At 36.0% G+C, this 72089-nt stretch overlaps 1 long non-coding RNA gene across 2 annotated transcripts; it reads left to right on the top strand.

The window, feature by feature from the left end:
* The first annotated feature begins 31118 nt into the window (after positions 1-31118).
* Positions 31119-58026, top strand: LOC148132818 (uncharacterized). Of its 2 annotated transcripts, none has more exons than XR_015746922.1 (3): positions 31119-31282; positions 55293-55393; positions 57112-58026. It is a non-coding gene; the product is annotated as an uncharacterized LOC148132818 (long non-coding RNA). The 2 variants fall into 2 exon arrangements; XR_015746921.1 differs by lacking the exon at positions 31119-31282 and adding an exon at positions 31577-31693.
* The last annotated feature ends 14063 nt before the right edge of the window (positions 58027-72089 follow it).

Genomic DNA, 72089 nt, shown 5'->3' with positions numbered 1-72089 from the left:
GACACACCACCTCATAGAAAACTTTCACAAAGAGAAGACTAAGAAAACAGGTATCTAGGACTTCAACAGCTATGCATTTATTTAACCTGGTTGGTAATGAGTATATTTAGAAATCAGAAATATATTATAGATAAGGCTTCAGGTTCTGTATTCAGATAATGATGCAGCAATGTATTTCAGCAAGAGTTTTCTGAACACAAGACAACATGGGCATCCAGAGGGAAATAAAGGAAGAAAATGACAACATACAGAAAAGGTGCAGCATTTCCTGATGAAGCATGTTTTTAGTGGAGATGTAAGTTAGGCAGGATGCAAGATATCAAGCAAGTTCTGAGGAGAAGCAATCATTATTGCCATCTAGCTGCAAAATGTTATCAAATAAAACCACAGCAATAGCATCATAAAATTATGGCACAAGGAACTAACCAGTACATCTCATATCAGTGATGTAATAGCTATAGCACAGCACTTAGAATTATATACCACTTCACAGTACTTTAACAGTTCTCTCTAAGCAGTTGACTGGATCCTCATTTTACCAATCATGTAAGGATGGAAGGCTGAGTCAACCTTGAGCTGGTGAGAATTGAACCGCCAACCTGCTGGTAGATGGCAGGAAGCAGAATTAACCTGCAGTACTGCATTCTAGCCACTGTACCACCACAGCTCTGTAATCTATTGTGTACAGCATATATACAATCTGTAAAGAGTTGCAATTAACCCAGAAGAATTTTTTGTTGAAGATGTTCAAAGCTGTTAAAAAGTAAGTACTAATTGTAACCACAGAAATGATCCAGGATGCATTGTGGCATGCATTGATGAGAAGGAGAAGCTAAAGTATTGGTTGGGCCACACATCCAAATAGACATTCTAGCAGAATAGAACTCATTGGAAGCTTTTAGCCAATCAGTCAATTTGTATGGAAAGGGAAGGAAAACTGAAATTGGGGTGAGGTGCTCCCCAAGGCTGAACAACGTAAGCCCACTCAAAAGATTATCCTACACAAACAATGAGCATGATCTCAGATGTTGAAGGAACACTGATTACTGAAAAGATAATGCAAAGGAAGACATTGAAATCCTATACAAGAACTCTCTTTGCATATTCACAGCATTCACAAAGGAAGCTAAAAGCTGAAAGTGTATCTTTGAAAAACAGGCATGAAGGGGCCATCCAGCATCATGTTTATTCCTTAAAATGATGATGGATATTATATTTGCTCCATAAAGATGTATCTCAGTATCAGAACAACAAGAAGCATGTAGATCACTTAAATGTGAAGCTTCTCCATATGCAGCACATTTAAATGTCAGACTACAAGAAGCAGTTATCGTCACGCTAATGGGATATGTATATATGCAAATTGCACTGAAGAGAGAGCATAGCATTAGTGGCATCTATTCTTCTATTAAGGTGGGAACAATCAGTTGGGCTAGCCAAAATCTGTCAGCTGTTATAATTTTATTCAGAAAGGCAGAGTATGTGTCAATGGTCACATACTAGCAGATTGCTTATCTAATCTAGAAACTGGTGAACCAGTCTGTTCCGTCTGGTCTGTTTCCTTCCTTCTCTCCCTTTTCCTCACCATGAAAACAGAAAGTTCAGATATGTTATATTTTTATCACTGCAGCTAATGTTTGGACATATATAAATATAGGTATTCTTAATGAATTGGTTCTGCTAAATAGAGATTGCAGTGAACCAACTGAATATTTTTGCTCAATGGTACTTCAGGGTTTTAGTTACCATAAAGAATCTCTAGTCCCATGGTTTAGTCTTAAAAAGATTAAACTCCATATTTTATCATGCTATCCCTGACTTATTCGCTTTGTGACAGTCTCAACAGGAAAGATGAAACCTCTAATACTAACAGCATAGAGAATTCTAAGATAAATCCAATAAGTGATACTGTCTTACCAAGCTTTGGCGGTACAATGATGTTAATATTCTTTGTTATTCTTGAATCTTTACTAGTCAGCCAGATTTAAATAGAACGGAGGAAGGTACTCAAGAAGAGATCATGATGACATGTGACAAATTACTCTCACACCTCATATTTTAGCTCAAAAGTAGGGGGAAGGGAAATTCATAATATCAATAACTAGAACTCCATTTTGTTTTTTCCTTTGCAAAATTTACCCAAAGCAAAACAGCTTTAATATCTACCTTTTCTTGTGACCAGGGTTTGAATGTTGGAATGTTGTGTTATGTTTATGGGTATGTTGTATCTTGCAGTTCTTTTGGTCTTTACCAACCTTATATTAGGATACTTCTTTCAGTAGAGATTAGGTTGGTAACAAAAAAATCCTCACATCATGCCAAGTAAAAATGAGTTTAAAATGGTGAAGCATCTATTGCAAATTCCTTTGTCTTCCCAAAGTAACTTTAACAGGATTCTTCACAATATGTTTTGACTTTTTCCAACAATTTGCCATGTTTTGCCTGCCAGGAAGCTTCTTCAGTTTTGGCCAAGATGCTGGAAGACAGATCTCTAAGTGCAAAGAAAGTGACATGTTGAGAGATTAGACTAGAGAGGAATCAATCAATTGGCCTAGCACTTAGATTTCAGAATACATTTAACCCTCCTGGATTTATAACTGCAAAGAAGCTTTTGAATTACACGGAAAAAGCCATCAAATATGCAGCTGGCATTCTGAGCTCAAATGCTCCCAGTTTCAACTTTTACATATTAATTTGTAAGGTAATGTGAGGCAACTTTGGCTGCCATCCCATGGCATAATTCAAGATCTAGTGAAAAGCTTACCATTCATAATTTAGCTGTTTTGGTAGGTAAGGTGAAATATAGAAATGATGGGGGAAATGAAAACCAGGATAGTGACTACTGATAGTCTGTTAATTTTTTGCATGTTTTTTCATGAAATATAGATTTCATTTTTCTTTTATAATTTTTTTCTCTTCCATGTCCTCATTATTGATATCCAATTCTGTCTCCCCTACTAATGAAAACTCAAGACTATCTTTCAGATTTATTACAGAAAACAAATATGCATGCTTGTGCTTCCTTCTGTATATCTTTGTTAAGCACACATTGTTTTAAAATAACTGAATTCAGTGATCAATATTTAGGTTATATTTCTTCTCTATCAAAGAAGGAATATGCATAGCTATGACCATACTCAGGATGCAATGAGAATGAGTGAAATAAGAAGGAAAAAAATCTTTGGAAATAAGTTCCATAATTTAACTTATTGATCTTAACTAATTTTGAGACTCTATTGAGGGCCTCAGCTAACTAATGATTGGTTAAAAGAACACCAGGAGAACTAAGGAGAATAGGCTACAAAGAATGAATGGTTCCTTTGTATTTTGTAAAATAATCCATGAGCATATGGCAAAGTGGTCATCAGAAGTTCAGCTATATTTGAGGGAGTCCAACTTTTCCTTAAACCATAAAAGATATGGAAAGATAACCCATGGCTAATTTATGCCAAAAGATTTAAAGGACAATCACATGGCTTTAAATGAAAATATTCAAGGAGGATTTTTTAAAATGACCAGTTCCAGTAGGTGTGTTAGACACTATGATTTGGACAAGGAATTAATAAAGAATAAACTCAGCAAAGTTGTTGCCCAAGCAAACTGCTTGGGAACTTTCCAACATTTTTTGAAATTCCTGAGATATACCTTTGGAAGCTGGAACAGGGAAATGTAAAAGAGGTTTATAACAATCACCATGTGTTAAAAGGTAATCATCTCCATTCATTGGTTCAATAAATCATATCTATTTACAAAGATACTATCCTTAATAAATACCATTAATAGTTTCTGGGTTAGGGAAAGGCAAAACAAACATTGGACAAAAGCCAGAAATGTCAGATAAGCAAGTCCCTGCCTTCAGCATTCAATACATATAAAGAATGTTCCTCAAAGACTGTAAGAGGCTTCTGGTTCAAAAATACATTAACTGTTTTCTCGTCTTTCTTATAATACCAGCTTCATTCTTTAATGGCCGGGATGGGCTGAATAGCTGAATAGCTGATCAAAGATAATGTAAGCCTTTTGTAAAAGATTCAGAAGATGAAAAACAAGAAGATTAATAAACTGCATAGTCAGCAGCAGGATGTGATGCTCATGATGATTAGAGCAAATTCTAGAAAGATTCATAAACTTGCTAGCAGTAGGAATAATTAACAGTAGTTTGCTGATCAAGAGAGGAGCTGAGTTCCCTTCTCTATAGGCTCAAGGATCATCTATCAGGGACAGTAAAGTGACATTTGCACTGAAGGGACATAGTTAAACGGATCACTCCAATTCTATGAGTAAACTATTTTAAGTGTATATCTAACCAAAATCTGATGGACTTTTGAATCTCAGTTTATGTCGCAAATCTTTTTTTTTTTTTTTTAGCAGATGGGGTGAATGGAAACTCATTAATCCCATTAATCTAATTTGCAATAGAAATAATAAAAACACAATTCTTCTGCTTTTCATATAAACAATTTTGTTTTCTACTGAATCATGTTTCTGTATTTTGGGCATTCTGGACCACATGCCTGGATTTTATCATAACAATGTGTTGGTCAAATATGTTGCCCAAAAAATAGCACTGTGCCACAGTGGAACAATGAACCCAACTACTCTTTAGGTTCTAATAATAAAACCTGAATGGAGACATAAAATAATTTCAATATACCAAATGAATTTCTCGGAATGGATGAAAACAGTTGTATACTTGAAAGTATAATGCTATTCCTCTCCCTTCTGTTCTGCCCCATTTTAGTAGAAGAGTTGAATAACTAGATGCCACATTCAATGTGCAGTACACACTGCCTTTATCTTGACAATGAATATGTTAACCACATAATGCAGGATCATATTTCCAAGATATATGGAGCCTTCTGAAAAGGAATTTTCACATGAATACTCTCCCAAGTAAATCAAACTATTGAATTATTAATACCAAAGCACAGATTTTTTTCTAACTGGGTAGTTGAACCAGACATTCATAATAGAGATATGACCCAGCCCTAGCAGACTTTACTAGCTCAGCATGCAGAGGAGAGCTTGCATGCTAAATATTAAAAAAAAAAACAAAAAAACAAAGAACCAAAACCAAACCACTTCCCATTGTACAATATATTAGGTTGGAAAGAAAACTTGCCATCATGTTTCTATGACATGTAGAAACTTTTAGTGTCATGCAGCCTTCTCTTCTTATGATTCAAGGAGATATGTAACATATGACAAAGGAGACAGAAAATGAATATTATTAAACATATCCTTGAATCATGTACCCTCGTTAGCAGAGATGCAGAAGTGGATTGCCATTGCCTTCTTCCAAGGTGTTTGGAAACTTTGGAACTGCCAAGAGGTTCCCCATCTAAGTGCTACCCAGAGATTTCAGGACTGTTACAGGCCAGCTACTTTCCTTCCATTTTTGCTTGGAGCTGGGATGCTATAAAGGCTCTGGTCCATATAATATCTGACTGATTCCATTAATAGTCCTAGCCATACTCCTTATATTTGCAGATTCAGTGCCCTTATGAAAGATTGATAGAGCTGTTTTGAATCCTAAGTGTAGCATAGTCTGAAGATCTTTGGCAGATTTCATTCTTTATTGATTGTTCTTCTCCTTACCTATGCTATACCTGTGTTCAGGCTGGTTGAACACATCATTCCAAACATTTTCCTACACTTTCCTAATTCCATTTTTATGGTGATACTTGTTTGGAGGAAAAAATAATACAGGAAGAATCAGCCAAACAAGTTCTTAACTTTAAGAAAAGAAAAAAGACAGCAAGAATTGCCAGCCTTGTTTCTGGCTAGACTTATGCACTGGTAATTTAATCCAACCATCTGGCTGTATATTTCTTACTGTTGTGGTGGTAGTGGTGATTTTATTTTCTGCAAGCAGGAACATATCAGGAAAGTCATGAAAGATCAGAAGTCACTTGAACAATAGATTCATAGCTGTTACAACTCAACTCCGTGACTAATTTTTACCATGCTTGTTTTCATCTTTTCAAATGCTGAGGCTGTCAAAAATCAGGATCAGTTAATTTGCAGTAAGTGATCAGCATAAACAGATTCCTGAGGGCCATTTGGAGTTTAGCAATGTTTGGTGTGTAGTGATAACTCTCTGAATAATAACACTTTTTTTCCAGTTATGGGAACATGGAGATTTGTGGTGGCAGAAGGATTTCATGCATGTCTTCAAAATGGCATACATATTTAAATTCAAGATTACTTTAAAGAAAATTAAAAATTCCCAATTCCCTCATTTTCTAATTATTGTAGTCCATTAACCCAACACCTAAGCAATAGCACATTATACAACCTAATCCTAAAGTGTATGTTTTCATATTATCTTTAGAAAGTAAGAAACAGACTTGGAATTAAAGATGACAACATTGAGTGAATTTATGGCTAGCTTTTATTCTCTCCCCCTTTCCTCTCCCACCTCCAAATATGTGTATCCTGTAGTTCATTTTTATTTATTTAATATTATTTATCACATTTATATAGTCACCCATCTCATGCAGTGACTCTCTAATTATAGAGAAATATCAGTTGTGATAAATTGGAATACTTTTAGGGTATTCAACTGCCAAGTGAGTTCAGTCAAATCTCATCTTCACTCTGAATGAGATTTGAAAATGAGTCTGCTGTATTATATCTGCTGTCAAAGCAAAAGATAGAAGCAGCTCCCTCGACAGGGATGGGGAACACTAGAAGGAGTACATTCAATATCTGCCTAGCTACCTAAAGCATTTTTCATTCTGTACTGCAGAGCACATGGAAGGAAGAAGGCTTTAGATGCCAGAGAAACCAGTCTTTTGAGCATTTTAACACAGGGAGAGAAAACTGTTCATAACATTTTTTTAAAAATAACTAATATCTCCCTCCCCCTCAAAGTCCACTCTCTCATACAGTGGTTTTAAATATTTGGAAATGATAGATAGATAGATAGATAGATAGATAGATAGATAGATAGATAGATAGATAGATAGATAGATAGATATAGACAGACAAAAATTAGATAGAAGAGAGAGAGAGAGAGAGAGGGAGAGAGAGAGAACCAGACAAAAAGATGATTAGATAGATAGATAGATAGATAGATAGATAGATAGATGATAGATAGATAGTATAATTAGGTAGGATATACTTTCTCTCATACTGTACATCCAAGTGTGTGTGTGTGTGTGTGTGTGTGTGTGTGTGTGTAAAAATAATTTTTATTTTCTATGAATTTGGGGTGAGCAATTTGTCTGACACACTTTGGAGCTATATTTTTCCAAAAAAATACTTCAGATTATACCCATTTTTTTAAAGATAGCATTTTATATGCATCTTTTATATTGCATGGGAAACTACATCTTAAGCTTAGCTTTGAGTGAATCTGTATTATCTGGTGTGAAGGCTTAGGTATTCCCTCCACTGAACATAAAAAAATATGGTTCAAATCTCACAAAATCCCAGAAAATGTATATGCAATTTCACAATATCTTATATAAAAATTTCAGAATTTCAGCCATGATATCACATAATCTCATTAAAATTACAAAAGATTCTGGCAGAGTCATGAGATAGGGGATTTTTTTGAAAAATACATTTGAAATAGGAAAGTTGTGAGGACAACATATGGTCTATAGATAGATAGATACATGGTAGGTAGGTAGGTAGGTGAGTAGGTAAGTAGGTAGGTAGAAGATAGATAGATAGATAGATAGATAGATAGATAGATAGATAGATAGATAGATATTGTATAATTAGGTAGGATATGATATACCTATACATGGAAATGTAATTTTATTTGATTGATTGCAGGGTTAGGGTTGGGGTGGATAATTCCTCTTTCAACTCATAAAATAGAGGAATATTTTGACTACAAAATTTTATTTGGATTTGGGAAATTAAAAAATCTGGTGATTTTACAGCTGACTGAGGAAGTATTTTTGTCTGAAAGACAACACTAAACTGTAGTTAACTGTGTTTTAATTTAAAGTATATTGCCTTGGGTATTCTTCTAATTAAAAGGCAAAAATAAATTTTAAAAAACTAAAACAGACTAGAAAAGGAAATGTGCACTTCTTATTAGATCTAGAGGCATGGAAAATACAAAATGCATTGGATCATCATCATAAACAATTTACAGTATGCTACCACAGACACTAATTCCGTCGCCCTTCCCATTCCCAGGTTTTGAACTAATAACGAATAAATACATACACACACAACACAACACAATTTTTCAGAGGAGAGTCACTTTTGTGTACTTGAAAGACTTGAAACCAAGCATGTCTGAGTTCTAATTCTGTCTTAGACACAAAAGCATCTGGCTCACTCTCTCAGCTTTGGGAAGCAGGGAATGGCAAACCACTTCTAAAATGTTGCTAAGAAAACTGCAGCAACTCATCCAAGTAGTTGCCAGAAAAAAAGGATTTTTCATAGTAAGAAGAGCTGAGTAAGTCTTCAGTCTTCTCAGGGAGAGAAAAAAAAAATCAAACAAATTGACATGAGTTTTAAATGGGGGGAAATAATTGATTCAAAGACAATATTAGGAACAATTCCTAATTTTAATGTTATAACTATGTCAATATAATTGTCATCTGGGTGATTATAATGGGAGATAACTTGGTTTCCCAATATTGTTTTACTGATTTTTTTCTTTCCTTTTCTATTTTTCCCCTTTCTCGAGTTTTTCCCTTTTACATAATTGCATGCACCTATCTTTCGAACAATGACAAACAGTAATGATATCAATGTTGATATCATATTTGGAGTTTTATGGATATTTCAAATAATTTCTGAAGATAATACATTTAATGAATGAAAATAATGAAACAATGTATTTTTAATTTTTAACTGTAAATTCTTTGTTTATTTACTGTTTTACTTTTTAACCACCAGGCTTCTTCCTGAGTTCTTTCATGTAATTTTAAATGGGAAGGAAGGAAGGAAAGAATCTCTGGATTTGATTTAAATACCTTGAAGTCAACATCTATGTATATTTCTTAGTGAATAAAATGCTCATAAAATAACATTTGAATATGTTATTAAGAAGAGGAAATAAAGAGCATAAAATGGGTAATATATGTATGCCTTGTTCAACATCTGTCTACATGCCTATATGTCATTGAATAACTAATGGGACATAGGTTCTCTGTTTTAGTTACCCCTAAATTTTCACTTACAAAACCTTCTGTCTGTTGCCCTCATGTTTCTTTTCTTGTTGTATACAGAAGGTAAGAGAGGAGGTATAGAGGCCCAAATTTTACTGAATTAAGTATGTTATAAATTCTATAGTCTAAAATCTGTCTGGATTCAGAACAAATGCCTTTAAACTCTGTCAGTATGAACCATATACTCCTCAAAGCAATGAAAGTTATCTGACTTATTGCTCTTGAAAAAGTATGGTTCTGTAATGTTGAGGAATTGAACTGAAACTGAAGAACTCCTGCAGCAGTGAAGTCATACTGCCAACTTTGAAACATGAGCATTAATCCTATAGCTATGCACAATTTAGATTCATGACAGGATTATGAAGGGTTTCTGGATATAGATGTTTACTCAAGTATAATCCTAATATTGCAAGCCTGAACCTTAATCTGAAATCTATACATGATATATAGACACCATCTATTCATACAATTTAACAATTTGTATGTGTTCATATGTAGAAGCAAGCACGATGAACAATAATTCCACTGTGTAGTAGATTATAAAATAATAACAATTACTTCAACAAAAGTAGTTCCTTAACAAGGACCAATAATTAGCTTTTCTATGCTCACATCTTTCACAAGATGTGAAAGTACAACAATACAGAACAGAAAAAAGCTTTTTTGAAAGACAGAGGAGGGCAATCATTTTAATTGGATTTATATATTTACACACACACACACACACACACACACACACACACACACCATACTAGGTAATATAAAAGGTGCTTTTTTCCAAAAGACACCTGTACTTTTTTTCCCTTTGAAGATCTTTTGCTCCTCATCCAAGAAGCTTCTCCAGTTCACAAAGTGAAGAAGCTTCTTAGATGAGAAAATTTTTCAAGAAAAAAACCCAAAAAAGTTCAGTTGCCTTTGGAAAAAAAAAATCACTACCTTTTGCACAGTATACTTTAGATAATCTGTATGGGAGAAAGAGAGTGAAGATGGAAGACATAGCCATGACCTGGATAGCTGAAAATCTCCATAGACAGTGAAGATGGACTTTCCGTAGCAATTCTTGGAGTTTATGTTTAACGATGAAAGTACTCTGCTTTAATTTGGCAAGATTTCTGTTTATAGGTGAACAAAAAAGAAAACTGCTTAGAAGAATATCAACATGTTTTGCTTGGTTTTTGGAACATGACATAACTCCCTACTTCTTCAGATTTTCCTCATCAGGTTCCCCTACCTTCTTCTCTAATCCTCCTCCGGTCTTCTGGCAGCAAATCTATTAATAGACTGAGGCCAAAATGTCTTTCAGTAGAATCAGTAAACAAAACTTTGGTCTCAAATCCAATTTAAGGTTTGAGATGAATAAAGTTCCTTACCAACAGCTAAAAACCAAAGGACATGACAACCAGAACTATTCAGACAAAGAACTGAGAACAAACTCAGCAGATATTATTTAAGAATCTTAGGCAGGATTCTTAGTTCTTAGGCAAGATTTATGGACTGGAGAACCCAGCCTCCACAAAGCTGGTATTGGCATTATACTGTTGCATTGTCAATACATCAAGCAATTTTCAATTCTCACACATCCACCAATTTGTAGTTGATACAATGAGTAAGTTATCTCTTATTTGAAATCAGTACTGTAAATTGAAATTATGGTTGGCCAATATCCAAGGCTCTAAATAACCATTATTTCTTTTTAAATATGTACATGGCCATTTAATAGAAACACCAGAACATCAGAACAATGATGATGATGAATTTTAGTCCTAAAGTAGAGAGTTTATTTGAACTGCCATCTCTTCCTGAAAAAGTGCATATAAAATGTGAGTGTTTGGGCATTTCACTGGATGCAGAAAAAAACCGAAGTGTTGAAATTCAGCATTGGTCTCGCTTGGCTCAATATTTGATTTCTCATCTCTAAATTGGGGGTATTGGTTTTGGAGGCTAACATGTTATACTGGAGAAGCAAAAGCAAAATTGTGTGGCAGGCTGACATCAAAATTTATTTTCATACGGGGGTTTTTAAATCATGTCCTTTCATTTTACAGCCTTGTGCTGAAACTAGAAAAGACACTAAAGAAGTTTGTATAATTAGACTATTTGTTAAAGTTGCAATCTCATAGACACATAACTTGGAATAAATACCACTGAATTCTATTAATGTTATTTCTGAACTGAAAGGTGTAGGACTGGTAACTGATCTTGGGGACAGAACAGTGGGTTTGATTTTAATATTGTAGTCCAGAGATGGGGGAGAGTCCATATTGTATCAAGCTCTACTGAAGCTTGAGGAATTTTTTAAATTAGTAACACCAGGAGGATCTGAGGAATAAATACTTAGCTATTTTCAACTTTCTGGACAATTCAGGCAATTTTTCAACCCTCTTTCATCACTTGTCACATGAAGGGGAAACAATTATGTTAAAGTGATATGTAATGCTTTGTATCCAAAGCATATTATTAATCTTAACACTAGTATTAATCTGGTGACTCATAGTCCCAAAGGTGCTTTTTCAAAAGTTCAGTTCAGTCAGAACTGAAGAAACTTCTTGGATAAGAAGTGAAACATCTTCAAGGGAAAACAAAGTCCAGCTTCCTTTTGAAAAAGCACCTTTGGTACATCCATGACCTGGATGACTGAAAATCTCCAGAGACGCTGGTGACCGATAATAGTGCTGATTGAACAAAAGCAGACAAATTCTTCATATTTCTTCTTCTTTCTTCATTCTTGCAGCTTCATTCCCTGTTATAAGGAACCTGGATAACCCTTTTTCTTTCCCCCCTTTTTTAAATCAGACCCTAAATGGCTTATATAGTGGATACTTACAATCTGGCCTTTATGCCCAGAAAGAAAAGGCCTTTTCTTTCTAAATATAATGAACAGAAACTAAAAAACTTTCTCTTTGTAGGAACACTGTGATGACCCGTAGTCTCTTAAAATAACCCAAAACCCAAAACATATATTAAAGTCCGGTAAGGCCTTCAACTTAACTTCACTGTTTTATTAGGCACAGTTTAAAGTCACAAAAGTAAATAATCAGGCAAAAAGAAAACCAAAACAAACCACATTGACGAGAGTTCCGAAGCAAGCCAAGATAACTAATCATAAACTCCAGGAAAATAACCGAGAAGAATCCATGGGAAGAACGCCAGCAAAGATAAACCTCTTTCAAAGTAAACACTAAATTGACTCCAGCAATTCTGACTGCGCAGTTACAAACTTATATACATAGCTCCCAGCTGCAAGCCACGAGGAGGATCATGATAATCTCCTCTTGAGTAGACCTCGCTTTTCCCTGATCCTCTCCTCCCTGCATGATCTAGGATGGATAGGGGTTGGGCCTGGATCCTCCTCTGACTGCTCAGCTGGCCTCTACCCTTCCCCAGCCTCCTCCACCCCACTCTGGAGCCACACTCCCACTCCCTGTTGGCTGTTCCTCCTCTTCCTCAGAGTCAGTCTCCACCAGGGGAATGACAAACACAGCAGCAAAAATCGAATCTTTGAGCAGTGCCATGAATGGGCCCTATTCAGTAATAAGAACAGTAGAAACCATAATTCCCATGAACCAAACTATCCATCATAGATGATAAATGTTCCATGGCTAAAGGTATGGCAACCTCATAGTGTTGAGAACTGAAGAGAAGAAAGCTGTACCTGCTATTTCTGCTAGCTGTTAGTAAATTGCACCAATTCGAATGGCGATATGGATGTTCCCTTTTTCATTTTCATAGGAACTGAGAACCAGTATTAATCAGGGACAATGATTCAAATCCAACTAAAGCTGGGAAATCACCCTAAGTTTGAACCCTTTATTTTTTTGTAGTCCAACCAAACCACCAATAGCAATAACACTTAGAATTGTATACCACTTCATAGTGTTTTACAGCCCTCTCTAAGCAACTTACAAAGTCCCCCCAAAATCTGAGTCCTCATTTTACTGATCTCAGCCAAATGGAAGACTGAGTCAACCTTGACCTGGTCAGAATCGAACTCCTGGAGTGAACAATGAGTTAACCTGCAGTACTGTACTCTAACCACTGTGCCATCATGGCTCAGCCAAGAGCTGCTGTTGTGAAGATAAAATGAAAGGTGACTCCATGAAATCCCTATGAACAGAAAGTCATAATAGATTACTATAAAAATGAGATAAAAATATGGAAAACTATTGAATTTCTGACATCCCTTTTTTACATATCTGCTAACTTGCAATATTTACCAGCATATATTACCTGGTGTTCTTCAGAAGAAAAGTAGGGTGCAAACAAAATAAATGAACTAATAAATAATCAAGCCCTAGACATCCATGTGGAACTATGACATTGAACAGCTGGGCCAAAGTCTGTTTTCCTTCAAACTGAGCCTGGATCAATGTCAGGAGTGCCCAGAGAAACCATCACGAGTTGCAGGGGAAATGGTGAGAGTGATGGGCCAGCATGCAGCCTGGCCAGAAACTGTGTGGAAGTTGCAAGCCAAGCCTTGGGCCCAGTTGCTTTATGAGAAAAGCTTGTTGACTTGTTCCCAGCTGACAGACAGTGTACTGTACAAACACAGCAAAGTAGAATCCTAATGTAACAATTTGTCACAGCAGGCAAGCCTAAATTATATGAAACTAATGAACTGCAAAGTCTCCCTATTCACTTTAGAACTAAAGCTGTTTGTTGATTGTTAACATTTCAAAACTATGGGTAATGAGCCAACACAAAATTTGTTTTCTGTTCCCCCTCCTTTACTGTCAGAACTATGATACTAATTTAGTTTCCAGGTTTTTAAAAGTAATGTGGTCTTATTTTAGTGAAGATATGCCAGGGTGGTTTCAGATGTTAGCAGTTAGTAACTCTCCTCCCTTTTTACTTGCATGCTTAAACTTCAAAATAAAGCAGCAGACTAGCGATAAGCAGCAGTAGAACCACTAGAGATTTGATACAGCCATGAGTGGCTTGTTTCACACACTGCAGGGAGTGAAGATTTGTTTAATTATGTTCAGTTCAGAAGCCATAGGACTAGGTTATTTCTTTATTTCATTTTTTGTCATGTTCATGCTGATCAACTGAGCAAACAGCAGCACTGGTCCATGTGTGGCACAGTTTCTTTTTTGGGGGCCCTCAGAACCTCCTTGTGAACAAGACTTCTGAAAATCTACAGTATATCACTATTTCCCACCATTCCTCACTAGGAAATAGATGGAAACTGTAGAGTTAGCCCTGTGGTAGGCTCCCACTTAATAGCAACAAAGCAACAATAAAACATCACAAAAGTCCCCTTCCTAATCATATGTGACGTAGTTCCACCTACTTTGGTGCTGTTGTTATTGTTGCATGGTACACATGTGTATAATGTTCCTGTGCACATGTGCACATGTGCATGTGTGTTTTGTATTTGTTAATAAAAGACACAAATGAAGAAATTTTGAAATACTAAAAAAGAAAATGAAAAAGAAGATGAAATGTGGTGTTCTATTTTGCTTGTCCTAAATTACAGAATAAACACCAAGAGTTCAGTATCTCAGCTGATACTCTGAATTTTCATCCTTTTGGTATTTAAAAATGACACACTTAAAATTAAAGCAAATTAAAGAGTTTGGTAACATTAAAGCTCTGGCCGAAGAAAATGAAAAGGCTGAAAGCAAGAAGGTAAATGTAACAAACCAGAATCAGTTCCAGAGATATTTGCAGATAAACAGGCCTCTAAAAGAGTGAATTTCCATAGTAGAGCTTCTTGTGATGATTTTAAGTTTCTTGATAGGTTTATATCAAGATAAGTAGTAAATCATAGAATAGGTAGGCTGTAAAGACTCTTAAAATCAATATCTTGAATTTTGCTCAGAAAACAGCTATAAGCAATGAACATCTTTCCACATTGGTATAATATGATTGTACTCATGTGCCCTATATACAGTAGCATCATGTTGTTCTTATTCCAATGGAAGATTTGGACACTTTTGTGAATATCTCTACATAGCACATATTGCATGATGTACACAAAAGATGGATCACTATTGGCAAATCTGGCAATTGAAGAATAGATGCTGGTAGTGAAGTAGCTGTAGCTTGCTGTCATTTTTCTTGCTTCTCCTGAAGAATCTGGTCTGGGACTTGAGGGTGCCCTGAGACTCATATCTCCTACTAGGTGGAGACTATCACCAGGAGGGTCTTTCCCCAACTTTACCTGAGAGTTCAGTTATAGTTCTAAGTGATCAAGATTTGGCAGCAATAACTTTTCTGGACTACAGTCACAGCACTGCTTCCCAATAGGCTTTTGGGTCCAATATATAGTGCTGGTTATCACCTCTAAAATTGTATGTGGTAGAGGACTTCTGGTTGCAAGGCTTCGGCGGTGGCAGGAATCCGTGCCTCTGCGGGTCCCTGCTGCGCTTGCTGTTGAAGTACTCCCGATCCAATTGGATTTGGGGGTTGTCGCTACCCCGGAGAGTTAGCGGAAGATAGAGGAGACCCGGGCAGGGGTCTGGGGACATCGCAACCCCTTTCCCCAGCCGGCTAGACTCCTTTTTCCTGAGGCAGTGGAGCGGCTGTCAGTAATGGCAGCCACAAAGAGATCTTCAACCGGACAAGATTTGTGCAGGAGGAAGAATTAGAAAGAGAAAGTTTTTTGGCTGAACCGGGACATTAAGATACATTTAAACACCCTGGAAATCTGACTCTTTGATTGATACATTTGTTTCCAAAAGAGGCTATTAAAGCTGCGGAGGAAAGTGCTGAAGGGAAAGTTCACTCCCCTTCCTTACGGAGATAGCAAACGGACATTGAAAAACCTGCTTCTTTACAGAAGGTAAAAATAAGCTCTTTGTTATAAATGGGAAGGGAGAGGACTAAAAAATCTTTAAGAATTTGTTGGAGGAGACGCCTTGAAGATTAACTGTAATAAGGCTTTAAAATATATTTTGGGATTTTGCCCCAGGAGGAGAAAGTGCAAAGAGAAGAAGAGGAAATATTTTGTGTCTGTTTGGATTGCTTGATAACTTTGGAATGCTTGGAAATTACTCTAAGATTAAAAACATTTGGGTTGTTATTTAAAAAAAGAAAAGAAAAAAGAAGAAGAAAAAGTTTTACAATGGCACTATCTGTGGATGAATTAAAAATGGAATATGAAAAATTAAAGGAGGGAGAACAAGAAGGCAAAGATTCTTTGGGAGCTGTCTTCCACTTTTTAGAAATGGCGATTTCTACTTATCAGCAACTACATGGGGAAGAAGGAGGAGAAGAAGAAGAAGAAGAAGAGGAAGAAGCCATCTTTAATGGACAAAAAAGTTCAACTAAGAAAGAAAATAGGAGGAGGGGAAGGAAAATTGAGAATTTAAGATTTAACAAAACAACCAAGAAAGAGAAAAATAAGGTGAAAAAAAGGTACAATGTTAGAAAGCAACAGAGAAGAGAAATACAACAGAGAGGGGAAGTTAAAAAGACGGAGGTTAGGAGGGGGGGGGGGCAAAAAGGCCAGACAGGAGAAGAAAGGGAGGGAAAAAGGGAAAAAAAGTCACAAAGGCTTGAAACAAGATGCTAAAAAGCAGATCTTTTTCAGAGATAAAGGGTAAAGCATAATTAAAGAAAGATTCTGCAAGAGTACATAAGATAGTATTGTAGTATTTGCATTTGAAATAGTGTATTGGAATATTATAAGATTTAATAAAATATTAAAATATTAAAATGTTTAATAATGATAGATCTTAATATTCAATAAAATATTAAAGAGAATGTGTACAATGATTAATGTTTAGTTATAGTTTAATTTGTTATTGTCTTAATGTTATTATAAATTTACTATTTCATTTTCTTATATTAAAATAATGTATTAAGTAGAATTAGAATTAGAATGGAAATTATATATTTAACTATATTATAAATTTATTATTCCTTTATTTTAAAATGCGATGTGTAGAATGTACTAAGCAGAATCAGAATGGAAATTATGTATTATTTTAAGTGTCAATTTAGGGGAAAGATAGAAAGACGTCACACTTTAAAAGTGATTACAGGGGAAATTTTCTGTTAAAGAGAAGAGATAAATAGATAATTGGAAAAGAACGGACAAAAGATACAAGTATAATGATTTTAAAATAAGATGAAATAAACAAAATATAATTAAGAGAGTGAAAAGAAGGGAGAAGTTATATAGAAAATATAGAATGGTAAATAAGATAAGAATGGTATATAAGGTGAGCATGAATTTGATTTAGGTCTGTAAAAAAAGATGTAACCTGGGGCTAAGCCACTTTCCAAAAAGAAGTTTTATGTTTTATGTTTTGTGTTTTGGTTAGCTATGTTTGATTGAGAATTAATAAAACCTTGGAGGAATAGCACTAAAGGGAGAAACAATGAGAAATTTGGAAAAGATATGTACAAATGATAATTAAGGAGGTTTTATGTTTTTATGTCTTGTTTTATGTTTTGTATTTTGTGTGTTTATGTTTGATTGAGAATTAATAAAACCTTGATAGAAAGAAATATAATTGAATAAAAGTGAAGGGAGAAACAATGATAAATTCGGAAAAGATATATATGTGTTTAAATGGAAATGTGATAATTTGGAACTATGCTGTATAAAACAATGTTTTATTTGCTTTGTTAAAATCTATAAGCAGCTTTTAGAAAGGAGGTTTTATGTTTCTATGTCTTATGCTTTGTCTTTCAGAAGTTTTATGTCTTATGTTTTGCATTTTGTGTGTTTATATTTGATTGAGAATTAATAAAACCTTGATAGAAAGAACTATAATTGAATAAAAGTGAAGGGAGAAATAATGAGAAATTTGGAAAAGATATATATGTGCTTAAATGGAAATGTGATAATGTGGAACTATGCTGAAAAAAATAATGTTTTATTTGCCTTGTTAAAACTTATAAGTAATTTTCAGAAAGGAGGTTTTATGTTTTTTATGTCCTATGTTTTGTTTGTCTTTAAAAAATCAATAAAATTTCTTTAAAAAAATAAAAAAATAAAATTGTATGTGGTTCAGTTTTGGATTACATCAGTCTCTGCATTATTTAGCATGATTCTGATCTTTCCTATACAGGCATCAAGGGTGGACCTTCTGATGATCCCATCCAATGAGAAACAAGAAGTATGTGGAAATGAGGCCAGCCTTCCATATGGTGACCCACACCTTTTCCAGAAACCCCAGGAGTGTATCTGGTCCCTATATTTCCACATTCAGACGATGTCAAAAACCAGCATTTAAAACTATTTTTGTGGATATTTTAAAACATCATTAGGAAGAGAAATAGGAGGGTAAGACAAATAATAAAAAAGAGATTTACAAGTATTTTAAAATGGAATACAAATTTCCTTATTAAGCAATACTAGTTTAAATCAGTACTGCTTATTAAGATAACTTGTATCAATCAAGAATGTACACATTATTAAAATCAAATACATATGCAATAATCATTATACAATCAGTATAATGGGAACCATAAGTCAAAGTGAAGAATTAAAAGATTTTTGTCTGATCCAAGAAATCCATCATTATTTAGCAACAGAAAGAAAAGCTTAGACATTGTGTTAAGAGATACCAAAATTTTCGACCTGGTAAAAACCCACAGGAATTCTACATGAAAACTATACTTTTTAAACAGGCATTTATTGCTTAGCAATTCTCTGTGTGTGACCTTTAGCAATATATTTTATGCATCATGGATTTTATGCTGTTTTATGCTGAAAAATTTATGCTTGTATTTATTGTTATATATTGCTTTGTACATTGCCATTTGTTTTGTGTGGGACTGATATTAAAATGACATCAATAATCTAAAAATAATATTTGGAAACATTCAGCTATTTCCTGAAATGTCCAGCTATGCCAGTCAAATGTTTGAAAGGAAGTAAAATCCATATTCTGAATGTGAATTTTTTAATTCTATCTTCAAAGATAGAACTTCAACTTTTCATAAGTTTCATATTTAAAATGTCATTTATAATGATAAATTATTTTATATGAATTAATATTATAAAATGTTTTGTGATGTTAAATATCATTTGATATTTCATATCGTTTGTCCTCAGATGCTATAAAATAATATTGCTATCTATCAAATATAACCTGAGAGCTGAAGATAATAGCCTGAATAAAACTATTTCAAATGAATGAATGAATGTATGTATGAATGAAATCAAATCAGATTACATTCCATACTTTTTTTTCTACTGGTGGAACAATATCTACTAATACAATTGATATTTCTTCCTTCTTCTATCCCATCCACATATTTCCGGTTTGTTCTTAAATATAGGGACTATACAGATTGAATTTATGGATTTCGTAAGTGCAGTGGGGAGAATAAAGTAAAGTTCTATTTATATTGGAATGCATATATGTCCTATTGGATGCATTAAATAGTTTAAATAGATTCAAATAATTAACAATTGGCAGTGATATATATTGATATATTTATAGTGCTGTCTACTCACCGAATTAGATTTGGGAGAAGAGGCATGCTCTGGGTCCTATCTGCATGAAAGTATCAATTGCAACTTTTTGTGCCCTGGGGGCCTGCTCTCTGGAATACTACCCCCCCCATACCTGCTGACCTTTTTCAAGGTACTAAAAACCTGGTTTTGCCAGTTAACCCAGGAAGTTAATAGTATGGGTGAATCCATGTCATGGTTAGTTTTGGTGTTTATGAGTCTTCCCAGCTGCTATTTTTATATCACTTTGGTTGTTTTAATGCTGGTTGTTTCTATTCTGTTTTATTCATAGATGCCCTGTACATTGAATGAATGGATAAATGAATGAATGAATGAATGAATGATACCCTAGAATGGTTTGTAAAATATATTCTAGGATTTGTCGTGGAGATGACTAGCTGAATTTGCTTATGAATTGAATTAATTATGATGTTGTGATTGTGCAGCCTGATTTCTTGGACTTAGGGGCTCCAAGCCCATATAGCAGAGAATTGCCATCAGATCTTCATTAGCCCTGTCAGTGCTAGATTCCACAACTGTATTCAAAGTAGCAAGAACACATATTTCTATTCAGAAATAGAATTATCAATTCCACTGGGGTTTATGAAGGACTCTTCTGCTAATTAAATCCATGCTAAATGGAGCAAGGCCAGAAGAATAAACAAAGGGCTTAAGATGAGACTAGGGTTATTAGAACAATACACAGATTATTCTGTTACATTAACAGTATGCAAATATATGAAAGCAGCATTCAGATCAATCACTTGTGAGATGATGTGGCAAAAATTGCAGTTCTTCCATCAACCATTGGCTTCTAATTATGATGTTTCATGAAGGGACCACAAAAACACAAGTCTAATGCTCAAATAGTGAAGAACTGATTCAACTATTACAACTTCTAAGGCAATTAAACAGAAATGTATTTTTGGCTGCTCTATTATTCAATGTTTGCATACATTATATTGTTCAAGCCCCAACCAATGACAAATTTCATCCTTTTCTGGCCAGTAAACCAATTTCCATTCTGCTATATGGTGATGGTGCTATGCTGATAATCTTGTTTGTTTCCCAAGTAAGTTTGCAACACGGCCTTAATGTCCTACTGCAATTATGAAATGCTAAAATATAAATCGTGTAAAAACCATAATCAAGCAGCATGTTATCTACCGTGTTTCTCATATAATAAGGCTGGGTCTTATTTTTTTTTGAACCCCGAAAAAATGGCTAGGCCATCTTTTCGGGGGTGACTTAATTCCCCCCCCCCCTTGCATCTTCGGGCGGGCGACGATGGCTTGGATGTTGACCTCGGCGTTGGTGGGGCACTTCGTATCGGGGTCAACGCAGGCAGCACCATATCCGGGTGTGCAACAAAAGTACTTCCTAACAGCAAGCCACCCCCCATTCCCCCCCATTTCTCATGTTTTAATATAGGCCTTAATTTGGGGGGAGGGGCTTAATTTCATTTCATGCCTATAAAACATGCTGGGACTTCCTATTGGGGGAGGCCGTATTGTTGGAGAAACAGGGTACCTCAAATCTGGAAGATCAATAACCATCTAACTGAGAAGTGAAGGCTTGCAAATATCTTGTCATATATTTCCAATCATTTTTTTCCCAAATCTTCAGTCAGTATTATTATTTTAGCAAACCCAAACAGCATTAGATAGAATCAACCTATAAGGGTAACAATTAGGAACCTGCATCAATTAATTTTTCCCCATTCTGTTAATTTAATAAATTAAGACAAAGCCATTAGCAACACCTCTTCAGAAGTAGGACATTCTTGGGACTTCTGGTTTGAGCTTGTTCGGCGACAGACCGAAACCGCGACTCTGTGCCGTTTCGATCTGTGCTCGCAGCTGGAGCGCCCCGAGCCGGCTGGTTTCAGGGCTAAGTCACCCCGTAGAGGTGGTGAAGAAGGGGGAGACTGCCTGCAGGGTTGAGGAGAGCCGCATCTCTCCTCCCCAGCTGGCCATTACTCCCTTTCCCAAAGGCAGTTGTAGCGGTGGTCAGAAATGGCCACCACAAAGAAGAACTCGACCAGAAAAGAATGTGCAGGAGGAAGGTAAGAAGAGAAAGTTTTGGTTGACCGGGTCAAACAGCAAAAGCAACAAAGAAGGTACCCTGGAATTTAAACTTTAAAAAATAATAATATTATATATAATACTGTTCCCAAAGAAGATCTTTAAGCATCAAAGGAGAGAGAAAAGGGAAAGGATTTGTTTTTGTTTTTTCCCCTATACTGACAGCTAAGAGACTTAAGCAAGAAATTGGAAAAAAATCCACTTTGACATTAATAGGCATTTAATGCTGAAAATAAAAAGTCAAAGGGGTAATAAAGATTTTTGGATACTTAAAAGCTTTTGAAAACAGGAAAGGAGAGAAAAAGAATAAAAGGGCAGGATCTGGAAGGGAGGAGACTGCCTGGAATTAAAAAGAACTCACAGTAAAAGCTCAACAAGACTTCTAAAAGATACATTTTAACTGAAACATGGCAACAAAATAGTAAAACCCCAGGAAGAGAAAGTGAAAAAAGAAATAAGAAGAAATAGCTCCGGAGTATTGGATTACTTGGTGATCTCTGGATTCTTTGTTACTGCATTTGAATGACTAAAATCAATAGGGTGGTTGTTTAAAAGTGCTTAAAATGGCTCTACTCTTAGAAGAACTGAAAATGGAACTTAAAAAGTACAAAGAAGATGTACAAGAAGGGAGAGGTTCTTTTGGCTTCGTATTTCAGTTCCTAGAAATGGAGATTTGGAACTATGAGAAACAACAAGAAATGCCTGCAGAACAAGAAGATTGGGACAAAGAAGAAGCCATCTTTAATGAACAAGCAATTTTAGGTGGGGGGAAAAAAGGAAAGGGGGGAAAGAGAATGGAAAGTTTAAAACTGGGAAAAACAACCCAAAAAAAGAATAGATTGAAAAATAAGTATAAAATCAGAAAGCAACAGAAGAGGGAAATGCAGAAGAGAGAATTACAAGTAGAGAGACAAGAGGGTAAAAAGGGGAGGGAGAAGAAGAGAGGGAAGAAAGAAAGGAAAAGAAGTTATAAAGGACAGAAACACGATATAGAGAAACAGGGCCTATTAAGAGTTAATGGGTGAAAATCTAATTGAAAAGGGGATTCTGCAAAGGTACATGAGATAGTATTGTTATATTAGAAATAGAAATAATTTCAGAAAATATGAAATAATGTATGATTAAAATGTTTGATAAAATAGTCATCATAATTTAGTGGAATGTTTGTTAATAAATAAATGTAATAAAATGAATATTTAATGATTTATAAAACATATGTGAACAGAAATAAGGGAAAAGTTAATTATGGAGATTATATGTGTCTTCAAGAAAGTATGATATTTAATTGAAAAGAAATGTTAAAGATGTTAAGATTTTAATGAATATTAATGATACAACTGAATTGGAATGGAATGAGGGTTTTTATTACATATATTTATAATCCTTTTTTTAAAGAATAGAGTACATATTAAGCAGAATTCGACTGGAAGTTATGTATTGTGTATTATATTGAATGTTACAACCTTAAGGTATATATTGAAGTTTAAACAAGAGTTGAATGGATAAAATTAAAAGATATAAAGGTGTCATACTACAATTAGTAACTACAGGAGAAAATTTGTTTAATGAGAAAAGATAATATGAAATTGAAACAGGACAGACAAAAGTATAAATATAATGATTTGAATTGAGATGAGATAATCAAAATAAAATTGAGAAAATTAAAAGAGGGGGGAAAACTATATAGAAAATGCAAAATAATAATAAGATATGGAATAGAACACAAAAATGAGCATGAAATTGAGTTTGTGTCTGTATAAAGAAGTGTAACCCGGGACCATGCTATTTTTAAAAAAAAGATGTTCTACTTGTATTGTGTGTAAAAACCCAAATAAAACTTTAATAAAAAAAAAGAAGTAGGACATTCTCAACCTGCTATGTAAAGATTGAAGGTTTAAAGGTTGATTCTGCCATAGAAATGCAATTGCTGATTTTTTTTTTAAAAAAGGGTCTTTTCTTACAAGAGAACTAGAAAGAAAGAGTTCTGTGTATGAAAACATTTCTTATAAAACTGCTGCTTATAGCCATATCAATTGGGTAGAATTTAACACTTGCAATCCAAACTTCCAGTTTCCAGAAGGAGCTGTAATGGAATGTGTGGATTATCTTGAGAGATAAGGAGGTTAGATTATGCCTTGGCAACAGTCAGATGAAACAGAGTGGAGATTCCAGGGGCTTAAAGGGCAGAGGAAGAAACTTAGAAAGGATCTCCCTTAATTGATCAAGTGGTTAAAAGTGATGGCGGGAAATTTGTAACTTGCAAGGTTCTATTAATGTAGCTTTACAGTTAGGTAGAATTAGCTCATCTAAGTCATGCTTCCAGGTTTATCCAGAAGGTTGATAGGAGCCAGCCACATTACCAAAATACATTGATTGGAATAAAAGGTGGAATATTGAACAAGGATTTAAAAAAATAAAATAAAAAGCTGATTCATGCTGTTTATAAAAACTTTTATTTACCAAAGTTTGAAAATATCTTCATAAACAAGATGTAAGACCTTGAAATATTCAAATCAGCAAAAATTGAAGCTAGAAGATTAATATACCACATTTTCCAACAATATATCCACTGTCCATGGTCATGAACTCTTCTGACTTACCTTTGCCAATTCCTGTTCTTCAGCACAAGATAAATTCAGGCAACACTGGATACAGAGACTACCAACTTATTTGTTATTACTTATTTTCAGAGAAGGTATCACTATAGAATCAGGGCACATTCTTTTCCAGCTCGTTCCTTCTTAACGAGAGATGTAAGTTTCCAGTTACCAATCTTAGGAACGAAATGTGTGAAGCAGAACAAAACATACTAAATTCTTTGGCACGCAGCAAGTAGAGTCTTATACCATATGTTTGATGTCACAAGGATTGAAAAATAGAGATAAATTCTGAAAAACTCAAATTGGGTTAAGAGATAATTCAGGGTAATTCATTGGCTTTAAAAAATAGAAGAATTTTATACTTCCTTCAGCTCATGGAGCTGAAGGTGCTTGACAGAGAGAAAAAATGGGTAATGAGGAAAAAATAAATCCAGCAGAAATTTAATCTGAAAATGAGAAGGGTGAAGCAATAGAAGAAAAAATAATTCGATGAACATTTTTACTACAAATTTATTTAATTATAAGAGATAAACAAAAACCATCTTAAAATATTTTGCTGTTTTATAAGCTAAGAAATATGCTGAGCAACCAGGAAGCATTTTTCATTTTAGTACAGGATATAGAAATGTGGAATTAGTATCACAACATGCAAATATTAGATTTTTCAAGTATTGCTGGTCAACAGTAGTTAATTGAAATGTGTTTCTAACATCTTATTATCTGTTTGACATTCCCACAGACATCAACTTTTACAGCACCATCACAATTAATTGGCAACAATCAGGCTTTTGGACTAGAAGGTTAAGTGAATCCTGTGGGCTGATTCATTTGCAGCCAGTCCTTGTAGTAGAAGTGGTTTGACCTAATACATATATTTACATTTATTCTGCTATTTCTGGTTGTTACTTGTATTCAGTTTTAATGTTTACCAGCTAGAGTCACAGGATTTTGAGATGACCATCTATGTAAATTGCTAAAATGCTACATTAAAAAAAACTTCTATTTTTTTTAAATGTATACCCCACTTTTCTACTAAAATGGTGCTCAGGGCAGGGGGTAGAATGACCCACATTAGAGTTTTCTAATTCTACATACAAATAGAAAAGCAATCCATTATGGGTCATGGTCTTAGACATCATGCAGGGGTATTGATCTTAGACAGATCCACACAATTCCATCATCCATTTGCATTAACAGGTCACCTGTTTGGCAATCAAATAACTCTAGGCATTTTAAACAGTAACGTGAATTTCTTAATTATTCTTTGATTTCATTATTTTTTTAAAAAATGGATGTCGATGATGATATATTAAATGTATGTGTTGCCAAAACCATTTAGATTTAATAGCATATTATAAATGATAAGGAAAGTTTGGTACAGAACTATAATTTCTTTACTCGTTTTCATTCTTGTCACTTGTTTTGTCTAATTACTTGTTTAAATTAAATACATACAGTAAGTAGTAACAAAAGGTGTTCCAATTTTTACTACTGCCCTGACCTGGACATTTTAAAGACCACAGCTCATCAAAAGAAAATAATCAGTGCTAATTTTCATGAAAAAGATAATAATAATAATAATAATAATAATAATAATAATAATAATAATAATAATAATAATAATAATAATGGTGGTAATCTCTGGATGCTCTCATCCTTAATAGGAAGAGAAATTGCCTAACATCACAGAACTCAATTTTATCGAGAAGATCCTGCTAGATATTCAGCAGTGAATTGATTAAAAAATGGCCAATTTTTCATTCATGTAAACAGCCAAGGCCAAATGCTTGTCATATCATATACATTCATAGTGTATGTTTTGGAGCAATTGAGGTTGTGACAAACCTTGGAATGTCTTTATGATTATTATAGGCAATGCCGTGAAGGTTGTTTATTGTATACCCAAATATGTACTGGCAGGAAAGGACTAAATAATGCTTCCCACAAGACTGCCATGGTCAATTAGGCCCATAATATGCATTTACAAAGCAGATTACAAATGCATATTATTCACCCAATAAAGCACAACAGGAAAAGCTTTTGTGAAGCCAATAAATATTGTTTTGCATTGTAAATTCTTGCAATCTTATCAGCTTGAACTGGTATAAAGGAAAGTCTTAGTCCTTGAACTCTAAGAGTCCCAAACCATGATGGAGGACTTTGGGAAATAACTAGCAGAGCTTTGGGTCACTGTTGATTGAAATTTCAAAAGGTCAGATATAAATTGTGAGTCAGAATCATAGATGGGCATACAGTTGGGATGTGGAACAGGAAGAAGAGCGAATATAGATTTGTATGCAGAAAAAAACAGTCAATCATTAGGCTGCAGTTACTAAAATCTCAGTAGTGGCTTCCTGAAGATGAGATGAAAATGCCTGTTTTTTCCCAGTGACAAGCAGCTAATGTTATGAAAGTGGTAGCATTTTGTGAAATATTTAATTTGTTGTTATTGAGGAATATTCTCTACCACTCCAATCATGTACTGAAGAATCTAATCCTCATTTCAGACTCTGTAGGTCCTCTAAATGAGCAGGTACGTGTATATATAATTCCGCATTTCCATTCTGTACGAAGTGGCAACTTTCTCAAGTAGCAAAAGAGATTTTCTGAATCTAATTAGTTCAGTCATAAAAAGTCATGCCTTTGCTGGGATGAAAAATGCAGCAGTTCAAATTATGTTGGGAAACTCTTACCTCTTCACCCCCCTCCCCACATGGAGAGATAATATTATGCCCACAATGTATTAAGACCTTTTATTCTGTTTAGATGAGCATTTGATCAAGGAATTCTTTAAAGAATTTGAAATGATTCTGACACATAGTTTTCCTTCATATTGATTTTTTCCCCTTAAATATGCTTTCAGTTTTTTGTCAGTCTATTTTGCAATGTTTCTGAGTGTTTGTGAATTCTTCTAACAGCAATAGCACTTACACTTATATACTGCTTCATAGTGCTTTACTATGGTTGCCAACCTTTGGGTCCTCAGGAACCACCAAACTCATAATTTTAGATCCCAGGGACCACTAACCGGTTCTGTGGGCATGGCCTAATTTGTGGGTGTGGCTTGGTGGTCATGTGACTGGCTGGGCATGGCTTGTATGTAAACATTATAAATATATAAATATTGAATTTTTTATAAAAAAAGAGCAACTTTTATCCAAAATCAGGCAAAGCAGGCAGATTGAGTTGCTCACAGAATCACAGATTCATTCAGAGATCTATCTATCTGCTATTGGCTAGCTCAGTCTGTCACATAAAATTTGCTTGCAAGCAAACTCACAAAATTAACTCACAACACACCATGCGTGTAAATATTGAATTTTTTATTTAAAAAAAGAGCAACTTTTACCCAAAATCAGGTAAAGCAGGCAGATTGAGTTGCTCACAGAATCATTCATCTATCTGCCATTGGCTAGTTCAGTCTCTCTAATTTGCTTGCCGTGAGTCTGCACTGAATTTGCTTGCAAGCAAATCTTCAGTCTCAAGGGAGGTTAAGCTATGCTGAGCCGAAGATCTAAAGACTAGCTAGAAAGCAAGAAATCCAACCATTTCCTGCTTCCTAGCTAATCTAAATCTCCTGGCACAACAGAACAGATGATGGTTAGAAAAAAGAAAAATAGCAATTTAGCAGGAAAGTTTACCGGGTAAGGACTGAGTGGGCGGGGAGGGTTCCCATGGGCCATGTGGGTGGTGCAGCCTTGTGTTTCTGTGCAGCCTGTATTAGTTGCTTTGTGGGGGTGCTCTGGGGGTGAGATTTCTCTGAGGACCACCAAAATTTTCTCACGGCCCACCAGTGGACCGCAGCCCACCGGTTGGCAACCGCTTCTTTACAGCACTCTCTAAGTAGTTTACAGTGTCAGCATATTGCTCCAACAATATGGTCCTCATTTTACTGATATTGGAAGGTTGGAAGGCTGACCTTCATCAGGATCAAATTTCATGCTCTGGGCAATACTTCATTTTAACCACTGTGCCACCAAGGTTCTCTTAATATAGAAATAATCTTTATTTGAGAAACAAAAATTCTATTCAGCTGACAGATATTTTATTCCTCATATCTTGAGATTATCCCTCTTTAACATTAACTATATAAACTACAAAGCAAGTTTGATAATTAAAGACATGAGAGGTATGTGACTATTTTCATTAATAAAAAGAGATTTTTTTTTTGTGGGAGACAATCTATAGCATTCCTGGTTGCATTATGGCTTGGATGCTTTAAATTTGAGCAAGGAGAAGTTTTTGTGCACTTTTAAATCTGAAGTTGTATCACTAATATATTTGACTTATCATTTGATGGAAGACAGAAGCTTAAGGAAATAACTGCAAAATTTATCTCAGAGAGATCCATAGGTGTCCCCAACAAACACCTAGGAAAAATATGTAGATATAAATCACTGTGTTGTGCAGCTGGATTTACTATAGATTCATATCAATATATGGTATATTTAATACAATATTATTGCTGGAGTTCAATTACTAATATTCTATTTGCAATTAAGCAATCATCTCTGCTTAACACAGGCTGAATTTTGTCCATTATTTATTGGCTAATTTGGTCTATTTTGTAGCTTTGCTTCTAGAGACAGCCTTTGCTTCAGTCTGCCTCATTGCAGACTAAATTTTCAGTGGTTTAAAACAAAAACAATAAGATATATAGATATATATAAAGACTGGATACAGAGAGCATTGCCATGTTATATAGGTGAGAATAACATATATCAACCACCTCAGACATCAAATTACTTTATAATGGCACAGGCATGGATCATCAATTTTAAGATCTAATTTTAGTGTACAAACCCATAGAAAATGTGCTGTGGTATCTTTTTTAAAAAAGTTTTTTTATTTTTATTTTTAAAAATCAAATGTTCTGTGGTATCTTAATGGGATGGGCAACCTATTACAGACTGCAGCTTCCACTGGTCTTTACCACTTTCTATATTGGGTAGGAATGATTGGAACCAGAATTCAACAACAGGCCTATCTGAGAAATAAATCTTAAGCCAAATACAATGCATAGCCCTGCAATTTATAATTAAAAAAGAGGACATAGATACGCATAATGTTTGCATTTTCTAAAGTATTTTTGGATGCAGAATTTACAATTACTATAATTTAATAGAATAACAATGTGTCATATCTGACCATTTAATGTTTAAATTCCTATGGCCTAGCATTCAACAGTAAATAATATTTAATATATAAAACTGAATTATATGTAATGTCTGGCAACATTTATCAGATGACATGAGACAATAAGCAATATAAAATTACAATAAAAACCCATTTAAAACATTAAGAGATGGAGATCAAATCTCAAGCACTCTAAAGCATTTAATGCTTGATCTAAACAATTCACAGTAAGAAGACAATCTTCTATTTTATAGCCCCTATAGCAGCCAATTAAGTTTTCTAAAATTTAAGGTATTAATTTCCTTGTAATACTGGAAAGTTTTTTTTCTTTTAAATTGAATTAATGCTAGTCAAACTTTGGCTAAGTCAAATTAGTTTAGTTCAGTATGATTCTGTGGTTTCATTAGGTAAAACAGAAGACTTAAGAAGCAACAGGAACTGGACTGAGATGACTAAGAAGCTTTATTAATTATCTGATGTATTCATGAACAGCAGAATCAGAGCTTCTGATTGTGTTTATATGAAAAAGTCTGACCTAAGGGGGGAAAGGCAGTAGGGGAGGAAAGGAATAAGATTAAGTTACTGACAGCTCTCAAGTGGCTTACTTGCTATAATAAAGAGAATGCTTTTTTCCCCATGAATAATCTTATCTGAAAATCTCTCTGACTGAAATTCAGAACATATCCCCACTGAACAACTAATTAATGTCATCTAATTCTGTCCTAAAGAAGTAAAAAAAATGGAGTTTAAGAGACTAATTCTAAATGGTCTACTTATTTTTTTTAAAAGCAAGATCAAAGTATCTCCTCTGCCAGCATTTACTCCTAAATCAACAAACAAATAAACTAAGCAGACATTTGGGGATCATATTTTTGCCTTCAATGCCTCTATAAAAATCAGTCAATCTCAATTATTTTCCAAAGTGCCAAATTGCCTCTAAAACAAATCCAATGATCACTATTATTCACTGGAATGTTCGTTTGTCAAAATGTGTGGACCACTTGGTGAACATTAACTCTCCCAACTGGGATTGGAATTCCTTCCAGTTCAAGACAAATAAAAAGCACTAAAATTTTACTTAATTTTTTTATACTTGGTTAAAAAGAGGCAGCTGTCCATTTAGAATGAATTGGGGTTTTTAAAATAAAAAAATAATTAATTAATTAAAACAATTTATATGCCTGAACATCCACCTAATGTGACTCTAGGTGGCTAACATATATTTTAAATTATTTAAATATTTTAAAATGTAATTTTAATTACATATTGTGCACCAGATTCACCCAATAAAATATAATTTCAAAGTAAAGTGGTCCATCAAATAACTTATCCGATGTCATTTAGGACTTTACAGGTAATAACCAGCACCTGAAAGCAAATGGGTAACTATTGCAACTCACAAAGCAAATATATAAAATTGACTTCTAGATCAATTGAACATTTCAAGTAGTTTTCAAGGTTAGTCCCATGCAGAGCACATTGTAGTAGCCTGCTCTGGAATGCACGAAGCATGCATGTAGAGGATAAAAAGGTTGGCCTTGACAGAGAAAGGGGATATCTGATACTAAACAACAAAAGAGGGAAATATTTCTGGCCTGATATATATCAATCTCTATCAGCTGACAATGAGTCATTGTACACAGTGCTTCCTGATCCAAAAATGGGTGCAACTGGTACATAATATGATAGCTGTGAAAAGCACATCTAGTCATGGCTGCCACCTGCTCTTTGAACAAGTGACATGAGTTCAGAGGACCAGCAAATGATAGTGCAACTCCATCCAGAAATAAACATGAAAAAAAAATCACCTGATCTGAGAGAAAAGCCACTTCAAAAAACAAAGCCACTTCATCTTGCTAGATATCAGCTGATCCTGTCCAGACTCCTACAGCCTAAGGTACTAAGGTAGGACCTTCACAACATCATTTGGATTGTAGAGAATCCAACATGAAAATTGGATATAGATTAGTTTGTTTGTTTTTTATCTTAGGAAAAAATAGAATAATGTATATACAGGTAGTCATTGATTTGCTACCACAATTGAGCCAAAATTTCTGTTGCCTATCAAGGCAGCTGTTAAATGAGTTATGTCTCCCTTTATGACCTTTTTTGTCATAGTTGTTAGGTGAATCACTGCATTTATTAAGTGATCATGTGATCCTTAAGTGAATCTGCTTTCCCTCATGGACTTTGCTTGTCAGACACCAGTTGGGAAGGTTACAAATGGTTCTTACAGGACCCAGGGACAATGCAACTGTCGTAAATACATGCCAATTGCCTGAATTTGGATCACGTGACCATGCAGGTTCTGCAATGGTTGTAAGTATGAAAAACAATCATTCGTTACTTTTTCAGTGTTGTAACTTTGAACGGTTACTAAATGAATGGTTGTAAATGGAGGCCTGCCTGTATGTATATATGGGCATGTATTTTTTATTTTATGTGTGTGTCAGTGTTTGCATTTGCCAAAAACTTAATTATACTAAGCAGATGTAATCCAAGATTGACTAACAAGCTAGATGAGACAAGAGATATAGAAAATTACTAGAACCCCCAATGCCCAGCGATCTGTTTTTGGAAAGCTTGCATGAACGTATAGGAATAGCTTTAACTTGTTATGCTGAGGTGAGTATTAAACCCTGGCCTGATATTGTCAACTTTTCTATTCTTGAAGGAGGATGAGGAGATAAATGATAGACAGGCGTCATTAACCCAAATTGGGGAAAGTGGCAAAAATTTTCACAGATGGGACAATAAGCACTTTCTTGCTGCAGCTTATTGTTTAGTCAGCTGCAGCAGGAAACATTGGCTGTTGTTGTTTTGTGAGCTGGTCTTTAACAATCTTGATTCCTTTTATGGGTAAAGAATTAGTACAAACAATTGCGTGAAAAGTTCACCTCTTCATATACCAGTATGATTAGGAAACACCACTTCTGCACTGAATGGAATACCTACAGGTCACACCTGAAGAGGATTCTAGTTGCAGACTAATTTTCTGGGTTGTGTTAAATATAAGAATATTTTTTGATATTTTTTTTCCTGTATGCTAGCTGCAGGCACACTCACAAAGATACATACAAGCAAATTGGTAGGTACACCTGATATGTGGTAATTATCAGAAGCTGGAATATGCAACTGTTGATCTTAAGATCATCTTTAAACAAGAAATGTTAAAGATAATTGTTCAATTTTAAATGAACTGGTCTCATTCATACTGCCTAGAATTAACATGTCAGTTTTTCAGACTGCACATTTCTCTGAATTTTGCAAACTAAATTCAAGGCTCAAATATTGCATATAAAATGATTTCTGATAGTAGCACTTCAGTTCAGCTGTCATGGATGATATTTAAAAAATGGAGGGAAAAAATACCAAGAAACACATTATGTGAGATGAAACCTTGACCAAACAAATCAATAAAAGTCTTCAAGGCAACCCATTTGATTAGTTATGTGAATATATATTCAGCCTTAATTAGAATTTATATTTATGAATTATGAATATGAATTTATGAATATTTATGTTCTTGCTAATGTTAGTCTGCTATTGGAAAGGTTTACTCAAACACAAAGGGTCTTGAAAGGTGGAGTTTGCTGAGCTATGTTAAAATATGATAATATGACCTAATGTAGCTGATAGCTTTAAACTGCAGAAGAGACACTTAAAGCTTTAGCTGTACATTCTGTAGAAACAAATATGAGAAAAGATTGTGGCCTAGACACTAGAAAAGAATGATGTATACACAACTGTACAAAGAAGGGAGAATCAAGAAAATTTTCTACTTGCTCTTACTACATTGCTTTTACTCCTTAGGCAAATAAAACTTTGCTTAATGCCTTAAAAGAAAAAAATATAGCTGTATCTGGGTAGAGAAATTCTAGATTAAAAAAAGTATTAAGAAAAGCAGAAAGATACAAGATCATATTGGTGACATAAGAATAATTAAGAGAGCAACTGAACACCAGAAAGAGGTTTATTCATGCTTTAATGATGGCACAAAAGACTTTGATTATGAAGATCATGCCAGGAAACAAAATATACAAATCTTATGGTATATCTGGACATCTGCATAACTGGGTAGAAGCATTCCTGTCAAACCAACAACAAATGGTCAAAATTGGGAGCGTCCTATCAAATTATGTACCTGTCAACAGTGGTGTCTCCCAAGGCAGTGTTCTAGGACCAACTCTCTTCATACTCTACATAAATGACTTCTGTGATCATATTAAGAGCAACTGAATTATCTTCGCTGATGATGTAAAGCTATTCAACACCACAGACAATATGCTACCCTTCAAAAAGACCTTGACTATGTATCAGAATGGTCAAACAAATGGCAACTTCAAATCTCAACAAATAAATGCTCTGTCTTACATATTGGCAAAAAAAAAATCAGAAAATAAAATACAAGCTGAATAGTCAAGACCTTGTTGATGATCCAAACTCTGTCAAGGACCTTGGAGTACTCATTTCTAATGATCTAAGTGCTAGAGCCCACTATAACTACATAGCCAAAAAGGCATTAAGAGTTGTTAACCTAATCTTACATAGCTTTTCTCTGGTAATATCACACTACTAACTAGAGTATACAAAACATTTGCTAGACCAATACTTGAATACAGCTCATCAGTCTGGAACCCACATTATGTATCTGATATTAACACAGTTGAGAAAGTCCAGAAATATTTCACAAGAAGAGTTCTCCACTCCTCTACTCGTTGCAGAATACCTTATGCCACCAGACTTGAAATTCTAGACCTAGAAAACCTAGAACTATGCCGCCTTCGGTCCGATCTAAGTATAGTATATAAAATCATACATTGCAATGTCCTACCTGTCAATGAATACTTCAGCTTCAACCATAACAATACAAGAGCACACAATAGATACAAACTCAAGGTTAACAGCATCAAACTTGATTGCAGGAAATATGACTTCAGCAACAGAGTGGTCAATGTCTGGAATACTCTACCTGACTCTGTGGTTTCGTCCCCAAACCCCAAAAACTTTAACCTTAGACAGTCTACTATTGACCTCACCCCTTTCCTAAGAGGTCTGTAGGGGGTGTGCAGAAGTGCACCAAAACGTGCCTACCATCCCTGTCCTATTGTTTCTTTTTATTTTTCTTATATGTATCCATTTCATGTATTCATAACTATGTTTATACTTATACATATTATCTTATAATCACTTGACAAATAAAATAAACAAACATATATATTAAAACTAATACTAGGTAAATATATGTAGTTCAGAGTTATTATGTGCAAGGTTGATGTTCTCTGAGCTCAGTTTTTGAGTTTCAGAAGTTTCTTTACTACTGTATATTAGTAATATGAATCCAGAAGTTTTGGTGAAGTGTGGTTTGTCAATCAGCTGGGATGGTATAACTTTGAAATGCCCGATTTGTCTATGCTTGGATGGGATAGTCCTATTGATGGATGTTGTCCTGTCTTATTTCTGTGTTGGTAGTTTCCTCTCTAAACAGTAGTCTTGACAGTTATGTGGTGGGATTGGATTGCTGAGAAGATACTTTTCTTGTATTTGCTGAATTTCATTTTTTTAATTAGTAGGTTCATAAGGAAATGGCTGTCATACATCTGAGTGTTGTTTAATTGCTTTGTGATCGTATGAATACTGTTGTCTATTAAGCTGATGTGCTAAAATCAAAATTGGTTATTTATTTATTTAGAAAGTTTATATTGCCGCTTACTTGCACATGGCAACTCAAGATGGCTAAGAGAACATAAAAAAACAATTTAAAAGAAATAAAATAGGAAATAAAAATAATAAAATAATAACCCCCACCCCTGTAACAACACATATTCATATCAGCCATTTAATGGGTTCCATCCCACTTCGGGTTCCCCAGGCCTGCTGGCAGAACCACATAGAAAGGCCTGGTCCTCTCAGATGTATCTCCTTAGGGCATGGGACTCACAACATTCCTTGCCTACCTGCTCTAGTGAATCAGGTAGATGTGTCTGGTAAGAGATGGTCTCTTAGATAACCTGGTCCCAAGCCATTAAAGGCTTTAAAGGTGACAACTAGCACCTTGAATTGCACCCAGAAGCAAATTGGAAACCAATGCAGTTCCTGTAGGAGAGATGATACATGTGGGCACTGAGATCTGCATAAAACATGTGGGCTGCTGCATTTTGCACCAAATGGAGGTTTTGGATGCTTTTCAGGGGTAATCCCATGTAGATCCCATTGCAATAGTCAAGACGGAGGGTGACTAGGGCATGAGTGACTATGAATAGGGATTGTTGATCCAGGAAAAGGCATAACTGGTGCACAACCTGCAGTTATGCAAAGGCCCTCCTGGCCACAACTGCCACCTGCTCTTCAAGCAGGAGTCGTAAGTTCAGGAGAACCCCCAGATTACACACAGGGTCTGTTTGAAGCAATGCCACTATAACCAAGACCAAAGTGGCAATTGTCCATGGGACAAAGAACCCCAAGCCCACTTGGTTTTGCCAGCATTCAGTTTCAACATGTTGCTGCACATCCAGCCCCTAACAGCTTCCAGGCACTGCGAGAGGGAGATCACGGCATTGCTTAACTCACCACAGGCTGAGATATATAGCTGAGTGTCATCAGCATATTGATGATATCTCAGTCCATAGTGAAGGACAATCTCAATCAATGGCTTCATGTAGATGTTGAACAGGACTGGAGAGAATATCAAGCCTTGTGGGACCCCGCAAAGCAGCGGGCAAGGGCTGGATCTCTCACCTCCCTATTAACACTGACTGAGAGTGGCCACAAAGGAAGTGAACCAGGATAACATAGAGTTCCCAACCCCTGAAGCTGCTCCAGAAGGATACCATGGTCAATGGTATTAAAAGCCATCAAGAGGTCAAGTAGAGCAAGGATGGATGCACTACCCCATCTTGCTCCCACCAGAGATAATCAAAAAGTGTGACAAATGTTATTATTTGTTGGGCTCACGGTGGACCCTCTGAGCCCGACACTCAGGCAGGTTGTCCCGACACTCACTAGCTGCCTATCTCTTCACTCTCGTGGCAACGTGCCTACACCAGCCAGGAGGACACCAATAGAAGTGACGCTGATCAGCATCTATACTGCAGCTGTATGAAGCTGAAAAACCAACTCACAGTGTTCAGCAGTCCCATTTTGACAATTGGAGCACGCTGAGAGGAACGCCGAAATGCAGGAGCACTGCTGGCATGGGACTTACTTGCCTAGCTGTCTCATAACTGTTGATTGTGTGTGGGGGGTGTTGGTGATGGATTTGGTTTGGCGGAAATAGGTGTGGGGTAGAGGCATGGTAGAGAAGGGTGGATGTAAATAGTGGGTTTGGTTGGGTTTATTTAAGTCCGGGGTGGAAGGAAGGGCAGATATAGGTTCGAAGGTGGGCTTGAAAGACAACTATAATAAGCACTGGGAGGCAATAGCCTTCAGTGCTAGCATTGCTTGGAATTGATCCAGTGTCTGTCTCCTGTTTCTCAAAATCATTTTCAAATACCTTTACAGGTAGTGGTCATAAGATGGAGTTTTGTGTAATTTTTGACATAGAAATGAAAATACACAGGCCCATTTATTCTTGCATTGTGTGATTTGTCCTTTTTCTATTTTCTGAGGATTGTCTGCTTTTTGTACAGAGCTAGTACTTTATAACAAGACAGAGGATGTAGTAAGAACTGAATTTGGAAATACAGAGTTGTTCAGAATAGAAAATAAAATATTTACCCCATGTTTGTTCAATTTATTATTGATTAGCCACTTATAAATGAAATAAATATATTATTAAGAATGGCAATACAGGAAATCTGGAATTTGAATCAAGTGAAATATATTCAGAATTTAAAATATCCAGGAAACATTTTGCTAAAGAAAAATATTAGGGAACTTGTTGCTGGTTAATAGGTAAAAGAGGTAGGTAGTTTTGTGTTTTTGTGATGGGGAACAGATAAAGATGGTCAGTGTACTAAAATACTATAGAGAAATTAATCTTTAGCAAGAAGACATTGACAAATTTAGACAATATCATGAAGGATTAGGATACTTTTATGACAAGAAAGATCAGAATAATTCAAGCAATGGTACTTCTAGTAATAATCAGTAGATGAGGTGGTCTGTCATAAAGGAAGAGAGGAAAAATAACTTACATGTCTTGGAACTATGGATCCAAAGATAGTTACCAAGAGTAGCATGAATTGCAAGAAGCAACAATCAATCCTCGAGGAAATAAAAACTGATTGATCCCTTGAGATGATGATTAAGGAGCAGTTACTGACAGACTTTGGTCATGTGCTATGAGCAGATGATAAATTAGAGAAAATGACTCTACTTGGCAAGGTTGAAAGAAGCAGAAGATGATGATAATGGACAGTATAAAATAAATTATAGCAATGCCCTTGGAAGATTATTATTGGAGACAAGTTGATGTGGTAAACATTTGTCTACACAGTGAATAGAAGTTGAGCCTGATCCGAGTATACAAAACTAATTAATTAATGGAGAATTGGCTGAATAATCATTTCTAAAATATTGCTTTGAGCAGCTTGCAACATGCACCATGGCTTTCTGGTCTACAGAAGAAAGAAGGTTCAACATGCATATACATGAACAAAAGAGGGACATAAAAATTACAATATTCATTTGGGTATAGAAGATTGTAGTTTCTTTTTTTATTTTTGTTTAATTTTTTTGTTCATTTTTTTATTAAATTTTATTGGTTTTTTAAAAACAAACATAAACAAACAAAACATAAAAACATCAAGCTGTCTTCCATAGGTGTACATACAGTGTGCTGGTTGGTTTACAAATTGTTTTGTGCTTCCATTTCGTAGTCTTCAATTACAATTACATTACATATAATCTCATATTGTCAATCAGAAACTAAATACCTTAGTATCATTATTAATCAATCATTTGACTATACTTTTATTCATTCATGTTTTATAAGATAACCATAATTTACTTAATTTATTGTATAACAGTTTATATTATCATCAAATCTATCCTAAAATCATTTTGTAGTTATAATAAAAAAGTACATCTTTATATATTTATTATTTTCTAGAAATCTACATATTTCATTACTGTACTTTGTTATCTAACCATTGATAGAAAAGATCCCAAATTTTATAAAATTGTTTATCCTCTTGTTCTCTAGTTTCTAATTAGATTACAGTCTAATCTGTCATATCTGCAAGTAAGAACACATTGATCAGTACATTTTTTAACATTATTAGTAGTTTCAGGGCTAAACCAAAGCTGAAACTACCATTTCTTCAAGATGTTGACAACACATTAGACTATGCAGACTGGGGCTGAGACTTTTAGTCCTGACTGGGGTTGCTTGTCTTCCTTCAGGAATTGTACACAATGTGAGAGTATTTTTGACTCAAAAGTCCTGCTGGAGTAGCGAGTGGCAGGAATGGCTAGGACAGCCTTGGCACTAATTCATCTGGTATACTAATTGTACCCATTCCTTAAGTAGGAAACCCTTAGACACTAGAAACTGGTAGCCTTGTGGTTGGACTATTGCAATGAGTTCTACATAGGGCTGCTCTTAGAGATGAGAAGCTGCAACTAGTCCTGAACACAGTGGCATGGTGGACTTATGGACATGCCATGGTGTGCCTGCATAGCATTGCTGCTTTGTAACTTGTACTGGTGTCAGTTATCTACTAGATGCAATCTGCATATAAAACTTTTCAGGACCCAGTTATTTGAGGGAACATCTGACTTCCATGGTTTCTATCCATCCTATGGATAGTAGATCAATATGCTTCAAATCCCATCAATTATATGGGACCTGGGCCTTCTCTGTTAGAAATTCTGCCCTCAAAAAAAATGTTCCCAAGAAACTTGTGTGGGCCACACCTTGATCCTATTTAAACAAGCCATTAAAACCTGGCTTTGTCCTTAGATGTTGAACTAGTGGATAAAGTTCCTCTTTAGATGCTTGTGGCGGTGCTTTTTCTAAATATTTATTTTATATGGATTATCTTGAGGAAGTCTGTGGGTGGTTATTCATTTTTATTCAGCTGAACTGGTGACAGGTGAAACACTTAGCCAACCAATTTTGAAAAAGTTAAGCATGGTAAAACTTGCTTAATAGGTTAGAGGAGCTACAATGAAATTATAGGTGGTAGACCTAATTGGGAAACTGAGAAACATAGTGGAAGAAGATACTGGCAAACCATTTTAATGCAATTGCCAAGAGAGCTATAGGAGCATGTCCATCAATTCATCAGGAGTTGAGCATGATTTAAGAGACCCTTTATCTAAACATATGGTTAGACCTTATGCTTCTTCCTCAAAGTGGCAGAATGCCTTCCTGTTGCTAATTTTTGGCAATTGCCTTTCAATGCATCATCAGCATAGAGAAAAATATTGGGGTTTGCATGTTTTCATCACACTCTAGATAGCTACTTTTTAATAAAGGGGTCTCTGTGCCAATGGATATGCAGGAAGGAAATAAAAAGTTGTTTAAAATGTTCATTTTTAGATAAGTGACTTTTTATGCATACTAGAATAAAATTCTTCAATTCAATTTGTTTCTATGCAAATACGACAATATTGTATAAAAGACAAATGCCAGCTAATATAGTGGCTTTATTTATAGTACATGCAAACCTCTAATTATTATAGAATTAACTAGTAACCATAACTAGTGACTAACTTGTTTGGGAATTAAATTATGTTGTCCCAAATGGAACACTTGATTTAGATCAAATATTTTGATTACTATTCTTTTGTGTGTGTGATTACAAACAATGATTTAAATTACTTCATTAGGAGTCTGTCAGCAGGCTGTGAATGTCATTTCTAACTCCTTTGTCAATTGTGATGGCTTCTCAAAGGCACCATGATACAGGAAGTTCATAATACACAAAGTGTTACTCCGATGTCTTCAGATCAGCTACTGTTTTGCATCTGCTACAGAAAAAATGAGTAGACTCTTAAATATCATTTCTGATCATTTCCTGGTGGGTGGACTGTTTCTAAAGCATTCCTTTTCTTACTGCCAAACACTTGTGATAGCTGCAGATCTGATCTGAGATTGGTCAGAAAGCCAAACAGTTCCTTTCAAAGATTGCATTACAAAAGCATATAACAAAAATAAAGATGCATTTATAATACAAATGTTTTTTTTCATTCCTTACTCCCAGAAGCTGTTCTGATATTTACTCTCCATTTTCCTGTTCCAAATTAGAATTATTCAATTCTAATTTATTTACAGTTACATAACCCATAATTTCATGGTTCTAGAATCCAGGATTCTTTTCATGTATTCTTTTTTAACTTCCATTTCTTTCTTTTAAAGAAGAAGTTTACTGAAGCTCTTGGACTTCTTTTATTCTTTCCTGATCCTTCCTGTCCCAAAGACACTAATGTACCCTCAGAAGAATGGTTTTGGATAGAGAGGTAGCATTTCTATCCTCCTTTTACTGCTCCTTAAAGACTGCAGTTGCTATCAGTACTTAGTCTTCCTGATTAACAACTGGTACTACGCAGAAGTAGCTTCTATCTGATTCTTCACATTGCTAGCACCTGATTCCAGAATAATCAACTTCCTAAATTTTCCTGCTCTGCTGTTATCAACCACTGTGTAACAACATTTTTGGAATGACTGTGTGTGGCTCTTGGTGCTCTGCATATGTCATTTTGACAAATATTTTGTACAGCTCCTACTCAACTGTTACAACTGGATTTCCTCCGATCTAGCAGTGTTGCTGCTGACCCCACACATTCACATCTAGAGGTTCTGTTATTTTTCTCCCCTGTGTTTTAGTGTCTTCAGCCCTCTTTTGGTGTTTTGTGCTTTCTCCTTCTGGTCTTCTTCACCTTCCTTTCTTCTTCACTTATTTTTTTCACTTTTTTTTTATACCACATCTTCAGCTTAAGGGGCTTCTTCCTCTCATAATGGTATATATGCCGAATGGTGATTATAAAATTTTCTTGGAATCAAGGAAATAAATTTAAAAAATGATTTAAAAAATGATCCAAACTCTCAACAAATAAATGCTCTGTCTTACATATTGGCAAAAAAAAAAAAAAACAGAAAATAAAATACAGGCTGAATAGTCAAGACCTTTTGATGATCCAAACTCTGTCAAGGATCTTGGAGTACTCATCTCTAATGATCTAAGTGCTAGAGCCCACTGTAACTACATAGCCAAAAAGGCAATTAGAGTTGTTAACCTAATCCTATGTAGCTTTTTCTCTGGTAATATCACAATACTAACTAGAGCATACAAAACATTTGCTAGACCAATACTTTAATACAGCTTATCAGTCTGGAACCCGCATTACGTATCTGATATTAACACAGTTGAGAAAGTCCAGAAATATTTCACAAGAAGAGTTCTCCATTCCTCTATTCATTGCAGAATACCTTATGCCACCAGACTCGAAATTCTAGACCTAGAAAACCTACAACTACGCCACCTTCGGTCCGATCTAAATATAGTATATAAAATCATACATTGCAATGTCCTACCTGTCAATGAATACTTCAGCTTCAACCATAACAACACAGGAGCAAACAATAGATACAAACTCAAGGTTAATCGCAACAAACTTGATTGCAGGAAATATGCCTTCAGCAACAGAGTGGTCAATGTCTGGAATACTCTACCTGACTCTGTGATTTCTTCCCCAAACCCCAAAAACTTTAACCTTAGACTGTCTACTATTGACCTCACTCTTTTCCTAAGAGGTCTGTAAGGGGTGTGCACAATCACACCAATGTGCCTACCGTCCCTGTCTTATTATTTCTTTTATTTTTTTATTTTTCTTATATGTATCCATGTATTCATAACTATGTTTTTACTTATACCTATTATCTTGTAAGCAATTGACAGTAAATAAATAAATATTAAAAAAGAAAAATCCCATAACAATTGCTTCTGTATCAAACAAAACTTTCAAGTGAAGCATTACTTAACTGCCTAACAGAAATTAAATCTATATCAATAATACAATTATAGTATGCCATTATAGGATGTCATTGGCCCTGCATTAATAATTGTCTGTAATTAATAGAAGTGAAGAGTAGAAATATCAGGTGATTTTTCACCTTATATTACCAAGCTAAGAAATGTTTACAAAAACATTTTATAAATAAATTTTCCTGATAAAATGCCATAAGAAGTAGGCAGAAGCCCTCAGGAAAAACCTATTGGTCAGAATCTACTTGAGCAAATGCCAAGTATCTGGATATTGATTTAGATTGATCAATTAAACCAGAAAAAATGTGAAATTTCTATATCCAGCTCATGGGCAAGCAAGGCAACTATCAAAGGATAAGTAGTATAATGTTCTTTCCAAAGGAATCTAGATGTACCAACACCAATCCAGAAACAATTCTGGTTTTCCAGATTAAAAAAAGGACAGAAAACTCCAGTAATTCCCGAGACAGCAAGTGCACAAGTTCCATCTGCCTCATGTTTGATTAGGCTGGCTATCCAAATATGCAGTGATGCAAGAATGATGGATGGATGACTACAGAATTATATACAGCAGTAAAAAGCTGACTATCATCTGCTTCTTCCTACATTATATTTTTTAATCTTCCTCAATAAAGATTACTAAATGATGAGCAATAATAAATTAATGGTCAGAGTCATTTTCCTTTGAATCCAGTCTTAGGTAACACTAAAGATTCCTACTGTGACAGGAAAATGTGAGCAAAACATACCTTACTCATTTTTAAAAAAAAATAATGTTCCATTTTTATCAAGAATATCTGGAAAAACTTTGAGTATTCAAGTAAAAATTCACCTTGGCTCCTAACTGGACATGCAGGTACTTAATAATACCTGAAAGGTGAAGAATCAGTTGTATGAAGTTAGGACTCTGGATTGTCAAGGAGTGGTTTCTTTTCAATGTTACAACTAAAGTGACAGCTGTGGTTCTGCCAAAAGGACTGTGCTGTCAAAATACTTGACATTTTGTTGCCCAAGGCAATCATATTTCCCCTAGGTCATCCAGTACAATATTCAAGGCTGTTTTGCCACCTAAAAAGAAACCCTCATAAGTGTCAGTTCAGCAATGACTACTTATGTTCTGCCCTTAATTCTTAACATGCAAAATCAACCACTTAGAGCAGACATCTCATCCTATCAAATGTCAAAATCAGTTGCTCTGGGGATGGAATAAAACACAAAAAGTTTTTATGAAAACAAATCCACAGTCCAAGACTGGAAAGGTAATAGTGCCCATTGAATAGATGCACAGGGGCATACTAACTCTAGTATATTCTTAACAGACCTGATCCTGCAGCTTCTTAGGGGAATTCTTAGGGTTTCAGATCCAAGCCCAATTTTATCCACCTTGGTCCCATATACTCAAATGTTCTGGATGCAGTACTTAATGCTAATTCTTAGAATCTTAGTAGCCATTTTAATTTACAATTTACATTTTTTTTTTGAAAGTCAGGCCTCACAGACAAAAATCAGTCCCGTGGGCCATTTATTATATAAATGTACATGAATTAGTTAAATTGGTTGACATTTTCTGAATCATTTGATTTCCTAATCTTTGAACATTCCTAAGTACAGTAACATTTTCTTTGAAAGAAAACAAATTGAAATAAAACATATTGTGATTGGCCTATGGGGTCTGACTTTGGGTACATCTTATGAAAATATCAGCATTCTAGCCATGGAATGTTTGTGGAATATTAGAATATTCCATTTTTATTTCTTGGAACATGTCAGTCCAGCTCTCCTGGGAACAGTGCATCCTTTTCTGGAGAATTCATTTGTTCCCAGAACAGTTAGATCAGAGCATTCTGGGAGAAAAGTGGAATATTCTGTGATGAAAAACACCCACACACAATCTATGGTGCTGTTCAAATGTCAGTAGACTTAACCATGGAATAATATTTAATTAGTTATCTACTTACATAATAATACCTATATGACTAATTATTTCACAACTTATAATTATAGGAGAATTTATCCCTAAAACTCAAGCTGCTGATCCTGTAGGGACAATATTCTAATCCTATATAATTGAGAAGATGTAGAAAATAGCTGCTCTTTCAAAAATTTTGTTTATTATTATGTTTGTGATTCTTAATTGAATGGATTGAACATTCTTTAAATGAAAAAAATATATAGAATTTTATGGTTAATATTTCCTACTTTATGCTGTTTTTCCTACAATGACATTTTATATCAAACTTTTCTATTTGATATTAAAAAGAAACAACCTTAATGTGCATGGATGTCACAGCCATTATTCAATACATGCTTATCAGAAATTGGCAGTCACAGATCATATGCAATACCATCAGGCACACTAAATAGGAGAAAGTGCTCCATTTCCTAGCAACTAAATGTTGCCATTTGAGTGCTGGGATAATATAACATCCCCACAGCAAAACATCAGTTTTGAATGAGGGCATATGGATCCTATGCACACAGAAGTAGTAACAGCTGTCCATTATTGTTCAAACCAGTCATCCTGAAAGAGCCATCAATCTCTGAGAAGTGATCTACATTCAGAAATATTGCTAATCCAAACTGCTATACGATGGTCAAATGTACCAGAAACTTTGAACATTGAATATTCCCTTAAATCAGTTTGCCCTTTCCTTAGAAAATTAGGGACATGTGCTAATATCTGGATTCCATGCACAGGAAGTTATTGAAATACAGGAATATTAGGTAGGTAGGTATCAGACTTCTTTGCCAGTCCATCTTTTGTGGGTGCTCCATCACTGGAAGTTTTTAAGAAGAGATTAGATAACCACTTGTCTGAAATGATATCAGGTCTCCTACTTGAGGATGGGGCTGGACTAGAAGACCTCCAAGATCTCATCATCTCACCTCACCTCTCCTCTCCTTTCTCCTCTTCTCTTTTCTCTTTTCTCTTCTTCCCTCCCCCCCACACCCTGTTAAAAACTCAGTTTGTCAACAATTGTTATTGTTGCTCTGTAATTGTTATTACTATATTGGGGCAGGATATTTTCCGCATCAGTTCAGCATAATATAGATTCATTGCTGGACAATCTAAGACTGCTTTGCTGCATTTTTCTTCACACACTCTCTCTCTGCCTTAAAAGTTATGGAGAAAGAATATTAATATATTATAATATAATACACAATACATATTTAAGACATCTAATTGAACTTAGAAGGTTGATGTTTTCTAAAGAGTCCATCATCCCTGTTATTTTCCTCTTAATCTGTCAAAATATGCATCATTCTAGCCTAAGAATTAATCTTTTTATTATTAAATCTAGAAGTGGCTGGAATTAAATTAGCTTGCCCGCAGATCTTGAATCATAAGCTTGAAGTGATGAAACTTAAATGGAAAAGGACAAGCTATTATTATAATTAGAAATCTGGAACGATGCTACTACTCTTCTGCTTGACTAAGAAGTTATGAACGGAAGTTAAAATAATATATAAATGAAGCCAATAAAAGGAAGTTAGAAATTTTGTAATCTTTTCTAAGAATGAGCTGAGGCAGGAATTAATGAACGAACAGTGTTTATTGTAGCAAAGAAACAGGTTACCCGTGTCAGCCGATATGCTGCCGAGCTGGCCAGCTGATGTCGTATGATAGGTCCCTTTTATAGTTTGCTGTCAGACTGCTCAGCCAATCAGAACATACAAAACTCCCGCTTAAAATGAGGACCAACAATAGAACTTTAGTAGAACACAATACTCCTTTCCCCCAGCTAGGAGCATGCGTAATCATTTAAATAGGTGGAACGTCGCCTCTCTCGGCCCGACCTGCGCAGTTCAGTCTTTTCAGCTGGTTGGAATGGATCGGCTGTTACCAAACTCTCCAGAAGTGGTGGCGCTGGACTTCTTGCCAAAGATGAACCAGAATTCTCAGGAACTCTTCATTAGGTAGGTTTGTTTCAGCACATGCATCACTCATTGGTGTCTCGTACTCCGGTTCGTCATCTCCACAATACATTCCCTCTGTTTGTTCATTTCCCTCTGAGTTACTTTGGGATGAGCCCCAACGGCCTCTCAATTGGTCGATATGGTGGCACCATATTCTGCCATCCTGTAACCCAATTTTATAAGACCTGGGGCCGTGACAGCCACCACTTGCCCTGGAATCTAAAGAGGATTTCCCCAAAAATTCCTAGCATATACAGAGTCATTTACCTGGAACGACCTCACCTGACTAAAGGAATCTAAGGGAATTGAAGGAGAGTAGCTTGGATGGAGCCTATCTAAATTATTCCTAAGCCTCCTCCCCATCAACAGCTCTGCTGAAGAATGATTTGTCACTGAGCTGGGGGTGATATGGTGTGACAGTAAATAAGTGGCTAATTTTGAGTGCCAATCTTCTCCCTCAAGTCTGCCCAAAACCTCCTTGGCTGCCCTTACAGCCCTTTCAGCTTGCCCATTTGCTGCTGGGTGATAAGGGGCTGTCAGCGCATGCCTGACACCCTTCTTAACTAGAAACAATTCAAAACTAGCTGATGCAAATTGTGGACCATTGTCCAAAACAAGAACATTTGGAAATCCATGAGTTGCAAACAAACAGTCTAATGCTTTTATGGCAGCTTCCAAAGTAATAGAATGCATGAGGAACAACTCAACCCATTTGGGGTAAGAGTCCACTACAATTAGGAATATGTGGCCGTGGAAAGGGCCTGCCAAATCTAAGTGGACTTGTGACCATGGGGACTTACCTGATTCCCATTCTCCAGGATTGGCAGCTGGTGGGGCAGGCCATGATAGTTGACATGCCTGGCAGGTCCTGACCTTAGTGGTTATGTCTGCATCTATGGCTGGCCACCAGATATAACTCCTTGCCAGTGCTTTCATTCTGGCAATACCCAGATGTCCTTCATGTAAACTATCAATTATCCCAGGCCTCAACCTGCTGGGGACAATGACACAGAAACCCCATAATAAACACCCCTCCTGGGTGGACATCTCATGCTGCCTGGCTCTAAAAGGTAAGAATTTTGTGTCTAAATTTTCTTTGTGCCAACCCCTTCTCATCCAATCCAAAACCTGTAGTATTACCTGGTCTCTCGATGAATATTGAGCAATATCTGCTGCAGTCATAGGTAATTGTTGATCATCTAATGAGAACACATTTAATGATAGCACGGGGTCAATTACAGGGATTGCTAAAGGACAACGGCTCAAAGCATCTGCATGTCTAAGGTGTTTCCCTGCTCTATGTATTAATGTATATGAGTAGGCAGCAAGGAATATTGTCCACCTAGTCATTCTTGGAGACAGTATTGTAGGACTTGGATGATCCCCAGACAAAATGCCTAATAAAGGTTTGTGATCGGTCACAAGCTGAAAATGGTGATCATGAAATTTTTTAACAGAAGCGACTGCTGCTAGGGCTTCCTTATCAATCTGTGCATAATTTCTCTCAGTACTTGATAAAGTCCTGGAGAAATATGCTATCAGTGCTTCCAGGCCATTTGGCAATTTGTGTGCCAGCACAGCACCTATCCCAAAAGGGGATGCATCGCAGCAAAGTACCAAAGGTAAATCCCTGTCAAATTGTATTAATACACTGTCAGATGATGACAGAGCTTTTACAGCATTGAAAGAAAATTCTTCTTTGGGCCCCCATGTCCAGGAAGCCTTTGCATCCAATAATCTATGTAATGGTTCCACCACAGAAGCCTTATGAGGGAGAAAAGAGCTATAGAAATTCAGGAGCCCCAAAATGCTTGCAGTTCAGTCTTATCGGATGGTTTGGGGGCCTCCTTAATAGTTCTTACCTTTGATTCAATGGGATGAATACCTTTGGCATCTATGTGGTATCCCAAAAAATCTACTTGGCTGACTGCAAATTTGCATTTGTTTTTCTTCAATTTAAGGCCTGCTGTTTTGAAACAGGCTAAGACCCTTCTGAGGTGTTTGAAAAGTTCCTCTTTGTTGCATGCAGAAATGAGAACGTCATCGAAGTAGGGCACTACACCCGGGATGAAGTAGTCTCTCTATAAGGTATTGAAATAACCCTGAAACTCCAAATTGTAATCTTGTACATTTGAAAGCACCACGATGGGTGACAATTGTCTGTGCCTCTGCTGTAAGGTTGTCAACAGGTAGCTGTTGATAGGCCTGAGCCATATCAAGTTTCACAAAAATAGACCCCTTTCCCAGTGAGTGCAACAGATGTTGAATTATTGGCACTGAGTAAGCATTGGTTTGCAAGGCCTTATTTATGGTACTTTTATAATCAGCACAAATCACGCTTCAAAGGTGTCACAATAGGGGTCTCCCACTTTGCAAAATCTGTGGGTTCTAGAACCCCTTAGGCTATTAGTTTATCCAATTCTGCATCTACTTTAGGTCTTAATGCAAAAGGAACTCTTCTAGGTTTTAACCTGATAGGTGCTATATTGGGGTCCAAGGTAAATGATATTGGAGTTCCTACATATTGCCCTAATTCGTCACTAAACACCTATTTAAAATAAGGCTTGTAAATCCTGATCCTGAATGGGATGTATTCTAGATACTGTAAGTCCCAAAGATGTGAACCAGTCTAAACCTAATAGGCTTGGTAGGGTTCCTTCTACTACTGTGAGAGGAAGTAGTCCCTCAAAATTTTGAAATTGGTTTCTAAATTTTCCTGTGCCAATTACTGGAATAGAGCGCCCTTGGTAGTCTTTTAGTTTGCATGGCTAGAGATGTTTCTTTGTGATGGCAGGAACTAACCTTTTTAACGTGCTCCAGGATACAATGGATAACGATGAGCCGTTATCAACTTCCATTGGACACTGCTTTCCTTCTAAGGAGACAGTTACATGAATTTTGTTAGTGTAAATCTGGTTAGAAAAATTGTTAGGTGACTTAGAATTGTAAGAAGCCCTAGTAATAGTAAAACATTCTTCTTTTTGTTTCTGTGATCTAACTTTAGGCTGGTATTGTAGATTAAAGTTTTTTCCAGATTTGCACACCCTAGCTATGTGTCCCTTTCTTTGGCATTTCAAACAAATTATGTTTCTAAATCTGCATGTGGATATTAAATGATTACCACCACAACTCAGGCAGGTTGATTGTGGTTGCATAGGTTTGTTATCAGGATTCTATTTTTTCCGCTGTGGTGGGGGCTGCCCTCTGAGGTGATTTACATCTTCATCGGTTTCAGAAAATTTGTCAGAGAAACTGTCATCGTAATGCATGGTAGCATTTGGTTTGGTTGTAGCAGTGCAATTAGAGCCTTATATCTCAGCAGCAGAGATAATTGACATTTCTGCCGCTTGAGACTCCTCAACAGGGTTAAATCGCCCTTGGCAAGCAAATGTATTTGAAGCCTGAGATCTCATACACCACATACTAAATGATCAAGCAATTGATCCTCGAGATCCCGGAGCCCGCAATGTAGTGCCACTTTTCAGAGGGTGGCCATGTAGGTACTGATAGTCTCTCCCTCAGCCTGTACTCGTCTCCTGAATGCGTGCTGCCTCACAATCCTAGAAGGTTTAGGTGAGTAATGATTACTTAAAAGTTCTTATAAATCTTCCTAGGATACTGCTTTAACAGTCTGTGGCGCCAACAGTGCTGTGGCGGTATCAAAAACTGTAGCAGCTCCACAAAAGCTTAGGAAATATGCTTTTTTCCTATGGTTTGAAATCTCAGACAAATCAGCAGCATCTAGGAAACAGTCAAAATGATTAATGTAAGATTCCCAAGTGTCTGACAATGGGTGGAAACACGGAAATGTCGGAGCAGTCAACATCTTGTCTTTCCTGAGGTAGCAAAAAGGAACGACAATACTTCCGGCTCTGTTCTTCCTCAGCTTTCAGAAGAACCTTGTGGCCAATTTTGTAGTCTTTCTTAAGAATGAGCTAGGCAGGCATTAATGAATGAACAGTGTTTACTGTAGCAAAGAAACAGGTTACCCATGCTGAGCTGGCCAGCTGATGGGTAACAGCTAATGTCATCTGACAGCTCCCTTTTATAGTTTGCTGTCAGACTGTTCAGCCAATCAGAACATACAAAACTCCCGCTTAAAATGCAGACCAACACTAGAACTTTTGTAGAACACAATAAGAAATCCGAAGAAACTTGGGTGGACAATGTTGTAGAGAAATAGGTCCCTAACCCATGGTCTGTGGACTGGTTGTTGCTTTTGTAGAGAATATACATTCAAGAGATCAAGAGACAAAAAACTGAGCTAAAGCAAAGAACAACAGGAGGCTAAACTTCCAATACACAAACTTAACTAAAATTGCCTTGTTGCTACTGGCATCCTTTGTATTATTAGCAAAATGGAAAAGAAATCCTATCATTACAACATTGGATATAGCAGTTCAAATACTTTCTTGTTTATTTCTGGAGAATTTGTTGCATGCAATGTTTAGAGTAATTTGCCTGAACTGTATTTACTTTTTAAAAATGCATGTAAAGAGGTAAGTGGTCCCTTCAACTTCAAAAAATATGCTAAAAGTTAAGTACTTTATCAACAGAGTGGGCTCTTCTCTTTTTCAGTACTTCTAGAATTGACCTTATTAAAGTTGCTTCAGTTATTTACTTAGTTACTTACTTACAAAAAAATTGGTTTCTGCCTAGGGTTGCTCCTGATAGCTCCTTTCTTGGGACAAACACTATGCGTTTTATGTCCCCAGGACTGACTATTATCAGAAAGTTTTGGAAATTCAGCCTGCTTCAATGGCAAAGATTCTTCATAACAATCAGACAGCATTTAGTACTTATACAAAGCCTGTTTTTAATCATTTGAGGATTCAGCTACCACAGGCAGAAGAAGTTGCATGTTTCATAGAGCAACTTAAATATGAGATTCATGCTGTATTGAAAAAAAACTGTATAACATCATGTCTATGGAGATTCTCAGTCATCCAAGTCATGGAGGTAAGAGGCAATTGGACTTTCTCAGTCATCCAAGTCATGGCGGCAAGAGGCAATTAGACTTTCTGGATATATAATGTATAACATTATCTTTCACTTAGATCAGGGGTGTCAAACTCACATCGTCACGGTGGCATCACATGACGTATCGGGACTTTTTCCCCCTTCACTAAACCAGGTGGGGGCGGGGCCAGCGTGGGATGCATCCGGTCTGCGGCCCATGAGTTTGACACCCCTAATTTAAATTATTTGAAGTTCTGTATGTCCTCACAAAAAGTACAGTATAGATATTGTCTTAAATAGCAAATGCTTATGTTGCTGTAAAACAAAAATAGCCAGATTGCTTACCAACTGTTAAATATTGGGGTTAAATATAATAATACTTATTCACCACCCTTCACTATCAGTATCATCGGAATTTAGGTTTGAAATAGTATGTTGATATAGACAACTTCTTCTATTTCTATAGATTCTGATTAAGAATTGCTACAAACAGTTATATTATAAGGGCATTTTTATCATAGTGAGAGTAGGCTAGTAGGATTGTTCTTCCACTTACCATGCAATTATGAAGAAAGAATAGTTGAAATGTCGTGATGGAAATGTTTTTAAGTGACACAGAAAAACCCTAGAGTAACAGTGTGACTTACTCAAGCATTCTGCAAAAAACTAAACTCAACACACTATTTGGCAGCTCATTAGCTCTGTCTCTAACATCTTGTCTATGATGTCAGCATTGCTAGAAGGCTCTTTTTCCTGCATTCATCAAGAACATTTAAAGAGAGGATGCTTTGTATCTGCATGAAACTGTGCTAAAAAAGAATATTGCATTGTGTGGAAGCTTCCACATATAATATGTATAATGTGCCTGATGCATGAAGGACTAATCCTTTCAAGCTGTCACACTAAGTACACAAATACTTCCAGGACCTCCTGTCTGATGAGTATGAAATAAAGCTAGTTGGTCCTTAGGCTCTGGATTCAGTGTATTTCTTTCCAAAATGTCTCAATGAGGACCATAAATGATAATCTGCTTAAGATAGATAGTCTGCCCCATATAGCAGTGTAAAATGAATTTCAACATGGATTCGGTGAGGAATTTGCAGCCTATCCAAAGGGGTTAGGCTAAGGAACATTATTTTCATTGTATTTTTATTTATTTATTTATTTGAACATATTAGTTATCTAGCTCCAATAGACTCTGGGCAGTATACAAAACTGGAAAATCCATAAAAGTACAATAAAAGTCAAACCAAATAGACAATCCAGTTAAAATAATCTTATAGAGAACCGAAATCAAATAAAACAGGGCTCTACACAAACAATAATAAATCAGCCCCAGGCCTGGGATTGAAGCCTGGTTTTCTGAGCTTTCTAGAACTCTAAGAGAGGGGTACAGTCTTAATTATGGTGGAGCGGATATATGCTACTCCAGGGAATGGGGACCTCAACAGACAAAGTATACTTCCTTGATCCCACAAGACAAGAACATTTAATAGAGGTATGTTCTGCTGGAACATACTGAGTGGGCAAAAAGAATAGGAGAGAAGCAGTCCCACTGATATCCTAGCCTTATGCCATACGAGCTTTATAAGTAATAACACACACTTTGAATTGCATTCAGAAGCCAAATGGAAGCCAATGCACTCATTGGGCATACTGAAAGGGGCTTGTTATTGCTAACATTGTTGCGTTTTGAACCAGCTAGAGCTCCTGGGTGGTCTCTGGGCAGACAGCTCCTTGTAGAGGACATTGGAATGATCCAGTCATAAGGTCACCAGGGAATAAGTAATTCTCTGAAGGGCCTCTCAACCAAGGAAAGGACATAACTGGTATACAAGTTAAAAATTGCTCCTGCCCACAGGTATTACCTGCTCTTTGAGTCCAAAAGGACTCCCAGATTGTGCATTTGAATAGGAAACTACAGCCCCATTCAAGACCAATGATGGCAACATTTCCGACTCTCAAGATCCAAACAGCAACAGTTGTTAGGATTGAGCCAAAGACATAAACAGCCTCTAGACCAGAGGTCTCATTCTCGCGGCCCGTGGGCCAATTGCGGCCCGCAGGACGATATCCTGTGGCCCCCACCATGATATGAAAGTATAATATTAGTGCGGCATTTGAGGATTTTTTTTAACAACGTTTTTTGTGGAATCCCTTATGCGGCCCAGCCTCACCCAGACTCTGCCTCCAGCGGCCCACAGCTAAATTGAGTTTGAGACAGCTGCTCTAGACTCTGAATCAAAAATGAACAACTTCACATGTGCAGTTCAGGATTGAGATGTAGATATGGGCATGTTCAGAATACCGAAGATACCAAATCTCAAACCAGTAGATGAGCTTACCCAGTAGTTTCATTTAGATGAACCCCGAAACACTCCATGCTTGGGGGGCTGTGGACCTGATCTCTCCCTATCCTCTGTAGTTGAGAGAACTGGTTGAGGGAAGATGTAAATCACTGGACCACTGTGTAGTACACAGATTCATCTAGATTAATTTGGGATGAAAAATGCCATATGTGTAGTTTAGTTGATACATCAAATCAAATTGATTAAAATATAAGAGCTGTGGTGGCACAGTGGTTAGAATGCAGTATTGCAGGCTAATTCTGTGACTGCCAGCAGTTTGATTCTCACTGGCTCAAGGTTGATTCAGCCTTTCATCCTTCTGAAGTGGGTAAAATGAGGACCCAGATTACTGGGGGCAAGATACTGACTTAGAGAGGGCTGTAAAGAACCTTGAATCAGTATATAAGTCTGCTCTCAATATTGCCACAGTGGAGTTAAGCAACAATAACCTAGAAGAGGAAGCCAAGACACCTCTGAAAACCTATCTAGACCAGAGGAGTTAACATTTTTTTACCAGAGCCTGGAAAGGGTCATATCTAGGGATGCAGCTATAACTTTGAAGTCTCATTCCTGAGTTCTCATGAAGCCTTAGGACTTCAGAACAATAAAATGGCAAAAGAAAACCTAGCTGGAAGCAAGGACATTTCTTCCTTACATCAAGCCACTAAAGATAAGGCCTACATGAAGACCTGGACCTAACCAGGATGTGCAAACAGTGGCACCCATGGTGGGGGAAAATCAAATTTGCAAAATGACAAGTGAAATATACATGTACACAGGGAACAGGGCTTGGCTTTGTGATTTCTTGAAGACTTTGGTATGGACATCTCATGTATATCTTGGCTCTAGAGCCTTTTATTCTGTGGTATAAAATTTTCTGTAAGACACTTGCCTCCTTGCTTTTGTCTGTACCAAATACCATACCGATTTTGTTGAAGTTCATACTAGAATTTTTTCAACATTTCCCATGCTAATTTAGCCAGTTCAGCAAGTCTCCAATAGCAGACTTAATGGGTACTGGATTATTTCATTATTGATAATTAACTATGTGTACAGGCTCTATCTTGGCCAAGGATTACTCACTCCTGGCTATGATGGTTCATATTGCTTAGCATAAAATTATTTCCACTTCAGCCCCCCAGGTAAACAAGACAGCAAATCAACCAAATGAGTTACTTCTATTTTATATAAGGCTTTGTTAACAGAATCTTGCAAGTCTGAAGGTATAAACTTCCCACTACTTCTAACTGCCTGATCAATTAGGGCAAGTCCTTCCTAAGTTTCTTTATCTACCATTAATTCACTGGGGGTTCCTGCCTCCCTTGTCAAATTGTTTCCTAGGCAGAATCTCTTCCATTCTTTCCCTAAAGTAATTCATGTGTTCCTTTATATCTGGTAAAGGGAAGCAGCTCTTCTTGTCAGTTTGAACCAAGTGGCAGCAGGTTTGACTGCTGGTGCAAATCTCATTTGAACTGATTGAGACAAGCTCCAGTGAGCAAGAAGAACTCCCTTCCTATTGTTTACAAACACAGTAACTCTGCAACATTAATTTAACAAGGAACACTTCTGAGCAAAGAGTTTCTTTCTCTGTTGGGTTGTTATGAATGATTGTGGTGTAAAGCTATATTAAGCCAATTAAGCATCTGTTGTTCCCCAATTTACAGTGTATTGTCATTCTCCACATTTGTTGTTTGTTTCCACACTGTAGTCCTGGGATATTCATTTTAATGTTCTCTTTTTTTGTTTCTGTATCTTTAGAAATAAACATTCAGTTCCCTGGAGCAAGAAAGCTACTTGTCTTCATCCCCACCATAGCTTCCCAAAAGTCTAACTTCCTCTGTGATAATCTTCAGAGTCAGGTCTTTAAATATTGAAATATAAAGGTAATGCATAAGTTACTTAGCATAACGAGAACAGAAGACTGAACCATTTACCAGCAAAGAGATAAACCCCTGCTGAAATTATTCCTTTGACTATTAATTTACAAAGAAAAGTTGGGATACAGACTCATGCTCTAGCCAAGGACTGATATGTAGCTTCCAGAGTCTTCCTACAGTACTGAAATGAACCAGGAAGATTTTTTCCCCATTGTTATTGTAGAATATTAGCAGTACATAAAATTTGCAGTATGTTTGTACAACATGAGAAAGTCTTACTTCAACTTAAGTTAACATGAAAAAGATATAGTAACTTTTCCAAACCCTTAGAGATTGTGGGGAGGGAAAGTCTCTGTGCAACTGCATATTATACAAGGCTTCCCTTTTAAAAAGGCATCATCAGTCAAGAATGAGAAGACTGAGGCTGAAATCCATCTCACTAAGAAAGTACACCTCATAGGATTTTGGTTGTTGGGAAACTATGGAGATTCCTATATCAGTTCTCTTGATCAGCTGCATGATAGATGTGAATTAATGTTTACAAGCAAATAAGTTAACAGTGAAACCATTACTCCTTCTGAGAGGCCAAATAAAGTGGGGGCAGTGATGACATTCTGACATTCTCCACCAAATGTTTTCACCAAGAAAAAAATAATTTTTCAACAACTTCTCAAATTTCTCTTTAACAGTGGCCTGATATCTTCTTTCCCTGAGATTTAATGGAAGTGTGGGAAGTCAGGGCTGTTGGAGAGTTCTGGTGCTTTGTAAGAACCCATATAGACTGGCTACCTTGTAATAAAAAAAGTGCAAAAATATCATGAGAATGTCACAAAATTCCCTTCTAAATTTCACATTTAGAACATCTTCATATCTCCTCTGAAAATGTTTGAAAACCATTTTCTTTTCATCAAAATGACCAGCCCTGTTCCTTTTAATATGTATATCTTGAATATATGCAAACATAACTTTCTAAGATGCTATAGTCACATGAGCTGTTAACAGTTAGGCCTACACAATTTATAAATAGCTTGGCAGTCATGCAACTACCAATCCAAACACTTAATTACCTTTTCTTCTTTTACAATCTCAGCCCAGACACACACAAAAAGCCAATATTAAACATACTCCCAAGAACCATCATCTATGTCTGGTGGATTCACTTTTTTATTTCATTTGGCTACTTTTTCTTAATAACCCAAACCCTACCAAAATGCATTAATTTCTATTTATATAATTATATGCATATTGTAAGAATGTATAAGAATGTATAAGAATAAGAATGTATTATATAAATCCATATCCCAGTTCATTTCATGAATGGGGCAAAACTGCTGCTCTCAACAAATCATCAAACTTCACCTGAAGAATCAAATGCTTTCAGACACATTTCTGTTTCTACTTAAAATATTCTGAAATAACACTAATGTTGAATCAACAAAACAAAGAGGAAAATTGATAGTTGGATGTGAAGTGTTAGACTTGATATGATGACTTCTGAATATTCAGTAAAGAGTTTCTTAGAGAGCCTAACATTCTGAAAAAACAAACAGGTTAGTGTTGTTCCTGTTTCTTATCATCATCTCTGTTCCAGCTGATTGTTTAGTCAGGGTTGGCATGGGGTAAGGAGAAGGATCATCTTTCCAAATCTTGTAAGATAGAAAAAGAATTATCATTTTTTATCTTAATTTCGTTTCTTTCAGTAAACCTATTGTTTTCTTTCTAGGTCAAGAAAAGCCAAATACTATCTCAATGAGAAAACTACCAACGATTTCCTGGCATCTTATCCAGTTCACTGGATTGGATGTGGCTTCTTGTGAGAATCAGTGACAATGCATATTCATCACTGCAAGGGACATTAGCATAACAATCCTGCTCAGAATGGAACCCGCTGAATGCATTTGCCTTCATTGCAGACTGTCAATAAGCCAGTGCAGATCAAAGTAGGGATGTTTCATTTCCCTTGGGATTAGAACAAGTTTCTCTATGTTTATTTTTGTTTGTAGGAAAGATCAAAGGCATGTCTCCTTCAAAATTTATTTTCATTGTGTATTTTCAGTTGGCAGGCAGACTTAGCACCCCAACTCCTTGTGATGTCTCCCTCTTGGCCAGCAGTTGGAACCACATTCTTAATGATGCCAAAATCCATGTAAACACCAACTCTTTAACTAGACTTAAGGGAGCCCTTACATTAATGGAGGGGGAGATGTTAAGCAGAATTTTTCTAATGGTTGAAAGAATATCACATGAAAAAAGTAATCCAAGATGTAAAACAAAGAATATTGGGACTTTCTACATGGGGCTCCACATGGGTCTGCCTTTGAAGTGTACCCCAAAGTTTCAACTGGTGGCACAGGCAATTTTGTATGCTGTGGAAGGACAGCTGTTACACCTCTGTTCTGAGAATACATTGGTTGCCAGGTCCAATTCAAAGTACTGTTTTTGACCTTTAATTTGGCATGGGACCACTCAATTATACCAACCAATATTATCAGGTCTGGCAAGAGACACATGTTGCATGTCTATCCACTAAGGCATTTTATTTGACAAGACCTAGGAGATGAGATTTTTCTGCTATAGCATTCACCCTCTGGAACATTATCCCCTCTGAGGTGAGATTAGCTCCAATCTGAATAACCTTTAAACTATTTCTAAAAAAAAAAAAAAAAATTCAGCAGGCCTGGGCCTTGGTAATAGGTTGCCCATGAGTTGGTGATACATTATTGCATGATGTTCTTCATAGTTATTTTAAATAGTATTTTTTTAAAAGAATGGTTTTATTGTTGATTGTATTTTATGCCACCCAGAATCACTTTGTGTGAAATTGGTGGCCATAGACATTTGATAAATAAATGAATAATGGTTGAAGTAACAGAAAAACATACCCCATTGAATATTATAAAAAACTTCTTAACTGTAACAACAGTTTGATGGTTGAACTGTCAAGTGAAGTGGTAGGATCCTTTTCACTAAAATATGTTCAAATATAAACTGGAGAAACATCCGTCATGAAGTTTAATGTAGATTCCTGCACCAAAGAGGATTGATGGCCTAAAAGGCTCCTTTTTATTATATGATTCTAAATATAATTTGTATAATGATGTGGGATTCTTGAATCTTTAAACAGCAATGCTTGGATTATAAAGGTAAAGGTAAAGGAGTCCCTGCAGATTTTATTCTGCTAGTCATTGCCACTATAGGGGTGATGCTCATCTCTGTTTCAAGGCCACTGAAAAGCACTGTCCAAAGACATTTCCATGGTTGTGTGGCCAGCTTGACATCACAGAGTGCTGTTATCTTTCTTGGATTACAAAAAAGTGCTTATTATTTTCCATTTTATAATGCAGGGGTGTCAAACTCATGTGAATGCAGCATCACATGATGTATCGGGACTTTTTTCCCCTTTGCTAAACCAGGTATGGGTGTGGCTAGTGCATGATGCATCCAGCCCATGGGCCAGGAGTTTGAGAGCCCTGTTATAATCTAAAGACCTGATTTATCCATATTTATATAGTATTTCAGAATCTAAATAATAATCCATTTGTGTTGCTTCCAAACTTTGTAATCTGACCATGGAGATGAAAACTGAAGAACAACTTTGCATTAAGCCATCACTGCAAATACTTGTTTAGAGCTTTGGAAATCAGCATATAATGTTACTTTCATCAGAATGTCTGGTGGTGTCATCACAAAATGATTTGTAGTAAATGTCTACCAAAGGGAAATCACATTATCTTCCAGGGAATCAACTTCCATGTAAGGGCATACAGCCAGCTTTATTGGCATGTTAACCAGAAATTTTGGAAATTGTAATCTCCAAACAATTAAAAAATGCCAGACTAGAAAAAGATTGCCATACAGGTCTATGGAGAATCTCAATTATCCAAGTCATGGTTGTCTTGAATGAGAAGTGAACATTTTCAAGGAAAACAAGAAAATCCAGTTGCCTTTTGAAAAGCATCTTGGGATTGCCATACAGGGTCATAGACATAATCATATGCCATGAAAAAACATTATTAATAACCTTAACATATTTAAATTATGTTTTAATCTTACACAAATGGACAAACACATTGTAGGAATCCTGAATATCAGAAAAAGGAAACAGATAATCTATACAACATCTCTCTATCAATGCAACTTTATCAAAATGTGCCTGATTGCTTAACCCAATATAACACAACCAACACAAGCTGTGAAAAGGATAATGCTATCATTCATCAAAAGTATCTCAGAAACAACCAACAAACTGTTACAACCACATGGCATCACCATAGCACACAAACCAACTAAAGTCCTCAAAAACATCCTAAGTAGACCAAAAGGCCCAGCAGTTGCAGAAGAAAAAACAGGAATCATCTATAACAGGGGTGTCAAACTCGCGGCTTGCAGGCTGGATGCATCATACCCACTGGTTTAGCAAAGGTGGAAAAGTTATGATATGTCACATGATAAGGCCATGTCGTTGCAAGTTTGACACCACTGATCTACAATATACAGTGCAGCGTTATAACACATAGGAAAAACAGGCAGAAGATTAGCAGAGCACAACCTTGAAAACCAGTTAGCAGTCAGAAGACATGATGAAAACTCCTTAACTTCACAACTAATGGACAAATTTAATTATAGTTTCACCTGGGAAACTCTAAGTATCCTAGACCAAGCCAAGTCCAAATATGCTAGGAGACGTCTTAGAAGCTTGCTACTGAAACAAATTGGACATATAGAGATAAACAGCATCTACATGTCATTTAAAAGAGACTGTTATAAAGCGAAAAAGGAACAAAAAAATATCAAAATATCTCCCCATCAGCAATTAAAATCCAGATGACCAAAGATTAATATAAATAGTAATGCTAGACCAACATCAAGAAGTAAACAATATCCCAATCAAAGAAAACCAATTCAGACAAATAAGCTAGCAATAAATAACAGCCTAATCAAGGAACCACCCAGACATCTCCCATAAGACTAACAGGGAAAGTTAGTAATATATAAAATGAGATCAAACACCATAACCTTCTAGCACTGATGTTGTTACCTTGTTTGGTAATGTCCGCAAGAAAACATCCCAGCTAAGGAAGCACTAAGGATTTCCCAGAATTATGTTGTAAGGCTCATATGTAAAATTTGCACCAGTAAGGTTGTGCTATTATTTCAACAACAATAACATCATGATAGTCAATTAGATGCTATTGAACCAGGTTTAACTCCTGGTGGTTTCATTGATAAATATTCACCAGTTCTGTCTGTCTCTTCAATATAGCTCCTCCAATAATATTTCTGCAATTTCTTGGATCTTAACCATCTTTATTACTTTCCCTTTCTTTTATTTCCTTCAAATTCTTTCAATCATTTGTTTCTACTTCATTGTATCATATGTTCAGATATAAAGATTTCTATTTTCTAATCTTCACCTATAAGGAACAATCTGTCATTATTTCATCTAAGATTAATTGGTTGGTTGTTACAGCATCTGCCTTACTCTTAGTAACCATTTCAAAATCCATAATTCAAAGACATCTATCTTCCTCTTGTGAGTGCATTTGAAAGTATGCATATATAAGTTGATGGGAGTCAACTGATACTCTCCAATGAAACTGGAAGAACTAGAGATGAATTGGGGAGTGGGATGTGCACCTTTCTGAATGAATGCAAAACAGGGGAAATATTATTCTGCTTGCTGACATGAATGAATTGGTAGAGGTGAGATGAGGGAGAGCAGAAAAAATGATTGGACTGCTTGGAAATCCAAAGAAAATGAACATGCCAGCTGCTTGGGAATATCTGCTTGGAAAAAGACATGCTTCAAATATATAACTTAAGCATAACTGTTTTCATATGTTCACATGGACAGTGAATGAATAGCAAAGCATGATTGATTTGATTGTTTACAAAGAATGATTGCCAATCAGTGGGTGAGCCTTTTGGAGTAAATTTTGGTGGAAGAAATATGGAAGAAAAGAGTAGAAACAGTAAGAGTAAACTGAAAGTAGAATGCAGGAATAGTAAATTAGTTTTGAATTAAATGTGTTAGAAAATTTACCAACACAATGAACAGAAAAAAAGAGGTGGATGTGGAGGCTGTTTCAAAAAGAGGTGGATGTGGAGGCTGTTTCAAAAAGAGAGGACAGAATTGTGTCACAGAATGTTATCGAAGTGTGTGAAGTTAAGTTAATAGCAACATTTTGCCAAATAAGTTAAGTGTAACATAGAACCAATTAGGGATTACTAACAATTGATCTCTGAAAAGACTAATGCCCAGTGCAGACCTCAAGAATTTTTACCTTTATTCAACTACAGAACTCTTGTGCAGGAAATAGTGTCAGTGAAGTAGTTTCACTAGTTAACGTTATTTAAAGGCATGGCACGTTGAATGCTGCCCAGTTATTGACTTTTCATAATCAAATGACTAATTTGAGAAGAAGTATTCTGCCTCTCAAAAGACTTCAAGGCTGTCAAGTAATAAATTATCACTAGGATGTTCATAATCTATAAAATTTATCCTGTGTTGAATAGATTATGGCTTTGTGACAGTCAACTGCTGGTCTTTTGGTATGCAGGAGCCATTGATTGCCTTCTTGCTGATTGTAAACTCTGTTCTCACAACATTATGCTTGGGCAGAATGAAACCCACCAGTCAAGAGAAACAACACAGAACGTAATATTAATGATGAATGCATTGATACCAATAGATGACTCAACTAGCAATCTTATGAAATTCACCTTCCATCCCTTAAAGAGATTTGAGTAAAATGTAGTGAGGCACTCCAAACACAGAGAATTCACAGCTTCAGGACTTGATTTGTTCTCTTGATTTTTCATCTATTTGCTTACACTACTAGGAATTCTGTTATGGAAGGAATTTGAAAGAATGCTTTATTTATTATTAATTAATTTACTACAGTAATTTGTATGCTGCCTCCTCATCAAAATCTAAGTAATCTGTAACATGAAAACAACATACAGTATAACAACTGTATGTTGTTAACTAAACTATCTCAGTTGCTGCGCTCATTAAAAATCTTTCTCTCAAAAATATCTGATACCATTTTCCGAAAAGATAAGAGGATGGGACTCATCTAAAGACAGGAGGCAAGCTGGTCTATTGGAATGAGGATACTATTGAAAAGGTCATCTTTGGCCCCAACTCCCTGGGTGTAAGCAACCAGTTCATTACAAGAAACAAAGCAACTAATGTGCAGCATGGCTGCAGTTATAACTGAATATCTAGAATGCAAAATTAGCAAAGAAGAACAAAAGAGCCACAGCACATGATCAAAACAGAAGGTTGGAAAATAAGATCAGCAAACCAAGGTCGGATGCAAACAGATGAATGAAAAGAAGCTGAAAAACAAGAAAATCAAAGAACACTGATCTAGAAACAAGAAAGATTTAGGAAGCACTGGATATAATGAAGCAGCAAATAAAGGTACACAACATATTGAAAGGAGATGAAATTGAAGATTGTTTAATATCTGGCAAAACCTTCTTGTGTCTGAAAGATCAATAAAAGATGCAATATCAAACAACTACAGGACAATTACCTGCTTCCCAACAACTTTCAAATTATTAACTGGTGTTGTAGATGATGCAGTGCAAAAAAATCTAGTTGCAAACAAGCTCTTTTCCATTTGAGCAGAAAGGAAATCACCCAATCAACAGAGGCACAAAAGATCAGCTCCTAATTGACAAACTGATTTTGGAAAACTTCAAGAGAAGGAAGACCAATGTGAATATACCTTGGACAAACTACAAGAACACATTCAATTCCCTGCCATATGACTGGATAATCAAATGCCTAAAAATAACATCAGATGCTTTGTACAAAGATAAATGGGACAATGAAAGACACAGTTACTGGTCAATGGTGATAGACTGGGAGAGGTTAATAGTGAGAGAGAAATCACCATTTCTGTTATAAAATATAAAGTAGAATGACAATGTAAAGAAACAAAGATATTATCAATAAAATAAGTACCTTGTATGCAATTCTAAAACTTCAGGAGCACCGTTTGAACCCCACAAGCACAGAGAAGATCACCACCTGTCAATTGCAGAAGGCAGCTTTACCTGGAACAGCAACCCATGGCTCTGGAGCTGCATGCAGGTCTTTTGGCCCTCTGCTAATCCCACTACTAGCTGGCTCTCCCTTCCCCTCCCCCCCAAGTCACTCCTTGCCTGGCCTGAGAAGGGAAGGGTGACATCAGGGGATGGAGACTCGCTCCATATTCCAGAGCAAGAGCGAAACAACCCTGTACTTGCCTTGCACAGCAACACCATTCCACCTTCATTGTGGTACATTTGTGGTCAAGATAGCACTTGCCTCCCACTGCTTCAGGCTTGGAGCTGTTGCATCTTCATGGCCTGCCCACTGCTCTTGCAGTACCTTGTGCAGCAGTGAAATTTAGCACGCTTCACAATGTTGAGATGGTGTCCCCTCCTCCTTCTGGAGCCCATTACAATGCAGAGACACAATGTGAACCTGCCCCACTCACTCCTGGCAACACAGCGGCAAGGGAGATGGGGGGTGAACAATAACCATGGCTGGGTATGTCAAGAGGTGTCTGGGAGGGGAGGGGTGAGGCAGGGCCGGGCAGGGCAAATAATTTAACAACTAGTTTTCTGCCCTAATGACCAGCTGGGTAAGCATGGCCAGGGGTGTCATGTGACTGGGTGGGATTGAGTGATGTCGAGTTGGCCATTCCCACCCAGTCACACCAGTTGTTAAATTATTGGTTCCTAGTATTTTCTTTTCTGTGGGCTCTTTGAGTGTTTAAGGTTGCAGACTCCCCCGACCTTAAACAGCATCTGCCTTTCCCAGGTCCTTGATAAGGACTTGATAGTTAATTATAAACAAAAATATCAAATCCAGTCTAAACATCTGGTTAACAATATGACTATAATATAATATAATATATTATAATATAATATAATGTAATGTAATGTAATGTAATATAATATAATAATATAATATAATATAATATAATATAATATAATATAATATAATATAATATAATATAATATAATATATATTATAATATAATATATTATAATATAATATAATATAATATAATATAATATAATATAATATAATATAATATAATATAATATAATATAATATAATATAATATAATATAATATAATATAATATAATATAATATAATATAATAATATAATATAGTACAGTACAGTACAGTACAGTATAATATAATATAATATAATAATACAATATAATATAATATAATATAATATAATATAATATAATATAATATAATATAATATAATATAATATAATATAATATAATATAATATAATATAATATAATATAATATAATATAATAATATGACTATGCGACGAGTACCAAAACCAGAAATTCTGCAGTTCAATATTCCCAACTCTTCTAGTTACACTGACTACTGTATATCACTCTTTGGCCACTTTGCTGGGCTATTTTCCATCATGCTAGACAGCTTATTGTAGATTTATATCTGGCACTGGTGGGCAGGGCATGCTGTTATAGGCATCTGTGCAGAAAAATAGTTGTTCCTTGATGGAGGTTTGCCTACAGTTGTCTCCTTTTTGTCCCAAAGGTGCTGTTCAAATAACACCTTTGGGACAAACATGACCTAGATACTTGAGAATCTCCACAGACATCCTCTCATTTGTGTGCTTTCTGAATTGTTTGATATCCAATGTGGTACCAATACAGGAGAATATAAGTAGCTCAGGGTTGAATTTTGGAGTCTTTGGTGCAATATGTAAGCATTGCATAAGAATTGTAGCAAAATAGAAGAGAAATAACTAGTTTTGATTGTTTGCTTGCAAATATTTCATTACCCAATGAAATAAGTAATATTATCAGAAAAGGTAAACATGGGGTTTGCTCCCTGTTTATATACAGTAGTTTGCCTTCCCAGTTTTGGTGGACCCATATATATTCTCTTTTATTGAAAAAGGGCCCCTTTTAGCATTATGATTTTACCTTATAAAATGTAAAAACAATTCACATCCTTGGTATTATGGATATTCATTATGATAAAATGGCTCTGCATTCAACATGCTTAGGAGTTTCCTTAGATGACTGTGGCTTCATCCATGTCTTAATATTTGATTCCTCTTTTATGTCTATTCTAAATGAGTAGATCACTTTTTATTTACATTAAGAACCTTAAAACAAGTAATATGCCCAAAGCTAAATACCGTTGCTTTTAAGATGAAGAAGTAACTCTCAATTAGCAAAAAGTGTGACCAAAGGCTATGGCAAAGCGCAAATTGCTAGACTGCAGGATCTTAATTTTACATCCAGAATGTATGTAAGTGGTACAGCTAATTAATCATAAAATATGTGTAGTGTGGCATTATTATAATACTTTATCTACATTTAATTGTTATTGGCTTTTAAAAGAATAATTAAGAATTAGGTCTCATGCACTTATCTACTGAAACACAGAGTAGATTGGACTGGAAATAATTCTGAAACTTATTTATATTCTCATAAACAAGGGACTCAATAAGATAGCGATGCTTTACTTTCAAACTCCCACCTTCCTTGAAAGAACCACGAGGCATAAACCTTTGTAACATTACAATAAGTAAGCTAGCTAAATATCATGCATTGAGAACTTCTGTTCTAGATCCTCTGTTTTGAATCTGTGTAACAAAATCAAGCTGCCCCTCCCCCCACACAATATATTTTTTTTTTTTTAGAACCATGGAAAATCTAGCTCTATTACTAATTTATTAGTTTCTTGTTGCAATGAAAACAGGGCAATACCTCCAGACATTAAAAATGTTTCTTGCCAAATTTCAAATATAACCTTTTTTGGAGAGTTGAAATGGTCCATTGTTTTGTCAGGTTTCTTTCCTTTCTTTTTTTTAGTTTAGATACCATATAGCATTTGTTGTGTCCAAGTTTTGGCTTGATTTGGACATTGTTGTTAAAATCTATTCCTGATTATTATTGCCTCACACAAAGTTGCTGCCCGGTTTATAGTATTCTCCTTTATTGAATGGTATTTAGAGTGTATATCCAAAACCAAAATCTTATTTACTGATTCCCAGTGCTGAATATGCACATATTGATTGTATCTCCACTTCCAATCTTTCATGATGCTTTAGTATTCTCAAAAACATTTCTGTCCTGGCTAAACTTAGACCTGGCTTATTTTAGCACACTGGCTGTACCTCTAGTTTAGGGAATCCCATAAGAAAGTTGGGCTTTTGATTTTATTTATGCCATCCTGATGCCTTGAGTAAGTCCATCATTGAGTTAGGCCTCTGGTTCCAAACAAAGATTAGAAGAGATAAGGTCTAAATCATACATTTTATGTATCATTCTCCCTCAGCGTATTCTTTCTAGTTTAATGCTACAATGCCTGCCAGCCCAACCAGCATATCCAATGGTCAGATTTGATGGAACTGAATTCAAAAATTTAGAACAAACTATATTGGACAAAGCTATTGAATGACATAGAAAACCATTATCACAGTGAGTTAAAAGAAAAGCTGTCATGGCCAGCCAGATGAAATGGATAATGATTCTAAATATGGCAAGTAGTAAATGGAGTAAGTGGGAGTAAGATTACCAGATCACAGAACACTGTCCCACTGACTTAAAATGTATGTTATGAGCATATCCCTAACTTGTTTTTTTCATATACAGAAAAACTGTACAATGAAATGGATACATAATGAATGCTATGCTTCATGTTATCCATTAGTAAACTAGACACAATATAAAGGAAAGATGTAAGCTTCTATTTGTCAGAGATATTTGAAAGCATATACTTAGCATGATAGCCCCTTTTACAGCTATTCATTTTCTTTTCATTGGTTACTGCTGTTCCTTCTGTCACTCAATATGAATCTCTATGTCTTTGTCTCTATTATGTTTCTGTTTTTATGGGGTGAGAAATCTGACCCTTCATTTTGGGAACATAGCCAACTTCTATCAGTGTACTGAGAGAGAAGTGGTGTTGGTGCAAGAACAACAACAAAAAGAAAAACCCTGTTTAACAGATGTGTCAATTCCAGACACACTAGCAAGCCCCACACTATTATTACTTATAAGTGGTCCATTTTCCTTTCTAAGCATCAACAGCTTACAACCTCTGAAATATATTTGAAAAACCTGCCTGTGATTTGGATAAATTTTCCCAGAAAATTGCCTTTGGTTATTTTCCTTTGTTCTGATAATATTTCTTTTCACTTCGTTTTGCCACTAATCACATATCCTGCCTAGTGCATTGCTTTGCAGCCTTAAACCTTTGTAAAAAAATAAAATAAAAGCAACAGATTGTTCAAATACACCAAATCCAGCTGCTTCTTTGCAATCAGGCATTTTTTTTAATAGGGCACTTCCCAAAATAACTCCATCCAGAGTAACAAATTAGTAACGTTCCGATTAGTAACAGAAAGGGTTTCTTTTAGAAATTAAGAGAAGGGAATCTTTGCATTATTGTGGCCAAGAGGTGGGAATACAGTGGAAACATGCTTCACCCAGCATGGCCAAAATCAAAAGGATGCCCATTGGGAGGCACAAGGATTGAATGGGACACAGACTCCTAGAATTCATTGACCTAACTTAGAATTGTTAAATCAGTTACAATATTGTAAGTTGTTATGAGTGCCAACTAGAAGGAAACACAACAGCCTGACTGTCAGGTTGGAATGGTTGCAATGACAGTGACCAGCCACTGGAGAAGAAGAGATGTGCCAAGAACTGCAATTAATCAGAGTTGGGGCTGCTATTGGAACCAAATGAAGCAATGGGGAAATCTGACTTGAAGACCATAAGACAGTTTAGGTTAGAAAACTACAACTTTGATTTGAAAGTGGAAATCACAGGCACGGAGTACATTTTGAGTAGACTAGGGGTGGGAGAAGGATGACATTTCTGCACTTAGGACACAATAGGTGGTGTGTACTGGCAATGGCCAAGCAGAGAGTGCAAATCTGTCCTCAAATAGGCATCCCTCTGAAATAAGAGCTGTATAGCTGCAAGATGCTGTTACAGTGTTTGTTTGGCTTCAGATTGCCCTACTTTGTATTTGCTTTTTTCTTATCTTAATGTATCTAATTTTGTGGGTGGGTGAAACCTGATCAGTGAATCAGAAAATACCACTTATAGATGTGTGCTCCTTTGTTTTACTAAAAGTCATCTTCCCAGCTGAGGACCAATTCCCCTTCTTTTCTATAAAGAACTCACATCTTAATTTTTGCACTATCCTCATTTTGGCTCAGAGGATGAGAGCTTGTATATCATGCACAACAGCTCTCGCACAATCTTTTGCTTCCATTTACTTTAAGACTCGGAGCCTTGTTAGAGTATTCTGCCTCTTTGTTTGCTTGCAGCCGAATTGTCATGCCTTTCTTCACTGCACTGTGCTCTAGGTACTGAATAATACAGGCAAATAACATCTTTATCTAGCATGATGAAGTGCAATAATAAAATGTTGCTTTTTGATTTAGGTACATTAGACTTTACCATTTCCAGGAAAAAAAAAATATTACCGCAGGCAGCGTTCCATAAACAACAACGAATAACACAGCAATAACACAGTAAATTTGTAACTAGCAGTGCAACTCAATGCATATCTATTTGAAAGAAAGTAATGTTGCGATAAGCATGGCATAATCCTGTAGCAAGTTGGATTATAATATGGAATATGCTATTTGTAAAAAATAAATGATAGAAGAGAAGCACATCTACTTTTTCTTCCCAAATGTCAATGTATGAATAATGTTGGCAAGAAGAAAAGATTTATTGTATTTTATTTATTTATTTTTATTTGTCAATTGCTTACAAGATAATAGGTATAAGTAAAAACAGTTAAGAATACATGGATACATATAAGAAAAATAAAAAATATATAAAATAAACAATAGGACAGGGGTGGTAGGCACGTTGGTGCGCTTATGCACACCCCCTACAGACCTCTTAGGAAAGGGGTGAGGTCAATAGTAGACAGTCTAAGGTTAAAGTTTTTGGGGTTTGGGGGAAAAAAAAAACAGAGTCAGGTAGAGTATTCCAGACATTGACCACTCTGTTGCTGAAGTCGTATTTCCTGCAATCAAGTTTGGTGCGATTAACCTTGAGTTTGTATCTATTGTTTGCTCTAGTGTTGTTATGGTTGAAGCTGAAGTATTCATTGACAGGTAGGATATTGCAATGTATGATTTTATATACTATATTTAGATCGGACAGAAGGCGGCATAGTTGTAGGTTTTCTAGGTCTAGAATTTCGAGTCTGATGGCATAAGGTATTCTGCGATGAGTAGTGGAGTTGGAGAACTCTTCTTGTGAAATATTTCTGGACTTTTTCAACTGTGTTAATATCAGATACATAATGTGGGTTCCAGACTGATGAGCTGTATTCAAGTATTGGTCTAGCAAATGTTTTGTATGCTCTAGTTATTAGTGTAATATTACCAGAGAATCCCTATGATCCCTATGAACATAAGAGACCTGCTAGACCAGGGGTCTTCAAACTTGACAGCTTTAAGATTTGTGGATTTCAACTCCCAGAATTCCTCCTCCAGTCATGTTAGCTCAGAAATTCTGGGAGTTGAAGTCCACAAGTCTTAAACTTGCCAAGTTTGAAGACCCTTGTGCTAGACCATAGAAATGGTCCATCTAGTTGTCCCAAAGGTGCTTTTTTCAAGAAGCAACTATACTTTCTGATTTTTCTTTGAAGATGTTTCGCTTCTCATCCAAGAAGCTTTTTCAGCTCTGACTGGATGGTGGGGAATGGAAGGATTTATACTCCTTGAAGACAGCTAGTCACTTGCATTCTTTTAGTTGTCTGCAAGGAGTCTGAAAGGTGTATAAATCTTTCCATTCCCCACCATCCAGTCAGAGGTGAAGAAGCTTCTTGAATGAGAAGTGAAACATCTTCAGAGAAAAACCAGAAAGTCCAGTTGACTCTTGACAAAAGCACTTTTGGGACAACCATGAACTGGATGACTGAGAATCTCCATAAACATTTAGCAGTCCATCTAGTCCAGCAATCTATGTCATATGGTAGCCATACAGTTCCATATCCACGGAACAGGTTTTCCCCCCCTGCCATGTACCTTTGTTGTTTCCTTTTTCTCAATCTCCAGTCCATGAGTGAAATAGCCTTAAGCTACAGTTAGCTATATCACTGTGGACATACAATTCCTCCCTTCATCTGACACTGTCACTGTCCAAGGGTACCCTTAAGACGTAAGCAAAGTGGCTTTTATCTTATGTGGTTTTGCATGATTTGAAAATGATTTGAAAAATGCCTTTTGATTCACATGCTACCAGGGCATCTTCCTGCTTCTAATTAGAACAGCTGAGTGGCTATTTACACCTACACACACACACACACACACACACACACACAGAGAGAGAGAGAGAGAGAGAGATATCAGGATTGAAAGTGTAAAAGACTTTTTGCAAGTGAGAAAAAAGATACCCCTGCTTTCAGGAGTCAATTAATTCAAATTACTTTTCGAGCAAAAGCTTTAAAAGACAAGGTTGCTTTAATGAAGTGCAGAAGGTGGTGTGCTTGTCCAAGGTCTAAAGCACTTCTTCCTAATTATTTTTAAAGCGTTCACCATCCTAAACATTAATGTAACTACTGGTTCGGTGATTTTACATTTTACTGCGTGTGCGTGTACTTTGTCGTCATCTAGCTGCTTGGACTGCTGAGCAGTGCTGCGCGCGAGTGCGCAGTGGTTGAAAAAGCACTTTTTTTCCTGCTTTTTCAACCGCAGCTGTGTCATGCAAAGCAGCTGCAGTTGAAAACGCAGGAAATAAAGGTCAGGTAAGAGCCCGGGCGGGTCAGTGGGCCAAAACAGCAGCAGACATAGAACTGGTTCTTTGTGTGCTCTCTGTTTGTTGCTTTTCAGAGCAACCGGTTCTACAGAAGTGGACAGAACTGGTAAAATCCCACCCCCGATTAATGCTTCTCAGAAAGTGAATGGTGGTGGTGGTGGGGAAAGTATGGGATTAAGTACTGATTTTTTGAAATTCTTATTAAGGGTATTTATCTTGAGCTGAATGTCAGACCTTTGCAAGACATTAAAGAAATATCCATCTCTCAATACACAGCTAATATTTGGGATCTCATTGTTTTTTTTTCTTGCTTGGAACATTTGTGAAATGTTTAAAGGAAAAAAGGGAGTCTCTCCATCTCATAAGATGCCAAAGATACATCTGAAGTTTCACCTAATGCATTATATACTCAATAATAATTCTCACAAAGCTTCTGTGCAAGTCCAGACAGCACAAAGTTCAAGATGACTGCAACAGCATCACTTGTCTCAAAAAGTCAAGCACATTTTCTGCTATGATCAATAACTGCAAATTGGATTCCTTTTAATATTTCCCAGCTACCTCATACACCAGCAGATGAAATTGAAGCATATTTTTTTTCAAGCTTTCTTTCTCCATCATCACTAAATGCTCTTGAAATGGTGTCATTTGCTCTTTACTGAAAGAAGACAATGCTCCTCTCAGGATATGAGATGAATGTGCATTTCCAGCATCCTGTCGGCTTTATAACATTTAGTGAGAAGCCATGAATAGTAATCATACTAAGCACGACTGACATGGCAGTTTGGCAGCTCTTAATCTTGAAGGAACATTGCATAACTATTTGTGAGCATGAACTTTAAGAAACACCGTAAATACAGTTCCATGAAAGG

This window comes from Notechis scutatus, chromosome 1 (genome assembly GCF_049901735.1).
Source record: "Notechis scutatus isolate UNSWTSFEM ecotype Mainland chromosome 1, rNotScu1.2, whole genome shotgun sequence".
NCBI classification, from domain to species: domain Eukaryota; kingdom Metazoa; phylum Chordata; class Lepidosauria; order Squamata; family Elapidae; genus Notechis; species Notechis scutatus.
This window is presented reverse-complemented; position numbering and strand designations above follow the sequence as displayed.